The 72,089-nt window shown below is 38.9% G+C and overlaps 3 protein-coding genes across 3 annotated transcripts; 2 read left to right on the top strand and 1 right to left on the bottom strand.

Moving 5' to 3' along the window:
- Nucleotides 1-17,091: 17,091 nt before the first annotated feature.
- LOC134814345 (uncharacterized) lies at nt 17,092-18,464 on the top strand. Its single transcript, XM_063822444.1, has 2 exons — nt 17,092-18,015; nt 18,159-18,464. Exons 1-2 carry the CDS (start codon nt 17,092-17,094, stop codon nt 18,462-18,464), a joined length of 1,230 nt encoding a protein of 409 aa, XP_063678514.1.
- A 307-nt stretch (nt 18,465-18,771) lies between these two features.
- Nucleotides 18,772-19,596, top strand: LOC134814346 (uncharacterized). The gene has a single exon (XM_063822445.1). It carries the CDS (start codon nt 18,772-18,774, stop codon nt 19,594-19,596), a length of 825 nt encoding a protein of 274 aa, XP_063678515.1.
- Nucleotides 19,597-22,588: 2,992 nt separating this feature from the next.
- On the bottom strand, nt 22,589-48,705 carry LOC134813742 (FACT complex subunit spt16-like). Its single transcript, XM_063821612.1, has 27 exons — nt 48,616-48,705; nt 48,406-48,475; nt 47,682-47,860; nt 47,302-47,445; nt 47,010-47,142; nt 46,471-46,574; nt 45,578-45,686; nt 45,056-45,126; nt 44,570-44,732; nt 43,575-43,667; nt 43,041-43,174; nt 42,623-42,724; nt 35,946-36,058; nt 35,066-35,187; nt 34,678-34,773; nt 34,332-34,432; nt 33,796-33,931; nt 32,471-32,628; nt 31,254-31,314; nt 30,930-31,018; nt 29,342-29,419; nt 28,496-28,625; nt 28,207-28,289; nt 27,920-28,008; nt 23,656-23,788; nt 23,352-23,487; nt 22,589-23,133 (listed from the first exon to the last, which is right to left on the bottom strand). Exons 1-27 carry the CDS (start codon nt 48,676-48,678, stop codon nt 22,922-22,924), a joined length of 3,102 nt encoding a protein of 1,033 aa, XP_063677682.1. The 5' UTR covers nt 48,679-48,705; the 3' UTR covers nt 22,589-22,921.
- Nucleotides 48,706-72,089: the final 23,384 nt, after the last annotated feature.

Raw genomic sequence — 72,089 nt, forward strand, 5'->3', positions numbered from 1 at the left:
TTATCGTCATTTTCTCATGGTTTTTAATTTCCGTCATCTATTTTTCGATATGATTTTAGCGCCTAATATAGCTAATATTTTTAATTTAATAATATCACAATCTTACCCATTAAGATATTTCGACTGGAAACTTATTTCTGATTTGACTAATCATTATATTTATTGCTTTGAATAACATCGTTTTGAATTCATCAATGCATTATTTCGATTCTTGGGTTTCTAATATTTAACATGACTATAACAGGTAATAATTACATTATTTATAAGAGTTTCTTGACGAAAATTTGATAGCTAGAAACCTAACACGTAAACAAACTCTAAACTCTAAGCTCTTTCCATCGATCAGTACATATAATAATAATAACTAAATAATAACTAAATATCTCCGACATGAATTATTCCTGGGAACAACAAATTGTAAAAAAAATTAAAATCAAACGCAACCCAACCTATATTGAAACCAACTACATATAATCTTAGCTATTTCAAAATAATTCGTATGTAACAGACGGATCGAGCACTATTTAAATATAGCTTGTTGCTCAATAAGTGACTGTTCACATTTACGATATGTCACGTTTAAACGGTGTGTTAGAACAGGTCCTTCTCCAAAAGGCTATTGACCTTCTTTCAATCTTACAGTAACTATTACAGTTAAACATGATACGCATAAGTAATGACTATTCAAAACATGCTTCGTTAAAAAATGACAAATATAAAATAAAGCCATAAAAAGAATCCAGCTCGGCCAATCTTAGGATAATTATAAAACTCATAATGTCTCATTAACTCAATTATAATTTATAATCTATCAACTAATAATAATCGATGTTAACAATTAGTGCTAATTAGTGCTAATTATGCTAGCAGTAGAAAGTCAGGGCATCTTGTTGGTTGCCACGCAACATGAGGATGGGTGATAAGTTGTTAGACATCACTTCCAACCAAGACATGTATTTTTGTGGAGGTGTGCTGTCACGGGGTACCGGCAACGTTCTGAGGAAAGTGAAATGTCAACGCTGAGATGATACCAACTAAACAGTAAACACCTTGAAAACAAGAATTTCGCCGCGGTTACACCACGCACGATCGATTTTCCCTACAATTTTAGGCCTGCAGAACTTGAAAGATTCTGCGTGCATTTTAAGTGTTGTCGTCGACATAATGTGTTTAAGAAAGTCACACGTGACAGTCGCGATTAGACTGTAGAGTCTCCCTTCGGCATTCGCACACCAAATAAAACAGAATAGTTTGTTACGCATCTGAATAAAGCTCTTTTTTTTTTATTAAATACTTTTCAAATTTTACAGAGTACAGCAATAGATGAATATAAAATAGAATCGTTCAAAATATCGCCCCCATCTGTAAAATATGATGGGCACCCAAACACGGTAAACACATAGTGAACTATGTCCGCAGTAACTTGGACCCATTACATCGAATTAATCTAAATCCAAAAATTTATGAAAAACTATTTAATAACAAACAAATCCATGGTGAATAACTGTGGATATATAGTCAAAATTGGTATTTCAATACGTCAAATTCCAGATACATTAGATACAGGTCTGATATGGTCATTAATGTGTGAGAAGGTGTGCGGGTGAAGTGTGATATGACGTTGAAAGAATAGGAAGGTAGATAAAAATTAATAAAACAAAATAATAATAATATGGGGAGCAGAGAGACTAGGCTAGACTGTTGTTTCACTATCCAATAAACATTTCCATAGATGCTTAGTGACCGCAGCTTTGAAAAGACTAGTAGACACAATCTGTCTTACTTGTAAAGGGAGTCCATTCCACAGTATGTGGGTTCTGTAGAAAAATGATTTTGCCAGTGGGCTATTTGAGGTACATATGGTGAGTGAATTCTGACTTAACTTAGGTAAAATTGATGACACAATAGACAGACTGTCGAGGTGGCAACGTCTTAGTCGAGAAGTGCCCTGATATAAAGAGAGATAGTGAGGCAGCGATACAGGAATTAAATTGTTCAGAACTTTGTGGAAAAAAATAAGATCATTCAAGTCAAACTTTTGAGACAAAGGGAGAATGTCGACAAGCTTGCACTTTTTGACATATTGCTCAGGTGGATAACTGCGGCCCTCTTCAGACAGAATCCATTTAATAGCTCTCTTTTGGAGACTTTCTAATTTATCACTAAGTGATTTATTACAAGGGCGCCAGATTATGGAACAATTTTCGAATTGGCTACGAACTAGGGAGAGGTAAAGCGCCCGGCGACGTTTCAGATCAATGACAATATGGCCATCTCTTCTGACCATACCAAGTTGTTGGCAGGTTCAATAATCAGCAGAGCGAACTTCGAAGTACTGATTTCAATAATCGTGATTCAAGCACTGATTTCAATAATCGTGACTCGTGGAAGTGAGTTGTCGTCAGTCAATTGCTCAACTCGCCCTGGAGTCTCTATCCCGCTCTGGTCGTTTTTCTGAGCACCCAATCAGATGGGAGAGCAACTTTCGGTTAATCTTCATTGGCTAAGCTGCCTGCTATATAGCCAAGAAAATTGTCAAAATTGTCAAAATTGAGAATTATGACCCGCCCTCATTTCAATAAAAAAGGAGGAGTTACTGGTGAGTAGATACCAGAGCTAGAGAGACAACTATTTTTATCTACCAATGTCGTCAATCAACGCTCCCTGGAGCATATATTTCTGTCTGATCTGGCGGCTTCATTATTTTATAATGATTAAATTCATTATATTATATCTCCCAATCAGATGGGAGAGTTCATTCCGGTCAATCTTTATTGGCTAAGCTATAGTATAAGTATTCGCGTTCTGCTAAAGTGCTAATGCCGATTGCCGGTGTTAGCTGCTTTTCGGTCGCATCTCGTCGCTTCGTAATCAACTTCAACTTTAGTAAGGCTGTCTCAGAGACAGTATATCAGAGAAATTAATATCCCGTTAAGGTCAATCTTTCTCCGTTGTCCGAAAACTTAAATTACAGCTGCAACTTCCCCAAATGGGGCTTAAACTTGTAAATTAAGCCCCATTTGGGGAAGGGAAATGGCCGCGGTAAATCGGGGTTTGCGGTTATCGGGGCGCGATAAATCGGGGTTTTATATATTTGTGGTAATATTCTTACGAATCATATTCTAGGCACGATAATATGAGACTACTCGTTCTGGTAGGGCTGCTGACTTTTGTCTGTTCTGAGCTTGGTAATGAAGCACCAGAGGTAATGAAACTACCTCATCCCCTCTCAATACTGAACCTCACGGCCTGGGATAGAATCACACAATCAACCCAATTCCTGCTAACGGCACCCGGACTAGCTCAAAAGAAATTCGAGCACACAATCTGCAATGACTTTGTCTTTGGGGAAATAGCGTCATTAATCGCGGTACGGGATAACTCCATTAAATACAGATTCTGGGATATTGATCAATTTACGGAGGCAAGGGAGGGGAAATCCTTTTCCGGATACAAACTTTGCTACTACGGGAACTTCAATGTGTCAGGTTTACTGCGAGCAGGTTGCGTACTACCAGTAAGTCAGATGTGCAACAATTACTCATCCTGTCTAACGGACGAGTGTCACTGCGGCACCGAGACTTTCCTTTGCGCTGATGGTGATGGTTGTATTTCTTTGCAGCAAGTTTGCGACGGAAGAGCACATTGTAAGGACTACAGTGACGAATGTGCTTGTCAAGATTTTCTAACTTGCAAAAAGTTGCCCAGTTATAATCAGTCACAAGCAGAATGCTACATAGAGCCGGACTGCTTAAAGGCAAACTATGCGGCAGAAAAATTTTATGATGATTTAAAAACTTGGCAAGATGAAGATGATATAAGTATTGGACAGATATCATTAGATCCCAAAAAGGTTGAGCAATGCATAATGGATAGTACCTCAATCAGCTCTCACTGTAAAAGAATTAATTTGCATCATAAACTACAAGGAGCAAACTACCCGACGTACAAATGCGAAAACAAGTCTTACAGTAACATCCAAAGTGTGAGCCACAGCGACGGACGGAGGAAGATGGTATTCTGTGACCGTATTCAGCACTGTGAGAACGGTATTGATGAGCAGGACTGCCCAGACACGTTCTACTGCAAGTCAGACAACAAGCCCATCCCAATTAACATGACATGTGACTCAGTTTCAGATTGCTCGGATTCCTCTGATGAATGCAACAATTGCACCGCTACCTCCTTCCTCTCCTCCCAAGATAATCTGATAAGTGGCAGAGTGCTTCCTTACGTGGTTGCAATTCAGATGGCTTGCATATTAGTCCTCAATATATATGCAATCTACCATCATCTGAATACATATGACTCGACTGCGAAGGCAGCATTCAGGGTTGACAAGATTCAGTGCATAGTACTCGGTGGATATGACTTACTAATCGCCGTCTACCTCGCCACAATTGTAGGAGCCAACTTTGTCTACGATGGTGAGTACTGTCTATTCGATGTGTACTGGAGATCCTCCATGGTCTGCAGATTTGCGGGGACAATCCTCTTCGCAGCTAGTCAAGGTGCGCTGCAGGTATCTGTAGCAATGAGTATCTGCCGGTGTTTCACCTGTCTTAATGGCCTGTCCGGCAGGGAGATCACCATGTCCGGGTTCATGGCGGTCTTCCCCCTGGTTAACTGTGTCAATATTGCCAGAGCTTTTGCACCGTTTTTGGCAGCAATAACCGTGTTGTCTGAGTGGGCTGAAATATTCATTCATGAACATTTGTTTACTGGAAATCCTCTCATTACAAGAGGTAAGAAATTAGATTTAGCGAGGATGGTGACTGCTTACAAGCGCATTTCTTTCGATGAAACTTCCTCCATGTCCACCAAGAAACTTTTAGAGGAACTGAGCAGTATGACCTCCAACGGCGGAATCTTTGCTCCAGACAGGATCACATCCATTGGGTTTTACGGAAAATCGTCCATGTGCTACCCTGACTTATTCACAAACGAACGAGTCATGCTAGGCTACAAAATCTTCTACATAATAGAAAGCTGCCTGTATCTGACAATCATTATGACATGCTACCTTCTGATCTGTCGTCAGTTTATAAAATCTCGAGCACAAGCACGACCAACCAACAGAGCGGAGAATGAGTCTAATGACCAGGTTTTCTTTCTATCTCTGAAGATATCCCTGGTGATCGGATCCCAGCTGGTATGTTGGATCCCCGTCAATGTTGCAATCATTGGGAGCTTCTTCGACTGGTCCATTCCATTCTTGGATACTGACACTTTGATTGGAATTGTTGTCCCGATCAATTCGTTGATAAACCCCTTGATACATTGCAAGCCGATATATGACTGGGTGACAGGGAAGATCGCAATACTGAAACGTGAAATGATATCTTGGATTAACTCAAGAAGAATTAACAACAGGGTTGCAGAGATGGAGATGCAAGAACGTACTAGTAGTAATGTTGTTGCGCCTATCATGTAGACATATGTTGTGAAGTGACACACTATATTACAGTAGCAAAAGATCCAGGAAAAATCTGGATCGCATATGATTTGAAGAAAGGATTAGATCGTTATTACTTAGATCGTGCTGACTGTTGACTGCTGTGGATATGTATCTGACTAGCTATAAAGTAACTAACTATAAAGCTCTATCAATGCGAGTGACAGCTGAAAGTTAAGGATATTTACTTTTAAATTGTTTGGGATTGTTATTTTTGTTGTTGATTTGCTTACGTTATTTGCTACTTTTATCATGCTGACTGTACTGCCTAATTTTTATTTTTTTGGTTCTTTTAGAATGGGTTTTGTCTGCTTGTGTCCACGGTGAAACGAATCTGATAAAATACTAAGTCTTCTAGAGCAGTTTAACCAGTAAACCGAGTAGCCAAAGTAAGAAGAACAACTCCACTCCAACTCTTTGCAGTTACCACATCAGTTTATATTCCAGTTTAACCACAATCCCATGTCATATGCGCATAATATGATATATATTAATTTACCACTATCGGCTACCACTAGACCCCCCATAATCTCATAAAACGAACGGCTTTGATCGTTAACCATCACAGTGTTTGAACCTTGCTCTTTATTGTCATCTTGGTGGTTACATTATCATCCGACATGCTGCAGTTCGGGATTTTTTAGCTTTCATGCTTAACACAGAATGTTCATTGTTCAGATGTTGAGATCGAACCTCCGCTTCAAGAACTGGAAGGAGAACAGTTCACGAGGTCCTCAACACTTACGGGTGATCAGGCAATGGTAGAAAAAAAATAGAATACACAATTAGTACCACTGGATCTATCTGAAGGGACAGTAAACATAAACATGTCACCTGTAGATGACTATGAGAATCTCGCTCTAAAATGAAAGAATTTAGAACTTACAGCACTATAAGCTGAGTGTCTACGGTGGTTTTGTCCCTCAGCAACTCTCCCATCCTAATATACTGTTTCGTCTTAGCATCAATTTGTTCTGCTTCTTCTGCTGGCTTGTACTTCATGTAGTCGTCAATACTGAAAGAGAAAGTTTTAGTTAAAACAATGTTCAGACTCGTATATAGTGCTATCTAGAGAGAAAGAGAAAGTTTTAGTTAAAACAATGTTCAGACTCGTATATAGTGCTATCTAGAGAGAAAGAGAAAGTTTTAGTTAAAACAATGTTCAGACTCGTATATAGTGCTATCTAGAGAGAAAGAGAAAGTTTTAGTTAAAACAATGTTCAGACTCGTATATAGTGCTATCTAGAGAGAAAGAGAAAGTTTTAGTTAAAACAATGTTCAGACTCGTATATAGTGCTATCTAGAGAGAAAGAGAAAGTTTTAGTTAAAACAATGTTCAGACTCGTATATAGTGCTATCTAGAGAGAAAGAGAAAGTTTTAGTTAAAACAATGTTCAGACTCGTATATAGTGCTATCTAGAGAGAAAGAGAAAGTTTTAGTTAAAACAATGTTCAGACTCGTATATAGTGCTATCTAGAGAGAAAGAGAAAGTTTTAGTTAAAACTATGTTCAGACTCGTATATAGTGCTATCTAGAGAGAAGATCACAGGACTTTCAGCCGGATATCCGGTCACAAGCATGATATATTGTGAAGTGAACTGATAGGAGCTTGCAGTGAATCGAAATCTAGCGTCTGCCACCAAATAAAATGGGTGCAATTCTCGTCGAGAAGTGGGGGGGGGGGGGTCAACCTCATTTTACCTCATTTTACCTCATCCCAATTTTGCCTTTTTTGGCTGGCCTCATGAGGTAAAATGAGGTAAATTTCGGCAAAAATTTTTAACACGTAAAATTCTCTAAATCGTCAATTTAGTCACGAAGGAGTATGGAAGGAGTTCTAAATGTGTGCTCCTCTAATATAAACAGTAGGAAATGGTTAACTTTAGTCGAGGTCTCAGGTCTCTACAATGTCGGAAAGTTCCTGCAGGAATTTGGGCATTGCGCTTGAAGCGCAAGATTCACAGTGAATCTTGCGATTTAGATAATTTTACCTGTTAAAAATTGGTGAAAAATATGGGCGTGGCCCAAGTCAGTATTATACGAAACCGTAGACACAAAAAATTGTTTGGTTGTTCCTGATCCTATAAAGCAACTAATTAGAGGTGATATCTAATTATTTGAACGAAAAGTGGTTTTGTGAACCGCCCTTTATTCTATAGCGAATCATGAACATTGAACATGTACATAAGAACTTAGAATTGTATGAAGTATGAGTTTATATGAGTAATTTGTTATGAAATGACCTTTCACTATGCATTTTCGACTAAATTCATGTAGATATCCAATCCAGTTCCATGCACAATTGTTGTTTACATCAACATGGGAGACCATGCACAGCCTCGAATTATAGTATTAGTATAATGACTTCCAATAAACCTTTTTTGTTTCTAAAAAAAGGCTTAGAAAACTAGATTTATTTACCTCATTTTACCTCATCCCAATTTTGCCTTTTTTGGCTGGCCTCATGAGGTAAAATGAGGTTGACCCCCCCCCCCCCCCCCCCCCCCCCTTCTTATTAACTCATTTTGATGACTGTGTCTGACCTAAAATTGCACGAGAAATAGATAAAATTATGCGTCAGACAGGGCTCGACCAGGATACCGGCGCAGCCGGAATACTGGCCGGTATTCGGCAATTTTGTACCGGTACCGGCCGGGATTTTGGTTTTAGCCGGGATTTCAGCCGGGATTTTTCCAAAATAAATTCAGTTTTTTTTTTTCAACGTAAATTTGAGTCCAAAATTCGCAAATCTGTTAACATTTTCCTAAAACATTTTGATGAAATCATTGAACAATGGACTGGAGTCAATCTAGATTTAAAATAACCATGGGTTTCATGACGTCGATTTTATATTTTCGTTTACGAATAATGGACTTCTTTCTGACTTTAATGCTAGAAATATGACTCATGACTTAATTATTGTGACTAAGTGTCACGGCTCACGGTCTTGTGTTACCGAGGGACAAGTAAAACAGAGTTCTCCGGGTAAATAAAGCATTAATAAATGCTATTCAGTATTCACCCTATTCAATTATTCAGGTAAGGTTATTTAAACTGTAAAGTATAAAGCTCCAACGTCAAACTCCATGTTCAATTAAATTAGTTTTTAAATTGGTTACTTAAAAGAAACCAATATACCAGATCACAAATATGAGTTCTGTGTCAGTTTTGACTTATATAAACATAATTCAGTTTGTCATTCTAAAGAAGTAACGGAGAAATATTGGAAAAATCCCGGTACCGCTCCCGGAACCGGCCGCGGTATGACGCTGATCCCGGCCAGGTTTTCATTTTCATCCCGGTCCCAGCCGGGATGGAGGTAATCCCGGCCCAGTGCCGGCCGGGACAAAATGTCGATCACTGGTCTCAGAACTCACTAACACTTCCTTCTTACTCAAAATTGATGTTTTACATTATGACGAGCAACAAGCAACATATATTTTGATCCTTCGGTTCTAAATCTAAGGCAATCTGAGGTTATTTAAAAGCTTTCGCTCAGAAAATGAATAAAACCTTCAAATGGGGGTAACAAGGAGTTACAAGCGTTGCAAGTGTTCCATAATACAAAAATCTTTCTCCTACTGAGCAGAACCTTCCCCTTAAAAGTAAACAAATCGCCTCCCAACGACAATCCAGATCTATTAAGCAGCAGAGACAATCATTTAAGGAGACTTCAATATCTATCAGGATCATGATTATACTGCCGTGAGAACTAAGCACTTAGTTCTCACGGGGTTTAACACATAATATTTGGTTTTCTCGATTTCATTCATATTTAGACATAAGTCGGTGTAGATAATTGGTTATAGAATAATTGGACATAATTTTATGCTAAGTTGTACTTGTGTCTGCAGAAATATACGTGTGAACTGGTCATACCGCAAATGCTGAAAAAGTAGATGTTACCTATCATAAAATCATCGCCCGTACCGTACACGACTGAGTTATGACTGCGTAAACAAATTCTGTATCATAATGATGTGTCGCCATGGCAACCAAAACTCCATCGGGAGATCGGCTAGTAACGCATAATATACCTACAGTATCAAAACATTGCCATATCATAGCAACATTCCAGAGATTAGCTTATGTGTGTGTGTGTAAGAAAATGTATTATACAGTCTGCTAGAACATTCCGTTTACACCCATTGCTTATCAACTTGTTCAATTTATCTCCGAATTACACACAAATTTCAGAAATGATAGATATGTGCCGAACTAAGATTTTCTGAAAGTTTCGTAGACTTTAATCAATTACAGAGGGTGTGGACACTGGCCACCCCCTCTATTTCACTATTATGGTTGAAACTAGTATAGATTACAATAATTTTACAAAAGTCGAAACAGTAAACACCAATTATTAGGATACTTTAAATCACACCAAAATTGGTCCCACCAGATTAATGCAATGAAATCTGATGATGTCTTTTCAGTGAAAAAGAGGCCACACTGTAATTGATTACGGGTAAACCGCCCCTAAAACGTCACCTGTTTTTTGGGCCCAGATTGCCGAGTTAGGGCTAAATTTGCAGGGTTCTTAAGTGTCTAGGAATAATATTTAAACCTTTTTCTAGCCTGCCAGGAAGATTTGGAGATTTGAAAATAAAATCAGGTACAATTTTTTTGACGTTGAAATGGAGTCACTTTTAAAACACCACCCCTAAAATGTCAACTCTATATGTGTGATAATTACAAAATGTACAGAAGGCCTGATTTATCTTTTGTCACTAGTACTATTTGTTTTGTCTTATTAAAACATTAAGCTACTTGAAAACATTCACTCACTAAAGGAAGTACCTCAAAACCGTAATCACCCCCTAAAATGTCACGTGCACCACCCCTAAAACGTCAGCTAAAACAGGTTGTGTAGCACTCAGAATGTTGCTCAATTATTAATTTTAATCACTTCTAGGACAAATATAACCTATTTTTGAGAGGTGTCGACCAGAATTTCTCTCTCTGTTGAAAAAAAATGGTGGAATTTAGTCAATTTACTTTTTGTGACATTTTGGGGACTTTTTTTTGAATACCCAGAACTTACGGCAAAACAGTAACTCAGTCAACAAAATTTACACCTGTAGTTAGATTATCTAGTTATAAACTAACAATTGGCACAAAAGAAATGGATTCAATGAGATTTTAACCTAGTGCAAATTGCATGTTTTAATTGCATTTTTTGGGATTTTTAACATCATCCTGCATTTTGGCAATTTTAGTGACCTGTAGTTAACTAAGCCAACCCAGTAATCGATCTGACCTTCTCTATAGACTAGATTTGACTGCTTTTAGCAAAATTGGATGTCAAAAACTACTAGTTTATGGTAAACCTATGATATGCCCCCTAAAATGTCATTTTTTTCTCCCCTAAAATGTCAAATTTGTATTTTGTTCGCATGGTGTGCGATAATAGCTCTTGTTTTGGCACTTGTTAATTATTAACATCAACTATTAACGAAATGTGAGTATGCATTGCATCTTAGGAAAAGCCTGAGTAATTTGATCAGGTTAAATGACATTTTAGGGTGGATAATTAGACATTTTAGGGGATGTTTATTGCGATTAATAAAATAAAACTAATTCATTGAGCTGCCAAAGCTTTACAATATTACCATTAGATGCTAAATATGATGTTTAATAGGCTGGTACCTCCATTTTATGGTGCTTGTAGTCTCAAAGCCAGAATCTGATAAAATTACATTTTAGGGGGCGGCCAGGTGACATTTTAGGGGAGGGTAGTAATATTGAGTAATGTATAACTTTCCATATCTCCAGTCATATGTACAAAGTTGCTAAAATATGTAAATATCACTATCCTAGACCAAAACCGAGTTAATATTAATGAATTCCAGAGTTATAAAATTGTGCGCTTTTTGTCAAAAGTAAAAAATTCGTACAAAGTGAAAAAAATGCCCTTATGGCATCATTTAGATTCAATTTCAGGATGTGGCAGGGTCTGAATGATATTTTTTTATGTTTAGGAGTTACAAATGATTAGGTAAGATACTTTCTAAGAAGATGGGATCCAATCAATCAAGAGTGGCGTTTTAGGGGTGGGTGACATTTTAGGGGTGGTTTACCCGTAAAGTTTACGAAACTTTTAGAAAATGAGTTATATTACTTGCAACTATAACTAAGATAAATTGATCAGTATAAATATCCGGCCCAGTAAAGGCTTACTGGGCTTATCGACCTAAGAGAACAGCCCCCTGAGTGGATTGCAAGACAGTCTCAATTGTGATCTGATGGGCCCAGTTAGAAAAGCCTGATTGTGCACAGAACATCAGCTGTATTTGTTCTTAATAGCTTGATCTGCAAGAAGAAGCAATTAGGCGCTTTAAACTGGTGTTGAGGTTGAGGGTAGATAATAGATTTCGCCATTCTCTTCCTTCAAACCATTTCCGATGGTTTGATCGATGGTTCCTGTTATATATGACAATCAAGGCTAACCAGCCTGAAACGATAACACCGCAAACATTTGCTATACATTGAGTGATGCATCACGTTTCCATCCACCACATTTTAAAACGGTCATAAACCGGCTAAACTTAAATAACCAACTTCAGATTTTACAAGGGCCAAACAGGGTTTTAATATTAAATCTGATAAATTTAGTCAAACATATTTCTGTTTACACAGTTATATAACTATAGACTTAGTCGGCTGCCGGACAGTTCCGCCTAACCTAGATCAAGCTACCACGAGAAGATTTAAGATTTAAAACCAATTGTGAGCTTAAGATCATAGCAGTTATAGACTTAGAACCAAATTATATTGGTAGATTATTATCTCTGTAATAATAGACTTTACGATATCATGGAATAAAGTAAATCATGAAATATCTCTTTTACGACACAGGACTCCGTGTCTAAAGAAGGATTGATTAACGGCTGGAAAAAATGTAACTGGATATCTGCCACAGTGCTGCTATTATTAAGGTTGAAGTAACTTTTAGCACATAAAGAAGTCTGGTTTGCTAGGTTTTAATTGATCGTATAATAACAAATAAAAATAAGTTAAGACTACAAAAACGGTCAATAGAACCTAATTATAATACCTGTATCGAGAACTCGACTTCAATGTACTATCATTCTGCCAAATTATGTCATATCTTGAGACTTGATAGCTTCCTGAAACAGTTTTGAGTCAACATTTTCGTGATATTCTAGAAATTGAAACCAATTCTCATCTTTAAAAAAGTAAAATTCTATGGAATTTATTGAAATCTACTTTTTAAATTCTAAGAATTTGTTGATTTATTAAAATTCTGTCTCAATTAAGGGTACACGCAATGTAGTTCGACACGCCCTGTAGACTCACTTATTGGGTTCATGCTAGGCACCCTTTTAACCCCCTCTATGGTGAAGATGAGGATGGTAAGCTGTACAAGTAATGTGAGGAGAGGATGGGTACCATTTAGTACATTTTAGCTGTAGGTGTAAAGTAGCTCTTAGTCAAGGAGTATATAAATGACGGCACGACAAGGTTCTGCAACAGATCTCTGAACATGTTATCTTGTGAGCGCCGAGTGAACACTTATAAAAACACTTATAAAAACAAGGCCAGCGATGGAAGACAGTTCATTGACTAAGTCCCTGCTAGGCTGGGAGGAAAAAAGCAGGTACAGACGACCGAAAGGAGTCGTGGTTTGGGATCCTGAGTGGGTCTCGAGATTGGATAGTGTTGTCATATATCGGGCCTTATAATATTCTGAAGGTCACCAAGACGGCACTGTCTTATGGCGAGAGGTAACGGTACCATCTAAAGAACAGATTGCTGAATCATACGAGTAAAAACTCTACCTGTACAGCAGTCTTACAGCAGACTGAGATTAAAGCGCAAGAATGGTGCTGTTATAATTTTGCGTTTAAAGTTCTAGCACCTGGAGTGGTTGTTAACATTTTGGAGAGAGCTGAGTAGGCTAGTACGGGATAGTAGGGAAGAAGTAGCTCACTGTTCCAGATGGATCTACTTCTCATCAAGGAAGAGGGAGTGGTAGGTTTTTGTGAAAAATCATGATACGAACTTTGATGAACCCATAATAATATAGTGCAAGGATAGTATTCTCATAAGTTCTACCCTTACTACAGTGTACAATGTACATACTTAGTGATATTAAGCTGCAATCTAAAATTCATTAATTGAATCTCATAATCACTTCAAATCTTACCTAACAATTGCAGTCTAGCCTGATTGCGACATCGTTAGAAGTGAGAGATAAAAGACATTCAATTGTAATCCAATTCTGCGAGAGAAGATTTGCCCAGACAGCTGACAAGAATGTATTACCATACTTCCTGTAAATGTGGTACAGTTATTAAGTCCTATCAACCTTGGATATTATTTCAGTATGTTGTTTTACGTGGGCAACATTGTAGATTACAATGTTGTTGTAGAAGTACAAATCGCAACAAAATGTAAACGAGCACACAAATTCAGGTTAATCCATGCTAGTATAGTTAGTTAATCTAAAAATAACCATAAGACAAATTAGCCAATCTCCAAGCCACATTCTTGGTTGTAGCGAGATGCACCACTGGGCCTGACATCGTGAATCAACATTCTTGGTAATTACACGAAAGAAACGTTTATAAAAGTTCACTAAAAGAGAACTAAGTGACTTATACCGGCGCCTCTTCACTGTAAACAACACTGGAAACTTTTCCCGTGCCATCTCTGCTGCCAGGTCATCCCAAGACTCTCCTAACCCACTGAAGGAAGACCAACTTCATGTCTCAGAGTACGGTCTAAAAAAACTTTGTGTCAACATAAAACTTGGCCTTTATCGTGCCTTTGGTATGAGATCCCATAGAATGCAGCCCTCTACAGAGCGCTAGAATAACCCTAAAATTCAAAAACAAACAAGCCTCACGAGATCAAGTCGCTGTAATGTCCTGGAACATTCAGGACAGTACAGGAGACGGATCTAACAAATTTGAAAATAACGAATTTCTGACAATCCTCAAACAAGCAAACATTCTGTGTCTCCAAGAAACTAAGAAGCAGGTTAAAATCGAAGGATACCTTTCCTTTAATAGCAACCGCAAAAATTCTCGCTCAGGAGGGGTCTGCATTCTTGCTGAAAATGATTTAAGAAAATGTGTTTCCTGTGTGCCTTGTAGTGAATCTGACGATATTATTGTTGTTAAACTTGACAAAAACTTTTTTAAGCTTGATTTTGATCTATTTTTAGTATGTTATTATATTAGCCCTGCATATTCGTCCTATGTCAAGAAATATCCAAACTATACTGCTAAGACCTTCTCTGCTCTTGACACCCTCTGTATTAGACTACGTCAAAAAGAGGCATATCTACGAATTATCAAAATACCTGATGTTCGAAAAAGTCTGACAAGGTTTCGTATCAGCTGCCACAACCCCTACATCGAAAGGGGCAGATACGAAACCCCCCTTGTACCAAGAGAAGAACGTTGGTGCACCTACTGCTTTTTCAGCAAAGGGCTCAAGCCTATTGAGGACGAAAGTCACGTATTGATTGACTGTTTGCTCTACTCCTCGGTTAGGGAAAAATTCAATATCCATCCCCAAAACATTGCTGACCTAGTCGGTTTGCTCTCCAACAAAACTTTAGATCCTACCACACTCACTGCCACAGCAAATGCAATCCATTCAATTCTCTCTGTGAACGAACATTATACAGCCTATTATAAGAGCCCAGACTTCCACTCAAATACTGGCAAGTGCATAATGCTATAGGACCTTAAAATAAAATTGAACCATACAAACTCGATTTATCTATTTTTCTAAAACTAGCATTATATAACATTTCTAAATTATCCCTACACACTTGTAAATAATTAGATTTGTGTAACTTAAATTATTTCATAATTACAACTATTGTGTACTCAGGAAAGTAATTATCACTTTTGTATCCTTTGTATCTTTGTATCCTTGTATCCATGTCTTTATAAAATCACTCACTCACAAAATTGCCGACCCAATATCTATTGAAGTGGCGAAGATAAGCCAGACCGAGTATTACCATCCCATCCTTCTAGAGTTCATCACAAGTAGCACCCACCTTGAAGATTTTTGACACCCAGACACACCCCATTGGCACACCCCAGCTCAACAAACTTTGGATATAATCTTACATGCTCCCGAAGGAATCCCTGTTTATCATCAGCACTTTCACTAGGTCACCAGCTTTTTCACTGAAATCATCAGCCTTTTCGCTGAAGTCATCAGCCCTTTCACTAAAGATTTTAGCTCGTGTTCTAAACTACAAAACTTAACAAATTTTTCAAGTTCTAATACAGCGATCACGACTGTTCAGTCAAAGCATTAGCAACTACTCAACTAGGAAGGTTCTTTAAAATTCTTTAAAGGGTCATAATTACTCAAATCTCTTGCTAGCAGTCAAGTTGTTGTTCCTAGTTCTACAATTAAACGAATACAAAATTACAGCCTTTCAGGTTTACATTTTTTGATATCCAGCTCAACATACGGCTTTGATACCAATAATGGGTATATACCGATGATCGGTGTTAATAAATATTTGATTATATTACCATGAAACTTAGTATTGAAGTTTAAACTCTTTCTTGTGTAAGAATAACATAAAGAAAAACGTACTAGTGTACTGGTACCAGTTACGGAAAGCAACTATTTAATTAAATTGAAGATAAATAAACAGAATTCAGATGCACGATTCACAATACAAATACCAACGTAATCGACGGACAAATTGAGGAAATGAAGATTTCGTTCTGAAACGAGCTATATATAAGGCTAGAACGTAGCGCTCGACTCTAAATTGAAGTAAAATTAATACGCGATCTAACGAGTTGAACTGCCACTTTTTTGGCAGTTCGAATGTTGGAATTACCACTACTGTGGTTGCGAGAAGCATATTTGATGCACGCGCGACCCAGTAGTGCATCGCGCTACAATGTCTTACACAACCTCTCCGAGCCCAAGATCCGTAGTGCGTGGTGAAGAGCCACACCCTTCTCGAGGTGCCACTGTTAAGCTTAGTAGCCTGTTCTGGGTGATTCCAGTTAAAACAGGTGAACGGTAACAGAACACTGCGGCTCTAGACCAGTTCAGGTCGAAAAATATAACCGGGACATCTGTCTCGTTAGGACTGCATGCGGTTCATCGGGTGCGAAGGGCCAGCATCCCTTCCACCTCAAATAACAACGCTACAGAAACAACAAGGAAAAACCGTGATAGGAGTGATTCTCGTAATGCAAGGAACGGTGATTCCAGTATGAAGCGGTCTGGGCAAAGCCGCAAGGACCCCAGGACGCAGATGAGAACGAAGAGGTCACCTTATTGCCACAGTGTTATTAGTTCACACATCACCAACGTGAACGCCGAAAAAGGGAGATCATCCCCTTCCAATTTTATAAAAAACAGACTTAACTTGGGGACGTGGAATGTTCTGTCTCTGGAAAGCAGCACATCGAAGCTTTATGAATTGTCACAGAATGTTTCTAAGTACAAGTTGGATGTTCTGGGTCTTACGGAAACACATAGACCAGGTACTGGTGAGGAAATGCTGGATAATGGGTCATTGTTCATTTATTCAGGGAGATCGGATGGGCATAGGAGGCAGGGTGTTGGGTTGGTTTTGTCAAAAACCGTCAAGAATTCGCGTATCTCTTACACCCCTATGTCGGAGCGTATCCTAGCAGCTAGACTACATAGTCGGCACATCAATATTTCTGTTGTGGTGGCCTATGCTCCTACGGAGGATGCGCAGGATAGCGTTAAGGACGATTTTTATCAGCAGTTGGGTGGATCATTCAACAGCCTACCCAGTCACGACGTGAAGATTCTTCTTGGTGACTTCAACACCAAGATTGGGCGCGACAACTCATCTTGGTCTGGGGTAATTGGAGGAGAGTCCTTACATGAGACGTCAAGTAATAACGGACTTCGGCTGTTGGATTTCTGTGCCATGTATCAGTTGACAGTTGGGGGAACATTGTTTCAACACAAGGACATCCATAAAGGCACCTGGAGGTCTCCCAATGGCCGTACTGTCAATCAGATAGATCATGTTTGTATCTCTACCAAGTGGAGTCACTCTCTTCTTGATGTTCGAACTTATAGAGGTGCAGACATAGGCTCTGATCACTACTTGGTCAAGAGTCCTATGAGGATCAAACTGATGGGAATCAAAAAGATACAAGGGTCACATAGAAAAGCACCAGCTATCGAGCTTCTGCGTGACCAATCTAAGGTGCAGGAGTATTGCATCGCACTGCATAACCGATTCAGTGGTCTGCCGGTGGAAGAGAGTCTGGATGGAGAGTGGGAGTTGGTCAAGGAGGGCATCAGGGAGGTTTCTTTGGAGGTTTTGGGTCAACGCCCGCGCCGGAGGAAGAAACAGCACTGGTCACAAGAGACAAAGGATCTCATCACGGAGCGGAGTAAGGTCAAGCAGAAATGCCCTAGTGATGGATTCAATAGATCTGAGTATTCTCTTGCTAATAAGCGTGTTAAGAAGAGCTGCAAGAAGGACGATGAGAACTGGGCTTTACGGGTTGCAGCCGATCTGGAAACAGCTTCTTCACACGGTCAGCAGAGGGAGGTCTAGCAGATAATCAAGTCCTTGTCAGGCAAGAAAAGTCGGAAGTCAACTGCTGTCAGAGATAAAACCGAGAAGTTGATTTCTGACCCCGCTGCTCAGCGAAAACGATGGGGTGAGCACTTCGCTGAACTACTAAACCGCAGATAGGAGACGTGGACCTTTCAGACCTAGACAGTCTAGAGGTCGTACCATGTTTTCCGTATCTGAGTGATAGTGATATACCCCCTAGCAGAACAGAGATCTCTGAGGCTTTAAAGAGTCTGAAGAATCACAAGAGCCCTGGAATTGATGAAATTTCCAACGAACAGCTGAAGTATGGGGCTCCTGGTCTTTTAGACAGGCTTGAGAAACTGTTTGCACGTGTATGGGAGACAGAGAATGTGCCAGAGGATTGGGTTAAGGGTATCATTGTTATTGTCCCGAAAAAGGGTGATACATCATACTGCTAGAACAACAGGGGCATTACCCTACGCTCCACGGCATCAAAACTCTATCAGATAATAGTGTTGCGACGGATGAATGCGGGGCTTGAAGAACTGCTCCGAGAGAATCAGTGTGGGTTCAGGAAAAACAGGTCTTGCATAGATCAGATTTATTCGCTCCGTACTATTATATATTATTCACAACAGCATTGAGTTTAATCTCCCCCTTTACATAAATTTTGTTGACTTTAAAGCTGCATTCGATTCACTTAATCGGGAGTTTATCTGGAAAGCTTTCAGTCATTATGGCTTGCCTTGTAAATACATTCGCATAATGCAAGCATTCTTTTGCGGCACCTTCAGCGCTGTCAGACATAATGGCGAGCTCTCTGAGTGGTTTGACGTTACATCTGGTTCTGGGCAGGGGGATATTCAGGGTCCACCTATCTTTAATGTTTGCATCAACCTGCCTGCGCAGCGGGCTGAGGATAACAAAGTGTTGTCACACGGGGCAGTGCTGCAGAGAGCTACCACCAGCTCTGGTCAGGATACAGTCGTCCTGGATACTGACTATGCAGATGATTTGGCTATCATGGACAACACCAAGGACGGTCTCCAGGAGACGACTGATCTTTTATGCAAGTATGCGGCTCAGGCTGGCCTCAGAATCAATGCAAAGAAAACAGAGGTTATGGCCATCGGCAAGAATACATCACAGAGGCCGTATACTGAAGCATCAACGGTGGACATTACAGTAGGAGACACGGCTATCCAGCAAGTCAGCAACTTCACTTACCTTGGGTCGATTATATCAAGTGATGGGACTATTGACCGGGACTTGTCTGCACGGATCCAGAAAGCCTCAGGAGCATTCAATCAGCTCGGTAATATTTGGAAGAATCGCAATATCCAAACTAACACCAAAATACGGATATATGTTGCAGCGGTTGAAACAATATTACTTTATGGAAGCGAAGTCTGGAACACTACTTCAAAGCAACTACATCGCTTCGAAGTTTTTCATCAAAACTGTTTGAGGAGAATCCTTCGAATTAAGTGGTTCCACCGGACGAGCAATGTTCAAGTGTTGGAGCGGTTGACGGATGCTACTCGTCTAAATTTCTTCGAAGTAGCGCGCGCCGCTTTCTTCTCTTCGTAGCACGGCAAGTGCTACGAAGTAGCGCGCGCCGGGCCAGACCATTAACAATGGTCAATTGGAGCGGGCAAGAATAAACCCGGTTTTAACCTACATCAGTGCCAACCGTCTTCGCTGGTTTGGACATGTTTCTAGAATGCCGGACACCAGGCTACCAAAGTATTTATTTGATTGGACACCTGCTCACGGCCGAAGATCACGTGGGCGGCCAAAAAAGAATTGGCGAACCTGTGTCCTAGAAGACGCAGTAACATTCACATTGCTCTAACCAGAGCCCTCTCGCTTGCAGTAGCGCGCGACCGCCGGAGGCGGCAAAGATCCTACTTGTGAAACAAGCGCGTCACGCAGTACGCGTAGGCACATGGCTATGTGAAACATTCACAGGAGATCCAGACATTGTATTTGATAAGAGAAACAAATTTTAGAGAAACAAATTTGAATTTTGATCTTTATTACAGATTAAACATATCATATATAACCATAAAAGCCGCGCGTCGGCTGATTGCCTCAACTTGGATTGGTAGAAATTTCAGTTTACAGAAGCTGAAGGACGGCAGCTCAAAAGCCCCAGTGAACCATCGGAAAGATCAAGGACTCGAGTGCCAATAGTGGCTTTTTCAAACCCATTTTCGCCGATTTGCTGTGGCCCAGATGAGCCGCGCCCTGCTGCTTAACGGCACATGGTGGTTTTTGTTTAAATACTTATTTAAATTTAAGCGATAATTCATTTGGTGGTTTACAGTTTTTGAATCATGTTCATCATTTATTTTTCGTTCAATTATCACGTGTTTACAATTCAGTCATACCATGCATAGTCAACATTGTTGAGGCAACCAGCTTCCGCAGTTCAATAATTGGAGACCGAAAAATATAAATTGATCGAAATTTACAATTCATCGTTATCAAATATAGTCAATAATATTCTTGATTCCATTTAGTACATAATAAGTTGGTTTTATTCTCTTGCAACACTACTGCACAACAAAAACTGCGCCTGTCCACCAGCAACAGCGCAGTCATAGGTGTGCAGCCAAAGCTAGGTCACACACCCATGGTCCGAGAGTTGGCAGGAAACCGAAAGCACTGGAGAGAGATGATACAACATAAGCGGCAATTCCTTGGTGCAGGCCACTCGAATGATTGAGGAGACCTTATCAAGTATCAAGTAAGTAAGTTACTCGTCTAAATTTCTCCGAAGTAGTGCACCGCTTGACCATTGCTAATGGTATGGCCCGGCGCGCGCTACTTCGTAGGACTTGCCATCGGGCCAATATTATAATATTTCGAGGAGAAAGCGGCGCGCGCTACTTCGAAGAAATTTAGACGAGTAACATCCGTCAAGCGCACCGCTTTCTTCTCGAAATATTAGGCAAGTGCTACGAAGTAGTGCGCGGCGGATTTTGCTCTAACCAGAGCCCTCTCGCTTGCAGTAGCGCGAAACAAGCGCGTCACACAGTACGCGTAGACACATGACTATGTGAACGGCGCGCGGGTCATAAAACGTATGACAAGTTATATCTCCGCCAAAAGCACAGCCAATGAGCCAATTTGATATTTAAGAAATATGTTTACAACTTCCTTGGTCGTTGTATTGGTTATGCACTAAGTTGGCGTTGTGCGACCAAAATTGAATGGGGAATCGTTTAAGATCACTTTCGAGGCACTTCGACAAAAGCTTCTCACGCTATTGTGCTTTTTATGGAGAAATACGTCATTAGCGTTTTTGAACTTGTTATTCTCTTTCAAAAGTTGAAAGTATTCTAAGGGATTTGTATTCACCTAGCCATGAGTCTACGCGTACTGCGTGACGCGCTTGTTTCACGCGCTTGGCGTGCGCTACTGCAAGCGAGAGGGCTCTGGATAGATCAATGATTTGTATAAGTGCATATATTAACTCTGAATACATTGCAAAATAATTTATCTCGATTCACGAAGTATGAAAGAAGTTACAGCAATTTCGCGCAATTTGGGGAGCGTGCTTTTGCATTTTGGCGGAGATATAAACTACAAACTGCGCCTTTGATAAATTTGGTACCAAAAGTTGTTAACGGGTGATACTCGTAAAATATTTGTTTCAAAAACAGGACCATGATCAACGAGTCCAACTCTAATCGCGCGTCCTGGTTGTAGGTTTACAACCTACCAGTTGGACTCGATATCAGATATATGGAACAGATATTTTACGAGTATCACGCCGTTAAGCGTCATGGTAGGTTATAAACCTACAACAAATGACAAAAGTTGCCTATGAAGTCTAAGTGTGAATAATGCAAATTCATCGTATAGCACGATAAGGTCGAGCTGTATGTGGGCCTCCTGTGCATTGGGACAAAAATGGGTAATTTCTTGTTTTAAATGCCTATAGTTATACACAACACTAATAACTCCTCAAATATCGAATATTTTGAAATAATTTTTACGGGATCGTAATGAGCTTACACAGACGCAACTTGAAGGACCAAATTGTTCGAAATTAAACAAAAGGAGGATCCTTATTAATATTAATGATTAATGTTGTGTTCAGATTTGAGATTAAAAAATTTTGAAAAAACGTTTCTTCAAATCTTAAGATATTAGGTAAAAGTTAGTATTAAAAGTTTTGTCTCGCTGAATTGATTACGACGCCATAACAATTGTTTCAAAATAACTGAAACTGTGAAAGTTATAGGCCAAAAACTAAAAATTTGCGCGAAAAAGTACAAGCGCGAACAAGCGCCGCGCACCATTTTTAGCGAAAATTGGCATTGCTACACGGTGGAATTATTTTATTCACATTTTTAGACAATTTTTGGTATCAAATTTTTCCAAATCGGAGAGAAAAAATTCTGCCAACTAATGGCGCTTATTATTGTATAGACTCAATGACAGGCTGCGCGCCGCCCAGTTATGAGTTATTCTAGTGTTGGTATCCTCCACAGCGTACAATAAATAAATATAATATGAATAATAGGGGCTCGACATTGTACGTATCACTTCTAAACATTAAAACAACAAATTCGTTAAAAATAATCGAAATATAATATTTAAGAAGTGGATGTATCGGTAACCAAGTCGAGGATAAAACCAGACTCAGTCAGGGAGACATAGTTTGAAGTAAAAACCAATCATTTTGTAGCAAGCTGGCCTGTTTGGAGAAATAAAAGGACCACAAGTCTCAGTAACATGATATAGCAAATTAAAAACACGCCTACGTCAAATATATTCGGTTAAAACTCGAGTGGTTAGCTGCTTGGGGGTCGGGTGGCAGGGCACGGTTTTAGTGTATAGATATTTGAGGAGCTTTGTGACGGCCTGATTTGGATAAACCGGCATAAGACGCGCAGTTCCCTCATCTGCGTTTCTTCTTCTTTGAGGAAGATTTGCTGGAAGATTTGCCCGGAGGAGGAGGGGCTATCTTCCTCTTCTTCTTAGGACTGTCGTCCTCGCGCTCCTCTCTCAGTCTCCTCTGGTCGTCTCTCCTTGCTTCTTCCTCCAGGTCGGACCAGTCTTTCCCGGACTCTTCTGAAGAACCCGAACCAGACGAACTACCGGCTGAAGCAGCTGGGGAGTGAGGTGTTTATTTTGGGTAGATATTATCTGCGCTTATTTTTGTCTAATTTCATATAATACTACTAGAGTAATACTACTAGAGTAATACTCTTAGAGTAATACTACTAGAGTGTAGAGTAATACTACTAGAGTAATACTCTAAAAATACATTTTAATGTAAGTAAATAATGATGAGACTGTTAGTAAACTAATCTGACTAATCTAATTACCTGCTGCAGAAGAATCCTCAGAGTTGTATTCCTCGTCCGAGTCGCTCTCCTCGGACCCCTCCTCCTCGTCGGAATTCACCTCACCTGGTCCCCAACTCTCATCTCCTGCCGCGTCACTGTCCTCGCCTTCTCCCTCCTAGGCGGTACTTTTAATTTATTGCTGGCCTTAGTATAGTTTTAAGAAAAAATATTCTCTGTTTACAAGTGGTTTACCCTGGTTTCTTGATTTATTCCCACGTGTCAGATTGTACTGAATTGTACTACCCCCTCAAATCTATAAAAAGAGGATATTTATGAAACTGACCTCTTCACTGTCGGGATCGAGAAACTTCCAACCTCCATCCTCGAAGAAGTTGTCAGGGTTATCGTTGATAGTTTTCATGATTTTGGGCCAGTTCAGTGAGATAGCCCCCTCAGTGTACTTCAGATCACAGGAGCTGAAACAAGTTTAGTAAGGTCTGGTAAAATAATGATAAGTTCAGTGAGATGGCCCCCTCAGTGTACTTCAGATCACAGGAGCTGAAACAAGTTTAGTAAGGTCTGGTAAAATAATGATAAGTTCAGTGAGATGGCCCCCTCAGTGTACTTCAGATCACAGGAGCTGAAACAAGTTTAGTAAGGTCTGGTAAAATAATGATAAGTTCAGTGAGATGGCCCCCTCAGTGTACTTCAGATCACAGGAGCTGAAACAAGTTTAGTAAGGTCTGGTAAAATAATGATAAGTTCAGTGAGATGGCCCCCTCAGTGTACTTCAGATCACAGGAGCTGAAACAAGTTTAGTAAGGTCTGGTAAAATAATGATAAGTTCAGTGAGATGGCCCCCTCAGTGTACTTCAGATCACAGGAGCTGAAACAAGTTTAGTAAGGTCTGGTAAAATAATGATAAGTTCAGTGAGATGGCCCCCTCAGTGTACTTCAGATCACAGGAGCTGAAACAAGTTTAGTAAGGTCTGGTAAAATAATGATAAGTTCAGTGAGATAGCCCCCTCAGTGTACTTCAGATCACAGGAGCTGAAACAAGTTTAGTAAGGTCTGGTAAAATAATGATAAGTTCAGTGAGATGGCCCCCTCAGTGTACTTCAGATCACAGGAGCTGAAACAAGTTTAGTAAGGTCTGGTAAAATAATGATAAGTTCAGTGAGATGGCCCCCTCAGTGTACTTCAGATCACAGGAGCTGAAACAAGTTTAGTAAGGTCTGGTAAAATAATGATAAGTTCAGTGAGATGGCCCCCTCAGTGTACTTCAGATCACAGGAGCTGAAACAAGTTTAGTAAGGTCTGGTAAAATAATGATAAGTTCAGTGAGATGGCCCCCTCAGTGTACTTCAGATCACAGGAGCTGAAACAAGTTTAGTAAGGTCTGGTAAAATAATGATAAGTTCAGTGAGATGGCCCCCTCAGTGTACTTCAGATCACAGGAGCTGAAACAAGTTTAGTAAGGTCTGGTAAAATAATGATAAGTTCAGTGAGATGGCCCCCTCAGTGTACTTCAGATCACAGGAGCTGAAACAAGTTTAGTAAGGTCTGGTAAAATAATGATAAGTTCAGTGAGATGGCCCCCTCAGTGTACTTCAGATCACAGGAGCTGAAACAAGTTTAGTAAGGTCTGGTAAAATAATGATAAGTTCAGTGAGATGGCCCCCTCAGTGTACTTCAGATCACAGGAGCTGAAACAAGTTTAGTAAGGTCTGGTAAAATAATGATAAGTTCAGTGAGATGGCCCCCTCAGTGTACTTCAGATCACAGGAGCTGAAACAAGTTTAGTAAGGTCTGGTAAAATAATGATAAGTTCAGTGAGATGGCCCCCTCAGTGTACTTCAGATCACAGGAGCTGAAACAAGTTTAGTAAGGTCTGGTAAAATAATGATAAGTTCAGTGAGATGGCCCCCTCAGTGTACTTCAGATCACAGGAGCTGAAACAAGTTTAGTAAGGTCTGGTAAAATAATGATAAGTTCAGTGAGATGGCCCCCTCAGTGTACTTCAGATCACAGGAGCTGAAACAAGTTTAGTAAGGTCTGGTAAAATAATGATAAGTTCAGTGAGATGGCCCCCTCAGTGTACTTCAGATCACAGGAGCTGAAACAAGTTTAGTAAGGTCTGGTAAAATAATGATAAGTTCAGTGAGATGGCCCCCTCAGTGTACTTCAGATCACAGGAGCTGAAACAAGTTTAGTAAGGTCTGGTAAAATAATGATAAGTTCAGTGAGATGGCCCCCTCAGTGTACTTCAGATCACAGGAGCTGAAACAAGTTTAGTAAGGTCTGGTAAAATAATGATAAGTTCAGTGAGATGGCCCCCTCAGTGTACTTCAGATCACAGGAGCTGAAACAAGTTTAGTAAGGTCTGGTAAAATAATGATAAGTTCAGTGAGATGGCCCCCTCAGTGTACTTCAGATCACAGGAGCTGAAACAAGTTTAGTAAGGTCTGGTAAAATAATGATAAGTTCAGTGAGATGGCCCCCTCAGTGTACTTCAGATCACAGGAGCTGAAACAAGTTTAGTAAGGTCTGGTAAAATAATGATAAGTTCAGTGAGATGGCCCCCTCAGTGTACTTCAGATCACAGGAGCTGAAACAAGTTTAGTAAGGTCTGGTAAAATAATGATAAGTTCAGTGAGATGGCCCCCTCAGTGTACTTCAGATCACAGGAGCTGAAACAAGTTTAGTAAGGTCTGGTAAAATAATGATAAGTTCAGTGAGATGGCCCCCTCAGTGTACTTCAGATCACAGGAGCTGAAACAAGTTTAGTAAGGTCTGGTAAAATAATGATAAGTTCAGTGAGATGGCCCCCTCAGTGTACTTCAGATCACAGGAGCTGAAACAAGTTTAGTAAGGTCTGGTAAAATAATGATAAGTTCAGTGAGATGGCCCCCTCAGTGTACTTCAGATCACAGGAGCTGAAACAAGTTTAGTAAGGTCTGGTAAAATAATGATAAGTTCAGTGAGATGGCCCCCTCAGTGTACTTCAGATCACAGGAGCTGAAACAAGTTTAGTAAGGTCTGGTAAAATAATGATAAGTTCAGTGAGATGGCCCCCTCAGTGTACTTCAGATCACAGGAGCTGAAACAAGTTTAGTAAGGTCTGGTAAAATAATGATAAGTTCAGTGAGATGGCCCCCTCAGTGTACTTCAGATCACAGGAGCTGAAACAAGTTTAGTAAGGTCTGGTAAAATAATGATAAGTTCAGTGAGATGGCCCCCTCAGTGTACTTCAGATCACAGGAGCTGAAACAAGTTTAGTAAGGTCTGGTAAAATAATGATAAGTTCAGTGAGATGGCCCCCTCAGTGTACTTCAGATCACAGGAGCTGAAACAAGTTTAGTAAGGTCTGGTAAAATAATGATAAGTTCAGTGAGATGGCCCCCTCAGTGTACTTCAGATCACAGGAGCTGAAACAAGTTTAGTAAGGTCTGGTAAAATAATGATAAGTTCAGTGAGATGGCCCCCTCAGTGTACTTCAGATCACAGGAGCTGAAACAAGTTTAGTAAGGTCTGGTAAAATAATGATAAGTTCAGTGAGATGGCCCCCTCAGTGTACTTCAGATCACAGGAGCTGAAACAAGTTTAGTAAGGTCTGGTAAAATAATGATAAGTTCAGTGAGATGGCCCCCTCAGTGTACTTCAGATCACAGGAGCTGAAACAAGTTTAGTAAGGTCTGGTAAAATAATGATAAGTTCAGTGAGATGGCCCCCTCAGTGTACTTCAGATCACAGGAGCTGAAACAAGTTTAGTAAGGTCTGGTAAAATAATGATAAGTTCAGTGAGATGGCCCCCTCAGTGTACTTCAGATCACAGGAGCTGAAACAAGTTTAGTAAGGTCTGGTAAAATAATGATAAGTTCAGTGAGATGGCCCCCTCAGTGTACTTCAGATCACAGGAGCTGAAACAAGTTTAGTAAGGTCTGGTAAAATAACGATAAGTTCAGTGAGATGGCCCCCTCAGTGTACTTCAGATCACAGGAGCTGAAACAAGTTTAGTAAGGTCTGGTAAAATAATGATAAGTTCAGTGAGATGGCCCCCTCAGTGTACTTCAGATCACAGGAGCTGAAACAAGTTTAGTAAGGTCTGGTAAAATAATGATAAGTTCAGTGAGATGGCCCCCTCAGTGTACTTCAGATCACAGGAGCTGAAACAAGTTTAGTAAGGTCTGGTAAAATAATGATAAATTTAGTAATTGGTTATAATATCAGGCGAACTGATTACAGTGAGAATTTGGGTGGGTGAACGACCAGGACAAGTTGAAAGATTAAAAGATGGTTTTATCAACTGGACTGGGAGACTATGGGATCGGTAACATGACCACTAACAGTCTTACGCTAGCAATAATTCTATGCAATGGATATCTTTTAAAGTAATTAGATCCAGCACTGCGTTCAAAAATGAAAACTGAATTATATATTAAACTTGCTCTGCTCTAACATTTGGAAATATAAGAAAAATTGAAACGAATCTCGCCTCTTAACCGCCATTTGTTTCTTTTCAAGACAACATCCCTCAATGTAAACTTTCAAGAGGTTTAAAAACTGATCTATACAATTTAAATTATAAACCACAGCGCGTAACATACTTGAGCCACTCTTTGATGGCGTCCAAAGAGGACATGGGTATGCTGTTGATCATCTCAATCTTTCTGGAGTAATTTTTGAAGATGAATACCTGAAAGGAGTGCTACGTGTGAGGAATGTGTGAGGAATGTGGATGTTTGTTTATCTAGGTATAAGATGTGATCAAGCAGATTAGTTTTTTTTAAAAATTACTATTAGCTCACTATCTTTAAGTGTTATTCGACTGAACTAAATTAAAAGCTGTGAAAAAACATCGAAGTTCGGTTTCGGAATAAAAAACAGCACTGACCATGTCAAAGTTCTTCAGTTGGAATTGCACACGCTCAAAATGGATCAGTTCAACTTCCTCCAGAGCGATCACAAATGGTGGCCCTGAAGACAACCCATTATACTCACAATATATACTTTCTACATAACCTCTTGATCACAAATGTATGACGTCACATCACCAGACATGACGTCACATCACGAGACATGACGTCACATCACCAGACATGACGTCACATCACGAGACATGACGTCACATCACGAGACATGACGTCACTCTACCAAAGTAAGTAACATGTAACAAGACTTACACTCTATAACGTTGATAAGGCAGTGTGTAGTTGGTTGCAGCATGCAACTTGATCTGAAGGGCACTCCAAAGAACCCTAGTTCCCTGAAGGGCGTGTCGAACTCTACTTTTCCTTTGGACAGAGCTTCTACCTGATGTGCGGTTCATAAGCAAATCAGATTATATCAAACCTAATAATATCATCTTATCGATATTTTAATGATTTGAACAAGAAACATGAACATTTTTGTGTACGTTTATAAACAAAGGTATTGGTAGTTAAAGTTGAAACGTTACGGTCATATTCTTTTAAGCATACCTCTTCTTTAACCCTACAACCTTCTCCCGTATACATATCTTACTATATATAAAGTATATAGTACTAGAAACCCGCTAGTCGAAAGCTTTGTCCGAGGAAATTTTAAAAATCAGTTATGTTTTAATTTCTCTTCGTCATATACAATATAGCTCTGTTATTCTGTAGAAATCATGGATTTTTATTTGACAATGACGACAAAGTTGTAAGTATTCAGATTCCCTAAACGATACTTTCTACCGCATCGAAAAATATCAATCACAACCAAAGTTAAGAATATAGTCATAGCGTGAGCGTAAATGTGAGCTAGTTATGACGTATCATAAAGCATGGCAACGCGCGTTGCTAATCTGTTCTTGCTTGCGAACTAAAATTGGTGACACCAGTGACCAATGGTCACTGACCATAGGGTCATTTTTAGGTATATTTTCAGTGTGAATTGCCGGGGGGATTTCGTCAAGTTTAAAATATAGTATAGATAATATAATCTCAAAACCCCAGTGACTCTAACTTCCCATGTTTGTAAGGCCGACAAATCAACACTTAATTTACCTTTTCAATAAAGTTTTTAAAAGCTCCCTTCAGTTTCTGTCTCATTTCCCGTTCAGCATGCTCTGCTTCAATGTCATCCTGTGGTAAGATACAAGATAGCATATTAAATAGTTAACATCCTGTGGTAAGATACAAGATAGCTTATTAAATAGTTAACATCCTGTGGTAAGATACAAGATAGCTTATTAAATAGTTAACATCCTGTGGTAAGATACAAGATAGCATATTAAATAGTTAACATCCTGTGGTAAGATACAAGATAGCATATTAAATAGTTAACTTCTCTCTCTCTCTCTCTCTCTCTCTCTCTCTCTCTCTCTCTCTCTCTCTCTCTCTCTCTCTCTCTCTCTCTCTCTCTCTCTCTCTCTCTCTCTCTCTCTCTCTCTCTCTCTCTCTCTCTCTCTCTCTCTCTCTCTCTCTCTCTCTCTCTCTCTCTCTCTCTCTCTCTCTCTCTCTCTCTCTCTCTCTCTCTCTCTCTCTCTCTCTCTCTCTCTCTCTCTCTCTCTCTCTCTCTCTCTCTCTCTCTCTCTCTCTCTCTCTCTCTCTCTCTCTCTCTCTCTCTCTCTCTCTCTCTCTCTCTCTCTCTCTCTCTCTCTCTCTCTCTCTCATCCTGTGGTAAGATACAAGATAGCATATTAAATAGTTAACATCCTGTGGTAAGATACAAGATAGCTTATTAAATAGTTAACATCCTGTGGTAGGATACAAGATAGCATATTAAATAGTTAACATCCTGTGGTAAGATACAAGATAGCTTATTAAATAGTTAACTTATTTAAAAGTCATTTTATTGTTGTGTTATTGATGTGTTATTGATGTGTTATTGTTGTGTTATTGTTGTGTTATTGTTGTGTTATTGTTGTGTTATTGTTGTGTTATTGATGTGTTATTGTTGTGTTATTGTTGTGTTATTGATGTGTTATTGTTGTGTTATTGATGTGTTATTGTTGTGTTATTGTTGTGTTATTGATGTGTTATTGTTGTGTTATTGTTGTGTTATTGTTGTGTTATTGATGTGTTATTGTTGTGTTATTGATGTGTTATTGTTGTGTTATTGTTGTGTTATTGATGTGTTATTGTTGTGTTATTGTTGTGTTATTGTTGTGTTATTGTTGTGTTATTGATGTGTTATTGTTGTGTTATTGTTGTGTTATTGATGTGTTATTGTTGTGTTATTGATGTGTTATTGTTGTGTTATTGTTGTGTTATTCATGTGTTATTGTTGTGTTATTGTTATGTTATTGTTGTGTTATTGTTGTGTTATTGTTGTGTTATTGTTGTGTTATTGTTGTGTTATTGATGTGTTATTGTTGTGTTATTGATGTGTTATTGTTGTGTTATTGTTGTGTTATTGTTGTGTTATTGTTGTGTTATTGTTGTGTTATTGTTGTGTTGTGTTATGAGTATTGCTGAAAGCACAGTGTAAGGCCTACACGGACCGCCTCTAACTAGCCAATCCCTGTTTAACATAACATGTGTTATGTTATTTAGCTATATAACTGTAGGCACGAATACAGTAAGAAGAACTAGTAAGCTTGATTGAGCTTGTGATATTAAAGCAAAGTAAGTCACGTGAAGTTTTCCTTACCCTGTCATACATATGGCTGGATTTCCCAAGATCAGTCATTATTTCTCCTACTTCAGTGTAGAAACAAATGTGATAAGTCTTCTTTTTACCTGGAATAGTGGGAACGTTTTACTTTAAATACGATAAATTGCTTAAGTAATTTATGGAAGATGCGCTAGAATTATCTATTTTACATCCGAAAGAATATCTATTCTGTCACATTTCCAGAAGTTCGAAAAAATAAAAGTATGGAAAAAAATCACGAATTGTCTAATACTAAGTTTAAAATACTATCAATTAGTTATTTCATCACAGAATTAGCGAGAAACTGGATTTCCAACTCACCTATCATAATGGGATGTTTGAGGTAGAAATGCAGCATTATCAACATTTCCTTATCGCACGGCTGAAGAAACAGTGTTTAGTAAAGTGACGTCACGTGAAGTAGTTTCGTCACGTGAAGTAAAGTTACGTCACGTGAAGTCGTGACGTCACGTGTGACGTGAAGTAAAGTTACGTCACGTGAAGTAGTTACGTCACGTGAAGTAGTTACGTCACGTGATAGGATGAGCAGCAATAAAATTTAATTTCAACAATAAGCGCCATGTGAAATTGAACATGACGGTAGTTGACGGCCCACCACACGACATGACGTCACACCACACGACATGACGTCACACTACGCGACATGACGTCACACCACGTGTCATGACGTCACACCACACGACATGACGTCACACTACGCGAAATGACGTCACACCACACGACATGACGTCACACTACGCGAAATGACGTCACACCACACGACATGACGTCACACTACGCGACATGACGTCACACCACGTGTCATGACGTCACACCACACGACATGACGTCACACTACGCGACATGACGTCACACCACGTGTCATGACGTCACACCACGTGTCATGACGTCACACCACACGACATGACGTCACACTACGCGAAATGACGTCACACCACACGACATGACGTCACACTACGCGAAATGACGTCACACCACACGACATGACGTCACACTACGCGACATGACGTCACACCACGTGTCATGACGTCACACCACACGACATGACGTCACACTACGCGACATGACGTCACACCACGTGTCATGACGTCACACCACACGACATGACGTCACACTACGCGAAATGACGTCACACCACACGACATGACGTCACACTACGCGAAATGACGTCACACCACGTGTCATGACGTCACACCACGTGTCATGACGTCACACCACACGACATGACGTCACACTACGCGAAATGACGTCACACCACACGACATGACGTCACACTACGCGAAATGACGTCACACCACACGACATGACGTCACACTACGCGAAATGACGTCACACCACGTGTCATGACGTCACACCACGTGTCATGACGTCACACCACACGACATGACGTCACACTACGCGAAATGACGTCACACCACACGACATGACGTCACACTACGCGAAATGACGTCACACCACACGACATGACGTCACACTACGCGAAATGACGTCACACCACCTGAAAATCCCTGAAATACCTGGAAGAAAGCGTGTCTGATAGTGCTGTATATCACGTCCACATTTCCCCCGTGAGTGTTGTGGAATCTGAAGCCGTTGCTGTGAGCCTCCAACGTGCCTATCACACGTCTAGTGGAGAGGTTGGGTCGGCAGTAGAGGTCCTTAAGTCGGGGTACTCCTGAGGGTTGGGGTAAAGGTCACGTGTAGAAAAGTAAGGTCACGTGCAGAAAAGTAAGGTCACGTGTAGAAAAGTAAGGTCACGTGTAGAAAAGTAAGGTCACGTGCAGAAAAGTAAGGTCACGTGCAGAAAAGTAAGGTCACGTGCAGAAAAGTAAGGTCACGTGCAGAAAAGTAAGGTCACGTGCAGAAAAGTAAGGTCACGTGCAGAAAAGTAAGGTCACGTGCAGAAAAGTAAGGTCACGTGCAGAAAAGTAAGGTCACGTGCAGAAAAGTAAGGTCACGTGCAGAAAAGTAAGGTCACGTGCAGAAAAGTAAGGTCACGTGCAGAAAAGTAAGGTCACGTGCAGAAAAGTAAGGTCACGTGCAGAAAAGTAAGGTCACGTGCAGAAAAGTAAGGTCACGTGCAGAAAAGTAAGGTCACGTGCAGAAAAGTAAGGTCACGTGCAGAAAAGTAAGGTCACGTGCAGAAAAGTAAGGTCACGTGCAGAAAAGTAAGGTCACGTGCAGAAAAGTAAGGTCACGTGCAGAAAAGTAAGGTCACGTGCAGAAAAGTAAGGTCACGTGCAGAAAAGTAAGGTCACGTGCAGAAAAGTAAGGTCACGTGCAGAAAAGTAAGGTCACGTGCAGAAAAGTAAGGTCACGTGCAGAAAAGTAAGGTCACGTGCAGAAAAGTAAGGTCACGTGCAGAAAAGTAAGGTCACGTGCAGGAAAGTAAGGTCACGTGCAGAAAAGTAAGGTCACGTGCAGAAAAGTAAGGTCACGTGCAGAAAAGTAAGGTCACGTGCAGAAAAGTAAGGTCACGTGCAGAAAAGTGAATCACACTTCAAGTCATACACACGATGGGTTTCTAGGCTGGCCTCTGCTGAAATATCGCTGGTGCTTTTTTCAAAAGACTAAACAGGGATCCTCACGCATAATTCTTAACTAAATAGGTCGGAAATCTTGATTTTGCAATACGTAAAATGTAAACACATGGCAATAACCTTTACTTAACCAACAATGTCAAATAGTCTATAATATACAATAAGCGCGCTCAGCAGTCAGTGAGTCAGCATGCACGTGTGCAATTATTGCGACAATACGCGCGCTCAGCAGTCAACATGCAAGTGTGCAATTATCACTGTAGTCAACAGTATATAATACAGGTAAACGACCGTACAATCACCTTTAGTTTGGGTTATCTTGAGAGTTTCCTGTTCAATCACATCTTCCATCTCTTTCTTCTCATTCTCGTACTGTTTAAACTTCTTCTGAACCTCCTTTATGATCCGGAACGCGTTGTTCAGGTGCATCGCTGGTACCTGTTAGCGACAAAGAGATATTTAGAAAACTAGTCCAATACTATAAAGAAAGGTGTGTTTGTATTTATTTTATTTTTAACTGAAAAAGAAAAAACAAAATTGGGAGATAAGTAGTGGCGCCATGAAGTAAGGTGGCGTACAAATTATATATTATTATATTCTTATAAATTGTTATTATATATATATATAATAACCTATTGAAATAACGAAATGTAATGGTTATTATAGAAACTAACTAAAGTAAAGCTAAAGTAACTAAAGTAACTAAAGTAACTAAGTAACTAAAGTAACTAAAGTAACTAAAGTAACTAAAGTAACTAAAGTAACTAAAGTAACTAAAGTAACTAAAGTAACTTATTATAGTAACAGTAACTTAATGGTATTTATAGTGACTGGTTACCTCCCCCGCGAGAGTTTTCCTCATGTTGGATCTGAATGTAATCTCCTTCATGAAGGTGGCCTCAGGGTTGGAGTAATGTTCGTCTTTAGCTACTTGTGTTCCTGCCGGACAGATCATTTATTAATATTGTGTTAATTAATTAACTAAATAAAAAACAAAAATAAACAAAGCAGAAGTGATATGACGTCAGATCACTTTGACTTTATTTTAAGATGATAATTATAATGACAACTAAAATAATTTTACGCGTTCAGATTTTTAAATGTAATAAATATGACGTATATTGCTTTATAAAGATATTTCACGTGTTAATCTCTAAAACCAGCCAAATGGTTGGACAACGTACCTGGAACATTAAGGTTCGTTCTCAAGTAGACATAATCTCCTTCTTCACTTTTACTGACGTTCTTGATGGTGGAGATGTGAAATGGAGTTGGGATACCTGAGCAGGGATTTTAATCAAACACAAGGATCTGTTTTAAAGAGCAAAGTTACATAATCTAAGTTGAAGACAAGGACATGTTTTAAAGATGACGCAGCCATTTTCGAATCACGAAAATTATCTGTAAAATTTCACCGTTCTTCTCATTGTTCAGAAATTTATAGCGATGACCAAATACGGGTATACACTATACATTATACAATAACATTGTCACACATTATGCGACATGCGCTAATCACTAACCAAATATGGGTATAATTACATGTACACACATTATGCGCTAATCACGAACCAAATATGGGTATAATGACGCTCTCGTGTTTCTTGTCCACCATTATCTTGAGATTTCTGATATCTGGGTCGTTACTTGGGAAACTCTGAAGATTCTTAAACGCGACTGAGGTCTGCACTTTCCTGTTAAAAATAAAGAGTTAAAACGTAGATTCTGGATATTCTCGAAGGTTCACAGTTGTTAAAGATTATATATTCCTGTTGTAAAGGAAGTACTACTGTAAAGTTGAGTTCTGTTGTCTACTAACATTTACCCCTAACTTGAGTAATATTACAAAACGTAATGAGACTAAGTGTGGCACTGTGGCAGTACTGTGGTACTGTGACAGTACTGTGGTACTGTTACAGTACTGTGGTACTGTGACAGTACTGTGGTACTGTGGTACTGTGGCAGTACTGTGGTACTGTGACAGTACTGTGGTACTGTGGCAGTACTGTGGTACTGTGACAGTACTGTGACAGTACTGTGGTACTGTGGCAGTACTGTGGTACTGTGGCAGTACTGTGGTACTGTGACAGTACTGTGGTACTGTGACAGTACTGTGGTACTGTGACAGTACTGTGACAGTACTGTGGTACTGTGGCAGTACTGTGGTACTGTGACAGTACTGTGACAGTACTGTGGTACTGTGACAGTACTGTGGTACTGTGACAGTACTGTGACAGTACTGTGACAGTACTGTGACAGTACTGTGGTACTGTGGCAGTACTGTGGTACTGTTTAGTACTGCATTGTATTGTCAACACTACTATAACATACAATGTAACATTCTGTGTAGAAGGTAACGACTTCCTACAGGCTTCATACAGATGAAGCCGTGGAAAAAAGGTCAAGATTGTAAAAAATTAAGAAACAACCACATCCGAATTTCCTAGCTCACTTTTTTTCAGTGTAGCCGTTCTTTTTAGCAGATAATCTATCTCTAGCCTCTTGATTCAGCTTCTCTACTAGTTTTCTCTGATGCTCCTTTCTTTTATCGTCACTTAGCGGTTCCTGTAATAGGATAATAGGTTAATTAGATAATAGGTTAATAGGTTTCGAACCAATAAATGCTGAATAGTTGTGAGTTGAAGCTACATTTCAAATCAGGATGTCACATATTATCACAGAATTACATATCTAATTCCATCTTGATCCGATGTATATAAGTATCAACTTAATAACACCAGAATGTGTGTGTGTCTGTGTGTTTGAAATTTCCGAACGGTTATACAAAAAAAACAGTAAGAGAGTAAGAGTTACGGGACTGGTTTTTTCGGTATAGTGCCGACAAAACTCTGACGGAGCCAATAAGCAAATTTTATAAAAATCGGCCGGTGGTAAGTGGCTTAATTGATGGTTTTGTACTATTAATGCAACATTATGGAGTGAGCCACTAAAATGGCTCACTTTTTCTTCCTATTCGCTCTCTTTGTAGCGTTGGTAATTAGGTTAGCTCCTCAAGTGATATTAGGAGTGTACTTGGGCACTGATTGTGGTCTGTTTAAACTGTAGAGAGAGTTCATACTTTCATACGACAATGTTTATGCATATAATACTATAAGTTTATTAGGGGGGGGGAGGCACTCATTGCGGTCGGTTTGTTTACTTTCATACGACAATGTAATGCATGTTTTCAAATATAAGGAGGGTGTGGTGCGGAGTTATTAAGGGTTAATTTCTAAAACGATTTAAAGCGGTTTAAGACGGGAGTGATGAGGTGTAATAGTCGTGGTACATATACTATTGGATACGTGAGGGAACTCCGAATAGAATTGTTCACCTAATGCGGGTTTTGACTCAGCGGGTAATTACTCCTACCCTTTTTAACTGCGGCAGTGAAATCCCGGCCGTAGGCCGGGTTACACTAGTATGCTATATAAAGCTATATATAGGATATTCTTTACACGCAATGTTCCAAACGGCGGGAGTTGTTGTAATACAGCACCTTGGAGAATGTTCTCAACTCCATTATTGTAAAGCTCGCATTACACGATGAGGTCAGGAGCCTTGTGTTTTATTTGTAGTGCAGGTTGTTATAGAGGTCTCTCTGAAGTTTTGTTTTTGTTCGTTTTACTTAATTATTCAATTAGCTCATTACAGTACTGTAATTAGCTAGTAACTACTGAAACTAATTACAGTACTGTAATGCAGCTAGTAACTACTGAAGCTAATTACAGTACTGTAATGCAGCTAGTAACTACTGAAACTAACTACAGTACTGTAATGCAGCTATTAACTACTGAAACTAACTACAGTACTGTAATGCAGCTAGTAACTACTGAAGCTAATTACAGTACTGTAATGCAGCTAGTAACTACTGAAGCTAACTACAGTACTGTAATGCAGCTATTAACTACTGAAACTAACTACAGTACTGTAATGCAGCTATTAACTACTGAAACTAACTACAGTACTGTAATGCAGCTAGTAACTACTGAAGCTAATTACAGTACTGTAATGCAGCTAGTAACTACTGAAACTAACTACAGTACTGTAATGCAGCTAGTAACTACTGAAGCTAACTACAGTACTGTAATGCAGCTATTAACTACTGAAACTAACTACAGTACTGTAATGCAGCTAGTAACTACAATGCAGCTAGTAACTACTGAAACTAATTACAGTACTGTAATGCAGCTAGTAACTACTAAAAACTAATTACAGTACTGTAATTAGCTAGTAACTACTGAAGCTAATTACAGTACTGTAATGCAGCTAGTAACTACTGAAACTAATTACAATACTGTAATGCAGCTAGTAACTACTAAAAACTAATTACAGTACTGTAATTAGCTAGTAACTACTGAAGCTAATTACAGTACTGTAATGCAGCTAGTAACTACTGAAGCTAACTACAGTACTGTAATGCAGCTAGTAACTACAATGCAGCTAGTAACTACTGAAACTAATTACAGTACTGTAATGCAGCTAGTAACTACTAAAAACTAATTACAGTACTGTAATTAGCTAGTAACTACTGAAGCTAATTACAGTACTGTAATGCAGCTAGTAACTACTGAAGCTAATTACAGTACTGTAATGCAGCTAGTAACTACTGAAGCTAATTACAGTACTGTAATGCAGCTAGTAACTACTGAAACTAATTACAATACTGTAATGCAGCTAGTAACTACTGAAGCTAATTACAGTACTGTAATGCAGCTAGTAACTACTGAAGCTAACTACAGTACTGTAATGCAGCTAGTAACTACTGAAGCTAACTACAGTACTGTAATGCAGCTAGTAACTACTGAAGCTAATTACAGTACTGTAATGCAGCTAGTAACTACAATGCAGCTAGTAACTACTGAAGCTAATTACAGTACTGTAATGCAGCTAGTAACTACTGAAGCTAATTACAGTACTGTAATGCAGCTAGTAACTACTGAAGCTAACTACAGTACTGTTATGCAGCTAGTAACTACTGAAGCTAACTACAGTACTGTTATGCAGCTATTAACTACTGAAGCTAATTACAGTACTGTAATGCAGCTAGTAACTACTGAAGCTAACTACAGTACTGTAATGCAGCTAGTAACTACTGAAGCTAACTACAGTACTGTTATGCAGCTAGTAACTACTGAAGCTAACTACAGTACTGTTATGCAGCTATTAACTACTGAAGCTAATTACAGTACTGTAATGCAGCTAGTAACTACTGAAACTAATTACAGTACTGTAATGCAGCTAGTAACTACTGAAGCTAGTTACGGTACTGTAATGCAGCTAGTAACTACTGAAGCTAACTACAGTACTGTAATGCAGCTATTAACTACTGAAGCTAACTACAGTACTGTAATGCAGCTAGTAACTACTGAAACTAGTTGCTAAATTACAGTACTGTAATGCAGCTAGTAACTATAGGTTACTATAAGTTACTATATATAACAAATCTCAAGTCGTACTTGAGTCTAGAATCTGTCAGTTTCCCTGTATTTTACACCAATTGGCCAGCTTGCTTGATCATTGAAGAACATTTTCCACATTTTCTCCGTACTTTTTAGAAAAAAAGTTTTAAAGTCCAAACTTAAGCAAACGATTTAAGGGAAGTGGGGTATCTTACTAACAGGGTATACTGTATTTTGCCTAATTAAATTTATCGAATATTGTAAAGGGATCTTTTTGCACAAAAATTCACTTTCGCGAAAATCGCGTACTGAGATATGGGCAGTTTTCTTCATTTTTAGTGGTCTTTTGGCCTTTATTTCTATAAATATTAAGCTATATATCTCAGAGATTGTATAGTTAAGGCTTACCTTTTATATAAAGTTGGCTTCATTCAAAAATATTAATATTTGGCCAATTTATGCGCCAAAATCTATCAAATTTGGTTTGTATGCCCAAATATGGGCATATGGTTTGTGGCTCATTACTCAGGAATTGTTTGTCCAATCTGGATGAAAATCCATACAAGAGTTCAGGGGACTACTAGCTACAGAGTATAGGCAGAACACCTAAAATCTGGGTTTTGGACATGTTAAGGTGATTTGGCCTAATTGGGCCTATTTGGACACAAATATGGGTTGTGGCTGCACTGCTGGCACTGGTGGACGGTTGGGACCCCCTTAAAAGTTTGGTCCTAGTTTGTTGGTTGATTCTATGTCAGAATCAAGTTTCACAAAAATTTCAAATCCCCAACATCATTACAGGAAATGGATTGTCAGTCAGGGCTACGCAAAAGAATCGAGGAAATCATCGGCAAGAAAATTTTGGAAAACTATTGCAAAAATGGAGACGGAACTTCAGGTCCTACAATGATGCCACCAATTCCCACATCAACTTTCATCGACAAGCTACCTAAAGGTGTGTTAGATGGTGTAAATGTTGTAGAGAAAGAACACCAGGACTCATATGCGGCAGAGGTGATACTGTTCCGCTGTTTCGAGGAGGTCAAGGATAATTGTGTAGTTATTCATCAGCTAGAATATACACACGAGCAGTATGCTGCTTTTCTTCCAAACCATAAGTGTAACAAGGAGAGTTGTAAGAAAGGACCAGATGATCACCCATGTCACAAGCAGCCAAAGGAAATAGAGGGGGAGTGCGATTTTATCGTCATAGGAGATAACTTTGTAGCAGTGTTTGAGGTTAAAGGTTTATCTCTTCAAGGTGACGGTACGGTAGATGAAGTCAAGTTGAAGGGTTGTTGTCATAGTGCACGGACACAAAGGAAAAGGATGGTCGATCTTATCAAGAGCATCAACCCTTCGGTTACCACATATGACTTCACGGTGTTCCCTAACCTTCCTGTGGAACAAGTGAACGAGTGTTATTAGTGGATGACACCATAATGTTTAGCGATGAACTAGAGAAGTTGATTGTCGATAGCTGCAAATCATTCTCATCGCAAGCAAGCTCTGACGATAAAAGTGCGATGGACAAGTTGTGTTGCTGTCTTCTCGGACTTTGGTGTATCCAGAAAGATAGCACCTATGAATTGGCTGACGGTAGCCTGGCAAAATGTATAACCGATATAGACAGGAAACTGAGAGGAGCACTAGTCACGCGCAGAGCTGTGGATGAAGAGAATTCGAAGAATAAGGGAAAGAATTCGAAGAAAAAGGGAAAAGCAAAGAAGTATCCCGAAAACTTAGAAATGGTTCCAGCTCCAGATATCTTTAAAAGACATCTCGAAATAAGCTGCCTTACAAAAGATCAGCTTGATGTTTTTAACAGTGAGGAGCAACTCCTGTGGGTGGAAGGTCCCGCGGGAAGCGGTAAAACTATTGCAATGCTGGGTAAGATTATCCATCTTGCCCTCACAACATCAGACAAGAGGATTCTTTTAATATCACCAACAGATGAGAAATATCCAGCATCAAAACGATACCTGGAAGTACTCAGTAATATCAGTAATATCAGGCAGGACGTAACATGCAAGAGCATAACATACGATTACGAAGGTGATATTAGCGACCAGTTACAGAAAGCAAGCACATTATTATCTCAACAACTTGCTGGTATCACCAGTAAAATAGTGTTACTAAATATTAAGAGAAGCTTAACGCATAATGTATACAGTCTCATCAATCAATTTGATTATATTTTCTGTGATGATGTTCAGCGCCTTTTTCAAAAAACAATATACAATTCGAGAGCACAGCAAAAACCTCGCTATGATAAAACTATCATATCTGAGGGTTTACTTCCGATTGTTAAGAACAGTTCTACAAATAAAACCAGCATGTGGATTTTATTTGATGCAGCACAACTACCATATGAGTGGCGCTTTTTGGATAGAAGCTTAACTCTTGATTCTTTCAACGAATTAAAGAGTTTCTTCGTTGGCAATAAATATAAAGAATTAACAGTCAACCTAAGAAATACATTCGAAATTTCATTCTTGTTATCCATCATACGCAAACATTGTGAAAGAATGTACTCTTTTGGAACTTTGCCAGTGAAATGGCCGGAACAAGAAGAAGGACATGTTCTCCGAGGAACAAAAGCAGTCATCTACCTACTAAGTGATGATAAATGGGAAGATGTTCTGAAAGAGGAACTAGAAGTATTAAAGGGACCCGACAGTTCTCTTGAAAACAAGGATATTGCAGTTTTATACCGTGATACAACTACAATTAAACGTGCAAATTTACGTACTACTATTCGCAGTGTACTTAAGAAATGGGATGCTCTAGATGACAAGATAACAGTGCACAATGCAGTGGCATGTGTGTCAGCAGAGTGGCCAGCTGTTATCAGTATTAACAGACACAGATCATACACATTTACACTACCTGATAACAAGGAGAAGATAACGTACAGTTACACGCTTGGGTGCCTTTATAGAGCAATCTCAAGAGCCAGAGTCTACTCAACAGCGATCGTTTTTAACTACAAACCAAACATTTGTGAATATACAGATAAACTTCTTGATGAACTGCGAGAGCGTCGTGACGTGTGTAGGATAGTTGAATATTAGTGGAAGTAGGTAACTAGTCAATAACATTATATTCAGTATCACGTACAACATGTAACACAGTATGTTGGTATGCCTCCGGGATTATAATTATATTTTACATATTAACAGTGATTTATCATTATGAATTCTGCACATCACAGAGAATTTGAAACCTTTGTATAAGGTTATGTTTCTTTTGTTTATTCATAAATCGATTTAAAATTTGCTTATGACGAAAAGCAAGATCTTTTAACATTGTTTTGTATATAAATTTAGCTTCTTAATAAAAAATGTATGATTTCATTTAAAAGAATTTACTTTTTGTTTAATCAAATTTGCGCTTTCCTTAATTTCACAAGACACACCAAATCATGACGTGACACACCAAATCATGACGTGACACACCAAATCATGACGTGACACACCAAATCATGACGTGACACACCAAATCATGACGTGACACACCAAATCATGACGTGACACAACAAATCATGACGTGACACAACAAATCATGACGTGACACAACGAATCATGACGTCACACAACAAATCATGATTTCAGAAACCAAATCATGACGTCACACAACAAATCATGACGTCACACAACAAATCATGACGTCACACAACAAATCATGACGTCACACAACAAACCATGACGTCACACATGCTACTCACATGGCGGAGCTTATTGTCAATTACAGCTGTTCTCCTGCTCTGCCGAGTGATGTTCTCCATTATGTTCTCCTCCTCTTCCTCCTCTTCTGCGTCACCCTCTCCCTGCACGTAATTAGAGTAATTAGTTAGGTGATTAATTATGTGATTAATTGTGTGATTAATTAGGTGATTAATTAGGTGATTGATTGTGTGATTAATTATGTGATTAATTATATTTATTAATCATGTGATTAATTGTGTGGTTGATTATTTGATTATTTATAAGATTAATCATTGGTTAATTATGTATTTAAAGGAAGAATAGATGTGAATTTTAATCATCACTTATATAAAGAAATCTATTGCGCATTAATCACCAGTAACCACCTATTACTAATCAACTAATTACTAATTAACTAATTGCTGTAGTGACACACACCTTCAGAAAGATGCTGACGCTTCTAATCTTCTTTTTTGAAGGAGTGAGAACAGAGGCTCCCGTATCCCCTATAACCACTGTGTCCCCCAACATTAGTGCGTATTCTTTCTCGTCCTCCTTTAGACCAACAACACCTGATCATTAGTTATTAATTAATGAGCAATTAGTCGTAATTAGCATTAATTAATTGAAATAGTTTATACCAGAGCCTCGTTCCCAAAAACAACTCGTCGTCTTGGGATCGGGGCTGGTGTAAGAATATACACATTTTAACAATGTGAAATATTACAGTCACCGTTTATAAGTGTCTAGTGTCTACTTTAACTTAGAAATAGTATTTGCAGCTTAAGGTTAAAAACAACATACCTATAGCATACCCCCTATAACATACCAATAACATACCAATAACATACCTATAACATACCTATAACATACCAATAACATACCAATAACATACCAATGACATACCTAAAACATACCACTAACATACCAATAACATACCTATAACATACCAATAACATACCTATAACATACCTATTTGAATGATAAAGACCATGTTCTTCTTCAGCACGTTATCGTTTTTAGGTCCTATCAGTAAGCTAGGTTCCCGGAATTCAATCCCCGTACCTGATTGGATAATAATAATAATTCAATCGTCGTTTCTTATTGGTTATATTAACAAATGATATTGATGAATAAAATTAATGGTAATAACTTTTTGAGACCGTTAAAGTATGTTTACTTTTGGAACGAGGGGGGCTCATGGTAACGGGGGGGGGGGGGGGGGGGGGGGGGGGGGGGGGGGGGGGGGGGGGGGGGGGCACATGGTAACGTTACGCCACTGCCGGGATAAATACCACTCATGACAGTGTAACAGAGCTTATAATTAATTATAAACCAATCAACTAATTACCGAATCCGATGTTTTTGGGAAAGTTGTTGAGCCACATATGACAGTGTAACAGAGCTTATAATTAATTATAAACCAATCAACTAATTACCGAATCCGATGTTTTTGGGAAAGTTGTTGAGCCACACATGACAGTGTAACAGAGCTTATAATTAATTATAAACCAATCAACTAATTACCGAATCCGATGTTTTTGGGAAAGTTGTTGAGCCACATATGACAGTGTAACAGAGCTTATAATTAATTATAAACCAATCAACTAATTACCGAATCCGATGTTTTTGGGAAAGTTGTTGAGCCACACATGACAGTGTAACAGAGCTTATAATTAATTATAAAACAATCAACTAATTACCGAATCCGATGTTTTTGGGAAAGTTGTTGAGCCACATATGACAGTGTAACAGAGCTTATAATTAATTATAAACCAATCAACTAATTACCGAATCCGATGTTTTTGGGAAAGTTGTTGAGCCACATATGACAGTGTAACAGAGCTTATAATTAATTATAAAACAATCAACTAATTACCGAATCCGATGTTTTTGGGAAAGTTGTTGAGCCACACATGACAGTGTAACAGAGCTTATAATTAATTATAAACCAATCAACTAATTACCGAATCCGATGTTTTTGGGAAAGTTGTTGAGCCACTCCGGCCGTTTCTCCTTGACAAACTCCACACACTTGTTGAACACAGTGGACAGCTTGGTGTTCTCCGTCATTATTGAGTAGACCTTCTCCACTATTTCCAGTAGTAGCTCGTAGTTCTTCTGCTGCTTCTGCGGTTGATGGAGTGTGTTATGAGATTTATGTTTTATAAAGGTTAGGGGGGGGGGGGGGGGTCACAAAAGTCAGCTTACATATGTTTGCATTTTTTTGATTACATGCGTTTAAGTTTGTTTAACCGTTGTTTCACTTTGTGTATATTATTATAATATATTATTTTAGATTATATTCTGTTGTTTTACCTCTGCAGGCTCCACTAGTGTATATCATTATACTATAATATTTTAGATTATATTCTGTTGTTTTACCTCTGCAGGCTCCACTAACTTGTATATCATTATACTATAATATTTTAGATTATATTCTGTTGTTTTACCTCTGCAGGCTCCACTAGAACAGTCCTGCTGATGTTGGAGCAGTAACTTTTGTAGCGAGTACCGAATAACACTGGCAGAGTAAGAAACTGTTAGAAATTCGTGAAACGTGGTGTGACGTCATGACACGTGGTGTGACGTCATGACACGTGGTGTGACGTCATGACACGTGGTGTGACGTCATGACATGTGGTGTGACGTCATGACACGTGGTGTGACGTCATGATATGTGGTGTGAGTACCGAATAACACTGGCAGACTCAGCAGAGTAAGAAACTGTTAGAAATACGTAGCTTAATGATATTGATTTCAAATACAGTTATTGAAAATAAATATAGCGTATGTTGAAAATTCCCTAAATATGGTCTTTGCACAATAAATAAAGCAGTGAAAGGTGAGACGACACCCCGTACCCATATAAACAATAAACATAATACAGTAAAACCCGGATTTCCAAGAGGAAGGAAGTGTCCACGATAAACCGTGGCGCAATTAATTATAGTCGGGGCGCGGGGATCTGTTACCTGTAACACTGCTCCTGTTAGCGTAGTCTATCTTCTCCTCATCGCTACTGGCCGAGAACTTCAGAGAGAACTTTCTGGACTGTATGATAGGCGTGTACGCTACTTCAACCTGAGATTTAGAGTGGCGTCATGACACGTGATGTGACGTCATGACACGTGATGTGACGTCATGACACGTGATGTGACGTCATGATACGTGATGTGAAGTCAGAGACTGTGTAATGCCATGTTTGTCTGAATTTCAGCATACACTTCTTTTAAACAATAAATACAGACGATGCAACAAAAGCTCTTCCCGGTAGGATAAATATCACAAATTTAAAAGAATTCAAAAAATGTGTTCAATCCTTAATTTGTATCAAATGCCTCGGAGCCATTTATTGTTTTACCAGATCGGCTGAGTGAGGATAGAACCACAAGCACTCATAAGAATGTGGCCCGGCACTCATGTAATAACGTCCGGTATCACACTCTCATTGGTGTGGCACACTCTCATTGGTGTGGCACACTCTCATTGGTGTGGCACACTCTCATTGGTGTGGCACACTCTCATTGGAGTGGCACACTCTCATTGGAGTGACACACTCTCATTGGTGTGGCACACTCTCATTGGTGTGGCACACTCTCATTGGAGTGACACACTCTCATTGGTGTGGCACACTCTCATTGGAGTGGCACACTCTCATTGGAGTGGCACACTCTCATTGGAGTGGCACACTCTCATTGGAGTGGCACACTCTCATTGGAGTGGCACACTCTCATTGGAGTGGCACACTCTCATTGGAGTGGCACACTCTCATTGGAGTGGCACACTCTCATTGGAGTGGCACACTCTCATTGGAGTGGCACACTCTCATTGGAGTGGCACACTTCATTATCACTTAAAGACTTACGCTATCTTTATCCATGCCAGGTAGCAGACACTTTTTTCCCTCAGCCACAAGGTTTTCAATGTTATTAGACATCTTCACATGCTTTACCTTCTTTTCCTCGTCAACTGGGGGATAAATTAATTAATTAATTAATTGATTAATTATTTAGTTATTTAATTATTTAATTAAATAATTGATTAATTAATTAATTAATTAATCAGGTTAGAATTTAAGTGGCGAATTTATATTATCGTGACTCACTATTTTTTTAATTAGAACAAGTGGCGCACTATTGAGTTAACAAGTGAACCATAATATTAAGTCCTAAAGAACAGACTAGACTTCAAATCTTTAGCGAAGGTTCTCTCTATAAATAACTTAATAACATTAAAGCGTTGCATCGTTCAGATCAGATGCAGGATGGTTGATCAAGGTAATCAAATCAAATTATCTTTGTACAAATTGTGATTGTAAATTAAATAAGATGATTTAATGGTAATGTATTTTTAAAAAGCAGTAATAAAAATCAGTAACCACAAGCACTCCTCCGCAATAATTACCTATATTCATAAGCTCGTTGCGGAGATATTTACTGAAAATGTCGGACGTATATTGAGCAACTTTATTGAGATGACTCAGTTCCTGCTCGTCTTTAACAGCGAGACACAGCGCTATGTGGGCTGTAGCGTCTACCTGATGGAGTAGACTGTGATACAACAACAAATTATTATACACCACACCACACCACACCACACCACACCACACCACACCACACCACACCGCACCACACCACACCACACCACACCACACCACACCACACCACACCACACCACACCACACCACACCACATACCTGATCTATTTCCAATTCTTTGAGCTTAGCGTTCCACTGTTTAGCAAGTTCCCCCTTAAAATGGTCCTTTGGGAAGTGGCCCACTGATTTCAGAGCCTTCACTTTCTCTATCACTGTCTTCATGTGATCGGCTCCGGAGTCACCCTGTAAATGATACTTAATTATGGTACGTCACACCACGTGTCATGACGTAACACATACGTCACACATGTCTATGACGTCACACACTTATAGCAATCAATTGCGTAAACGTAATCAATGAATAACTTACAGTTGAATAAACAAATTCCCAGAAATTTGACAATAAATAATCAGCAGAAGTATTTTAAGAAAAACACACAAATCTTCATATAAACCAGAAATATAAGAAAAACACACACCTTCATTCTGGTGAGGAGGGTCATCTTGGGCATATTCTCCTTCTTAGCCAGCATATCTCGCAGGGGCCTCAGGAAATCTGTTTTCTTCTTGCTAGAAATTACGAATATATCCTCCATGGAGAATAACATGATGGTATCTCGTAGCTCGTATCCTAGCAACCATATCATCAGACTTATACCTGAGAGGTGTGTTACCTGGATACATTGTACACTATACACTGTACACTGTGTACTGCACACTATACACTGTACATTGTACACTATATAATATGGTGTACTGTACAATAAAAACTGTGCTTTGTACACTATACACTGTACACTGTGTACTGTACACTATACACTGTGTACTGTACATTGTACATTGTACACTATACATTGTGTACTGTACACTATAGACTGTGTACTGTACATTGTACACTATACACTGTACACTATACACTGTACACTGTACACTGTGTACTGTACACTATACATTGTACACTGTACAGTGTATAGTGTGTATACAGTGTAGTGTGTATACAGTGTATACAGTGTATACAGTGTAAACTATAGTATACACTCAACACTGTTACAGTGCAGGGTACACAGAAAAATCAGATGTGGACCCTAATTCCTTTGAAGCTTCATCATGCTGGAAGTGTTTGATTGGCCAATAACCCCGGTCTGACGGGGGCGGGGGGGGGGGGGTAGTACCCCCAGTCTTAGTGTAGTAGTGACGACTAACCTTTACTGTAAGTCACGTCATCGTCGTTTGTCACGGCTATAGACAAGGAATCCATATGCGCTAAGTTATCCTGGTGATTGTAATGTTATTGGCTACTCAACAACAAAACTTATGTTGAAATTAAAGAAACATGGATTATTTAATTTAATGCCCCATAAATTATAAGTTAAGTTGCATTAAAATAATATAAAGTGATAAGTAAAGTCTTACCTTCCAGTACGTGTAGAGACGCTCAATACGCCGGCCAAATGCCGCTTTATCAGCCAACGCCATCCTACTGTCATATTATTTAGGTTATATCCTACTGTCATATCATTAAGGTTATACTGTGTTTCTAGTCTAGAAACACAGTTTTTTTAGAGATTTTACCGGCGTATTTTCTAAAATCACCTAATTTGTCCAATTTTACGTTTATACTTTAAGAGGGGGGGGGGGGGGGGGGGGGCAACAGGGGACACCAACATGCAACGTTACGCCACTGGTTATATCCTTAGGGAAGGGGCCATTTATTCATTAAGCCAAATTTCGGCCATTTTTAACACCCTTAATAGTTACTAGCGTAAGTCTTCCAAGTTTCTGATCCCTTATTCCCCAAACCACACATGTAAAATTTAAAAAATTAGTATAGTTAATAAGAATTGGAGATATTTTAGACAATCGACTGATATTTCTTCTCCATAAACATACTCTATATATGTTTTAGTGGTTTTTGGAGACATCTTGTAATGGCTGTCCTCCACAGACAAAGTTAAAACCCATATTGTAACGCAATGGTTCGTTCAGGGTTTAATTTATTAGAGCAATAAATAAACGCGCCAAAAACTTTGAATTAGACTTTCAGCGCAATTGAAGCACCGCGCGCTACAAATATCAAACAAAAAATTGGCGGGAGCCGAGAGTGGACCTGTTTTTTGGCACACTTCTTGTAAAAGTAACTCAAAATAACTCAAATAACAACATCTTAAGAGGGAAATTGTAGGTTTACTCTAAACTCTCACGTAACAGTACAATTGATCTAGCAACATCTCATCAAGTATCATCAGTAAGCAGTAAGGACCATAATGCACGAAAATGATTATCAATGTGCATTGTGCACGAGTGAGTACTGAGTATTGTTGCTAAAATGTTACAGTATTTGTTATAAACATCGCGCAATAACAAAACTAAGATAAATAATTTTAGAGCAGAGACAAGTATTGTGATAACAGTGAAGACTTCAATGTCTCTACAATATACAAAAGCTGGAAAACCCAATTTCTGTCGGCATTATATCATATTTGAAAACAGAAATAATGTATTTATAAAAATAAATAAATATACCACTTCAGTCGTCAAAATGTGGAGTCCTGAACTTAAAATGAATTCCACTAATTACGAAATTCAGAGAGCTGAAGACGATTTAAACATGTACTTTGAAAGCTCCTGCTAAAAACAAACTTTTCGTATCACTTATATGTTTTAAATAACCCCCTCCACGAATTTATAAAGCATTCAAAAACACCTCAATTAAAGAAATTAATTAACGTAGGGGGCACATACCAATATTGACACACAAAATCCGTGCTAAGATCTATTTTAATCAGATGATACAAATTGATAGTGATAATTTATGTATTATCTATATATAGATATAGTGGGTATGCATTAATCTAGAAAAATGTCAACATATTTCTATACGGTATTTAATTTAAAAAATAAAATAAAAAAATGTAAGAATTGGACATATCCCCTAAACAGATATTTTACAATATTTTGAACTGAATGAAAAGATAAAGTAGAATGTAACACTGTAAGAACCTACCTACCATGAGGAAATTACATTTAATGTAAAATATATTCCCTCTTTAAGCCACCTTAAAATTAAATACTTATGGGTATTCTTTTAAAGTTGGACAAAATTAAATGACAAACCTTCTCGAGTTGGCGCTCGGTTGCCAAATTGTGTGCTTCAAACTGGAACCATCAATACACCGGTCACCATGGGAGAACCTGAAAATTGACATTTCAGTGTTGTACAAAAACGGGGGTGTAAAATCCGGATTGGAATATTATTTATGAGTCGCATAGTTGAAATGTTTTCTTGGGTAAATAGATTGGATATCAGTCTATGTGTAAAGTCTATGACAGTATCTTTGTTCTTAGATGTTTCAATTGTCAGGGATGTGGGCATTACAGCGAAGAATTCGGCAGTTCTTCTCTTTGACTTCATGGCAGACAACTTCCTCAGTCAGTATATTCTGGAACCTACTAGGCTGAACAACTGCCTTGATCTTTTTCTCTCCAATGCTCCTAATCTTGTGACACACGTTTCGGTGACTGATACACCTTTGTCTGACCACAAGCTTCTTGAGATCTTTCTGTCACATAATCCATGTCGGTCAGATCCTTCCGTACCCCCAGATTTCAGTGTTCCTTCGTTTCGGTCACTGGACTTCTACAAAGCAGATTATGACAAAATCAATCATCTCCTTGATTCTGTTAACTGGAGTGAACTATGGGAACTTTGTGATCCTGAAGAATTTCCTGAACTGTTGAACCTTGTCCTTCTTCAGATATGTGAGATGGGGTGCCCAAGGAAAAAGGCATCTAGCAAAAGGCGAGGTTCACATTGTCTCGCAAGAAACGCAAATTAAAACTTCGGTTGCATTTGGCTGAACAAAATCCAGTCGCTACAACAGCTCACTTGGAGTCACTTAGAAACCAGATTTCGAGTGTGTACGCTGACATGCGAGACGCTATAAACCACGACCTTAACTACCGTGAACAACAGGCGGTAGATAAAGTGCACAGCAATCCAAAATATTTCTACAGCTATGCTAAAAAGTTCTCTAAGCAGAAACGCAGTATTCCAATGCTTTTCAATGAAGCCAAGAGAACTTGCACCAATCCTGAAGAGATTGCTAACATCCTCCAGCGTCAATTCAGCAGTGTATTCAGTGACCCTTCAGCCACCAACATCAATGATGCATTATTTCAGTCACCTTCTCTACAGAAGCCATTCATTGATGACATGTTGGCATTCTCGGTTGCTGATATAATGGAGGCTATTGATGAAATTAAGCCGGGTGCCGCTGCTGGGCCTGATGATCTTCCAGTCCTGCTTCTGAAGAAGTGCAAAGAAGCACTCTCCAAACCTATACACATGATTTGGCAGCATTCTATGTCTACAGGCACAGTGCCGAAGTTCTACAAGACATCAAACATTGCTCCACTTCACAAGAAAGGCAGTCGTGCTATTGCGGGAAACTACAGACCTGTGTCGTTAACTTCTCATGTCATTAAGATCTATGAGCGAGTTCTACAAAAACAGATGGTGGCCCACCTCGAAGAAAACAACCTTCTCAATAGCAAACAGCATGGCTTCCGATCGGGGAAAAGTTGTCTCACTCAGCTGCTTCATCATTTTGATGACATCATCGAGGCGTTATCAAATGGTGACGACATGGACGCTAGATATACTTGGATTATGCCAAGGCCTTTGATAAAGTAGATCATCAACTTCTTATCAAAAAACTGCAGCTATATGGTTTTCATCCCAAAATCATCATCTGGATCGAGTCATTTCTTACAAATAGAACTCAACAAGTTGTTGTAGATGGTCACATGTCTATCATTGCTCTTATTATGAGTGGTGTCCCCCAAGGAACAGTTTTAGGTCCCATACTGTTTTTAATATTCATTAATGACATTGCTAGCTGCGTGTTGCATTCAACGTTAAGATGTTTCGCTGACGACACAAGAATTTGCAGATCCATCAGTGATTCACATAATGTTACTGAGCTTCAGTCTGATCTTGACAAAGTCACTGAGTGGTCATCAAGAAACAACATGGCACTACATGAGGATAAGTTTGAGTACATATGCCATCTTGCCAACAAACGTAATCCTCTCTATGAGCTTCCTTTTGTCCATGAACAGTTCCAATACAGAACATCAACTGGTACTATACTCAGTCCTGTGGATCAGCTCCGTGATCTCGGTATAACAGTATCCAGTGATACGTCCTGGACATCACACATACGATCTAGTTGTGATAAAGCGAGGAAGATGGCAGCATGGGTATTCAGTGTCTTCCACTCTCGCAATACTGGTGTTATGTTAACACTATACAAGTCACTAGTCCGTAGCCACTTAGAGTATTGCTCTCCTCTGTGGAATCCGGCGAAAGTGTATGAAATTCAGGAGCTTGAAAGTGTACAAAGAACTTTCACTTCAAAGATCCATGGTTTACAGCATCTCCATTATTGGGATCGCCTAAAAACCCTGTCCCTCATGTCACTTCAGAGGCGCAGAGAACGTTACATTGTCATGCACATGTGGAAAATCCTACATGGTTTCACATCCAACGACCTTGAAGTACAGTTCACAGTAAATCCACGATTGGGTACCCTTGCTAAGGTTCCAGCTGTCCGTACAAAAAGCTCAGCTGCTCACCAGACTCTATATGAAACATCATTTGGTGTAATGGGTCCCAGACTCTGGAACTGTATACCTTCGCACATACGTGCAGTCTCCAAACATGATGGCTTCAAGCATCATATGACGGCATTCATGCTTTCCTTGCCGGATAAACCGCCAATCCGGGGCTTCACATCACCGAACTCCAATTCTATACTGGACTGGCGTAACGATCGAGAGGCATCTTCTCTCTGGGGTGGTCAGCAACTCTGATGGCCTGTCGAGTTTCGACGAAGCAGATCAAAGGTATCAAAGGTAAGGAATGTAAAAATGATCAAGTTTGTGGGTTTTGCTCTGAAAATCATGAATCAAAATCTTGCATAAAAAAGGCTGTTGATCATGTTTCCAAGTGTTGTCACTGTATCAAAGCTAAAAACAATGATACTAATCATCACACTGGAGACCCTAGGTGTGCTGTATTTGTTAAACATCAGAACAGAATTAAAGCTACAATTCCTTTTTATGAAAGCAAATGATTGGGTTTAATGATTCCTCAGGTTTTAACCTCTCTTTAATCCTAGATCAATCAACAACAAGACTGATATCTAAGACTGATATCTACGAAGCCCAGGTGGTCTCCGTCTTAATGTACAATTGTAGCTGCTGGGCTGCTTCAAAGCAGCTATTGAATAAACTGGATATTTGCCACAGAAAGCATCTGAGGCAAATCATCAGAATGACTTACCCTAATATAATCAAAAACGACACCCTTTACAAGAGATGTGAAGTGGTTCCACTCAGTGAGCGTGTTGCATGTGCAAGATGGAGGATGCTCGGACATGTCCTTCGCAGTGATAACAACTCACCTGCACAGCTTGCACTACACTTTGCGGTAGAGGGTTAGAGTACTAAAAAGGGTAGAGTAGGCAGACACCAGTCGAACTTGCTTAGGACTATTAAATTTGATTTAGGTAGTAGGGACATTCCATTTGTAAATACAGACGATTTATACAATTTAAGACTTTTAGCCTCTGATAGAGCGGGATGGAAGAAATTGTTATAGCTTGTGTATCAGTATTTCTTTTTTTTCTGGCGACTTATCAGATCTTTAAGATGTTTATTTATGTTCTATTTTTGATTTCAATAAAGTTATATAATAATAACGAGCACTGCACCTTAGTCGGAATAACCTGAATTGTCAGGAACAATTTGCTTACAAAAAAATACCATAGCACTGAAACACTCTCGATTAAAATAGGCAAATCTGTCTCTGAAACAATAACTATCCGATTTGGAGGACCGCAGGGCCCGGTACTCTTCAGCATCTATATCAGATCATTGTACAGATGTGTCAAAGAATCTGGTTTCTCCATTATTGGTTATGCAGATGATCATCAAATAATGAAATCCTTCAAACCCTCTGATCAGGTCAAAACCTTAACCAATCAACTGAGAAATTGTTTCTTGAGGATAAAGAATTGGATGTCACAGTGCTACCTGCAACTCAATGATTCTAAAACACAACTCATAGTCTTTGGACTTAGTAGCTTAGGTTGCTCTCAAGAGTTCCAGATAGCAAGAGAAAACAAAAAGTGGACTCCCTACTAAAACATGTTTAAAGCCACACCTGGAAGCTCAAGTACCAGGATCCAAGATGGATGCTCCTCCTATCCCCCTAAAAGGCATCATGTAGCCTCCAGGCTCGACAAACCCCGACAAACCCCGACGTGTCGAGATATGTCGTATCATGTCGGGCCCACCGGCTACATGAGGCCTAATAGGGTATTGTTGCCTAATAGGGTATTGTTGGTATTAAAATTTTTTTTTTCTAAAGAAAAAAAAGAAAAAAAGACATTGACAAGACAAGACAAGCCTCATCAACAGCCCGTGACTGCCATTGATCAATCTTCTTTATAGGCAACTTCTAATCACTTTTCATCCATTATTAACGAATCCCGACAAACCCTGACAAACCCCGACAAACCCTGACAAAGGCCTAATAGGGTATTGTTGCCTAATAGGGTATTGTTGGTATTAAAATTTTTTTTTTCTAAAGAAAAAAAAAGAAAAAAGACATTGACAAGACAAGACAAGCCTCATCAACAGCCCGTGACTGCCATTGATCAATCTTCTTTATAGGCAACTTCTAATCACTTTTCATCCATTATTAACGAATCCCGACAAACCCTGACAAACCCCGACAAACCCTGACGTGTCGAGATATGTCGTATCAGGTCGGGCCCACCGGCTACATGATGCCTCCTAAAAGCAACCTGAGAGTGATTATAATTGAAATAATCTCAACGTTTATAGTAGTTACCTGAAAATAAACCAGTTACAGGGACGGAGAGCTTTTATTAAGTCAAGAGGATCTAGCCCTGCTGTGGCTGAGTGAGTTTATTCTACCTGGCAGAAACATGATTAGTTCATTTAAATACAAATTTATAATAGAATGATTACACTTCCTTGCAGTGAGATTATAGAACAATCAAAGTTGCTTGTCAAATTAATTTGTTTGATTTAGAATCACCTTCTGTGTTATCAATTAGGATCAGAACCAAGCTGCACCAAGTTCATAAAGCATTAAGCAGGTAGCAGCCAAAATATCAGACAAAAGAGGTGATCAATATGCTCATGTGATGGGCTTCATAACAATGTTATAATAATACCATGTTTGGTCCATAAGGTGGGACTAGGAACCGACCGGATTGGGGTTTTGGCTGCCGGACCGGATCTTGCCGGATTTCAATCTCAAATCCGGCAAGCCGGATTTTGCCGGACCAGAACCGGTGGTTTCAGAGTGAAATATAAGGCAGCCGGATCTTGCCGGATTTTGCCGGATCTTGCCGGAAAATTTAAATTCATATTCTTATTTTTATACTTTTGTCATTTAATTATCATAATATAAATTATAAAACGTGATAAAGATAAATACTAGAGCTACTGTTCGTAATAAGGTTCAGTTTTCCTCTAATTTAATACTGCCAAGGTTGCGATTATAGCCGGGGGCTAGCCCAGGGAGGTGGCCGGAAATATTTTTTCGATTTTTTCTTAGTCCGCACCTACCCCTCGATACATAATTCTGGACTCGAGGTTTCCCCCGGTAATTCGATCTCGGAAGGCAGGCCTCCCCTTAGCAACATGAGCTCGGAAGCGGGAGCTCTCGATACAGGAGGTACGTCTCAAGAACGACTCGGACCGAAAATTTTCTAAGTCAAAATTTTTTCTAAGTTTTTCTGAAAACCACTTTTTTCCACGATTCAGGTTACCTTGTTCATTATTAGCCGAAAATATTTTTTCGGTTTTTCGAAGTCCGCACCTACCCTTCGATACACAATTCTGGACTCGAGGTTTCCCCCGGTAATGTGATCTGATCTCGGAAGGCAGGCCTCCCCTTTGCAACACGAGCTCGGAAGCGGGAGCTCCCGATACAGGAGGTACGACTCGGATCGAAAATTTTGTAAGTCAAAATTTTTTCTAAGTTTTTCCGAAAACCACTTTTTTCCACGATTCAGGCTACCCTGTTCATTATTAGCCGAAAATATTTTTTCGGTTTTTCGAAGTCCGCACCTACCCCTCGATACACAATTCTGGACTCGAGGTTTTCCCCGGTAATGTGATCTCGGAAGGCAGGCCTCCCCTTTGCAACACGAGCTCGGAAGCGGGAGCTCCCGATACAGGAGGTACGTCTCGAGAACGACTCGGACCGAAATTTTCTAAGTCAAAATCTTTTCTAAGTTTTTCTGAAAACCACTTTTTTCCACGATTCGGCTACCTTGTTTATTATTAGCCAAAATTTTTTCGAAAATCACTTTTTTTTACAATTAATGCTACTTTATTCAATTTCATTATTAGCCAAAAATTACTTTTTTTGATTTTTTTTTCGGTTAAAAAAAACTGAAATCCGGCAAAAATCCGGCAAATTTTTTCCAGCCGGAGCCGGAGCCGGAGCCGGATTTTGAAGCCGGATATCCGGCCGGATCCGGATTCAGCCGGATTTCCGGTCGGTTCCTAGGTGGGACCATGTAATTGTGTTGACTGCAATGAAGATTTTTCAACCAAATTTTAATAATCACAGAAACAATCAAAGCCAAGGTGTTCAAAGTGCCATGTGAAAAGCTGTCAAAGAAGCTCTCAATAATGATAATGATAAATCTATAGGCTGACATGAATATTCCATCTTTGGCATGAACTTACAAAATTACAAATACCGTGCCATAAGTTTGCAGGGGATGTGTACTAAGTGGGTAAAACGTTCTCGACTTGAAAGAGAATTCTCAAGCAATCTAAATCTGAAGATAATGACGTGCAAAAGATGAGGCAGTAGAATGAGTACATCTCAAGTAAAGTAAAGTATTAAAGTAAAGTAAAGTAAAGTATTAAAGTAAAGTATTAAAGTAAAGTAAAGTAAAGTATTAAAGTAAAGTATTAAAGTAAAGTAAAGTAAAGTATTAAAGTAAAGTATTAAAGTAAAGTAAAGTAAAGTATTAAAGTAAAGTATTAAAGTAAAGTAAAGTAAAGTATTAAAGTAAAGTATTAAAGTAAAGTAAAGTAAAATTTATGACATCACATCATCACACATGTCTACAAAATTCATGGTGGCCCAAAAGTAACAGCCCAAACGCAACCCTTTAATAACTCACACAATTCTTCTTAGAATTACACAGAAATTTCAGAGATTATAGATATGGGTCAAACTTAGATTTCCTGAAAGTTTCGTCCAATTTAATTAATTACAGTGTGTGTGGCATGCCAATCCCTTTTTTCGCTATTGTCATATTATATTAAAGCATTCATGATTGATCATTGTTTAATATAATACTTGTATAATGTATAATATTCTAATACATATTCATACATGATGTTCTCTGTATCTAGTACGAACTTGTTTCATTGACTGCTGACATTAACATTCTCAACGATCATCAAAAGATGGGCCAGACACCGATCCCACATCTCCTAGTAGGGCAGTCCGTGAAAGAATGAAAGAGAAGGTACCTAGCAGCTACTGCAACTCTCACAGATACTCAAAGAAAAAGTATGATACCGGCGTATGTCAATAGTTATGTGTTGTTAGTAGAGACAGCCATAAAAGAAGATACGTAACTGGAGAAAGCACTAAGTCTGTTAGAAGAACTAATAGATGGGACGATCAGCAGAGTTACAAGCGTAAACGAGTTCTGGAATTTAAAGCCGGCATCCAACTCCTATATACTGACATTGTCAGCTATTTCTTCTTACTCCAGAGTGAAGCATAGTTAGCTGAAGTAACACCTAACGGCTAACATGTTCCTGATAAATTATCTGAACGTAATCCCAGACGGAGCACAAGTTTATGATGACAATGCGGACAAGTTTAAGCCAGATATGGATGCAGCTGCTGTGAAAGCTATTTTTAAAATAGTTAAAGAAAAGTTGACTGTCTTAAAAAAGAGCACAATTACCTATGAAAGTACCCCTCAGATTAAGAAAGAGAAAGAGGACTTTGATGTATTTGTCGCAGATGAAATCCCACAATGGGCTGAAGAACTGAGAGATGGTTTGCACAACGTTCAAGGGATGCTAGGAATGTTTCAAGGAGATGATGACTAAAACAGTAATGATGGTGAGAATGAACAGATTTTTATGTAGTACAATAAACCCTTGACTCACAAGCTGACAGACATAATAGCAACGACAGTAAATGTTGGATATGCCTAGAAAGTGGTCATTATGCTAACAGATCTAGATGCAGTAAAAGAAAATGTGTTTGTTTCATGAGAAAAAATGCTATGTTAAATTGACAGAAAACTGTAATGGATTTTCTAATAGCTCCAACTCCAACTCCAGAGGGTATAATGGCTCCAGCTCCAACTCGAGAGGTCTAATAGCTCAAGCTCTAGAGGCTCTAGTATCCCCAACTACTTCAAGTTGCCAAAGAAGAACAATTTATAACTATATGGCATCATCTCAGTGAACGATGTTGAGAAGGACGTGGACATACTATTTGACAGCGGAGCAGGGATATCAGTAAGGAACTGTTTCCCAAATTAGTATCCACCAAGTCTCATAAAGTATATGGGATTGGAGGTGTTGAATATACAGAGAACCAGTTGAGTGCAAGATTCTTATCAGTTCAACTTGGGAGACAAAGCACCTGATCAAACCTATGCCGATTCCTGACAGAAAGAATTTGTTGATTCTGGGCCGAGACTTTTTACAACATTTTGGAACCACAGAATTTGACTGGACAAATCAGAGAGTGAGAATTGGAAAAGACTGGATTTTCATGGTCTTCGAAGATCATACCCAGGATATCACCAGTATCATCAACAGATGTAAGATTGGTCAGGACATAGCTGAAAATCAAAAAGAAAGCATCAAAATGTTGTTAGAAGATTTCTGCCAAGTTTTTGTAAAAAACAGCAAAGCTCCAAAGTTGTGCACCACTGAACTTCATCGTATCTTTAGTAGAGACGACCGTGTTAGTAAAGACAAGGTACGTAGAATTCCTGGCAAATGAAAAAATGAAGTTAATCAGCTGCAGCAAGTGATTGAAATGTTGAATAATGGGATTATCCGCCCTTCTAAATCTCCATACAATAGTAACCCTCTTATCGTCACTAAACAGGACAATACTTAACGATTTGTCATAGATTTCTGTGATTTGAATAAGAATACGATCCAAGATTCATATCCCCTGCCTGACGTGAATGATATGATTGATGCTTGTTTGAACTGTAACTACTTTACCCAACTAGACCTCCCTTCAGGTTACTGGTGTTTGGAGGTACATGAAGATGATAAAAATAAAACTTCATTCAGCGTTCCTAACGGTAAATATGAATTCAATCGTATGCCTTTTGGACTTAAAAATAGCCAAGCAGCTTTCCAAAGAAATATGGATAAAATGATCAATGATCTTAAAGAAAGAGATATTGATGGAGTTGGACCATTTAGTGATAATGTTTTCATTATATTTTCAGAAACATTCGAAGAGCATCTCTACGCAATAACTGCAGTGTTAGAAGAGCTAGAGAAGTATAACCTGTCATTGAAACCCGAGAAGTGTGAATTTGGATTCAAAGAAATAGACTTTCTAGGATTTCATATCAAACACAATGAAGTGTTACCCAGAAAAGATGATGTTCAGAAATTGAATTCCCAATCCCTCAAACAAAAAAGCATGAGCAGGTTCAAATACTTTTAGGTATTGGTAACTTCAACAGACGCGTTTGTCCCCAAATATGCAGAGATAACCAAACCTCTAACCATGATTCTATCAGATAAAGAGAAGTTTGTCTGGGGTGATAAGCAGCAACAAGCCCTAGATCAATTGATAGACAGTCTTAGCAAAGCAACAGCACCAGTGTTACCGGATTTCTCAAAATGTTTAAAGGTCAGAATATCATACTAGGATATCATTCTAAAACCCTACAGAAATGTCAGAGAAACTGGAAGGTAACAGAATTGGACCTATTTGCTATCAAAGAGTGCTCAATAAAGTGGGATGTGTATTGCTCAGGCAAAGTAATATTTATTACCGACCACGAACCATTAAAATTCATCCGTAATAACCAAGATAACAGTGGAAAGATTGTTAGATGGTTGTTAGAGCTTGAATCGATTGACTACACTATTGAGTAAATCAAAGGAGAAGATAACGAGATTGCTGATGCCCTAACTAGAGTAGAAATCAAAGGGGATTTCACTCGGGAGCAGAAAACACAGTCAGTTAAACAAAAATTTCAGTTAAGCAAAAATTTCAGTTAAACAAAAATTTCAATTTTATGCCATTTATTACAGAGTAAACAAGTTTACAATAAATCAATTTGATATTTAAAGGAATCCTAATTTAATGTGTAGTATGGTTGTCAATCTTTAAATAGATTAGATATAGGTTGACGGGCAAAGGAGTGTGCGTGCTGTTCGCTATTGCTCACACCAAACGGCAACCTAGTAAATGTTTTGTATGGACACCGGTCTCCATCACGATACAAAATTAGGATTGTAGAATTTATTGTATAACTTTTTGTGCAGTGGAGGTAGCGGTTCTTTTAATCATTTATTAAATATCACTTTAAAAATATATCAATCTGGAATCTGTTCACACTGTGAACCACTCCTATAAAAAACCCTCTTAAATTAAATATTAAAAACGTCTCAATAATGGAAATAGTCATACAATTAAAAAATTTACCAAATTCTTAATATCTACCTTAAGAGAAAAATACCTGTAACCAAGTCAATGTCTACCTGTACTACACTAAATATTAGGTTAAATACATAGGTGGTGGAGTCAGCACACGTTTACCAAAAGCATAGTTGGATAATATCCGGTTGGAAGAGACAACGACAAATGAAACAGGAAGTTAGGAATGTAGGCTTCATTACAATGTGCAACGAAACTGGGAACAACTACACTCAAACTGATTATACGGTGCTCATCGATCAGCAAAATGAAAACATCGAAGACGATTGGCCTAATTTCATGTTATATTGTATAACAGGACTAAGAAAATCAAAGCGTAACATAAACCAAAATGCCGATAATAACCTTGTCTCTACATCTTAGATTATATGCACACACTTATGCATCACTCAATAAACGTCGCATATCTCATCAATTACACTGCCAACATAGGACATTCTTTTTTATCGCCGCGATTTCAAATCTCAGTCTTGTTTTACTTTTCTTATCTTTACCTATTAACCATTGGAAAATAAAACTTTAAATTATAAACCTTCATTGCATACTTTACCGGTAGAATCTAAATTGAATAGTTTGAGATTTCCTTTACATTTTATATTTATGCATGTGCCCCACGGGGATGAATTTCTTATTACCATTGATATTATATATATTTTTTTTGAGTAAACATTGGCTGGTACCACGGGCCAGTCCCCAACAAAAAAAAGTGTGAGCATTGAAGCTTCATGCTATGGACGGCAAGGGAACGAGGTGTGACTGAAAATGTGACAGCGCATATTTGATATGAGAGCAAACACTAAAATGGGCCCATTTCAGTTTATTTATTGGTTACGGTTAGAGAAACACTAAAATGGGTCCACAACATTTTATTTATTGGTTATGGTTAGCTTTATGGTTAGGGCTAGGGCTAGGTTTAGGGTAAGGAAATCAAAGTATTGGATTGAATATATCGATATGGGCTCGCTATAGTGGCCCCCAATAATATGCTGTACAAATATTTCATCAAAAATTTTAAGGACACGATTCTCTGCTCCATTTTCTGAAGTGATAATTTTTAATGTATGTAATACTCGCCTTGGTCCTTGATTCATGATGTCAATAATTCGCAGCTCGGCGAGGCCCAATGGTGTATTTTGCCGATCTACCGAAGGTTGCGAGAAAAATTGTTTAATGCGCGGCGCTGTTCAGTAGTGCATCGCGCTATTGTAGTTTTATTACGCGCGCCGAGTTGGACTCGTCGACGGTCTTGAAACAAATATTTGAAACAAATATTTTACGAGTATCACCGTACCCGTTAAATCGCGCTAAAAATATTTCCATGAATTAACATATAATTGTTTTTCCGATTTAAATGTAAATAAATTGTGTACAAAAAGTCGCCTAAAAATTAAAATGTGAATAAAATAATTCAACTTCACATAGCCATGTGTATACGCGTACTGCGTGACGCGCTACTGCAAGCTACACAGGGGGGCTGAAACCAGGTTTTCGATCAAATGCTGCCAGTTGTAGGCAAACGTCGCCAACAGTTGCTCTCGTCCAATGAAATCGCTGCATTTTGCAAGTCAGTATGCATAATTGAATTACATATATTCATATGCAGAGCTTGGCTTACATAATGCAGCGATTTCATTGCATTGGACGAGAGCAACTTTTGGCGACGTTTGACTTGTCATACGTTGTATGACCCGCCGCGCACGAAGTGCGCGGCTCCCCCTGTATCGTCAGGACGATAAAGGGGGTCATAGTCAATTTGCAAACAATAACAAACCAGAGGGAGAAAAAAATTCTCCCTCCATAATAAGGCGCCGCGCCGTTCGTATTTGTACTAAATATTTGTGTGTCGCTAATACGAAATGTTTGCGGAGATGGGAGAACATGTCCGTGGCTTTAATTTGGATCCAGCCTTACTACTGAATTTGATCGACCTTTATCACTCAATTAAATTGTTCGAAATGGTTTTGAGCTTGAATTATTCTTGTTTATCAACTCGATCTACCGTTAGTCATTTCGATCCTTGATTGCTGCTGTTTAGGTATAAATTATAATAGGATAGCTTTCGCTTTTAGAGCCATCTGCACTGTATACTATACTAATTACTAGTATAGTTAATGCACGTTGAATGAATGTATATTTAAGGAGATTTGGTCTTGTTTAAGCATTTCATATCAGTTAATTGAAAGGTATACTGGTCGGACCTGTTTTTGTATAAGTTTAAAAGGCACGTAATATTTCAAACTTTGATATTAAAACACAGTGTTCGGTTTGTGTAGACGTAACATTACTGTAACCTACTCATGCCTATCCTGATCCCAGAATTATAATCAGTTTTATTATATCAGTATGTTCAACAGGTCAGACGTTTTAGAAATCTAAAATCGATAATTGTGACTGGTTTAACTTGCATAATCTCCTCGTTCAATGATTGATAAAAATTCATACCTGGCGTCTTGACGGGATTGATTCCATTAAACAATAAACCCATCGTTTAACTACCAATCTTTGCGGTGAGAAACTTTGAGTATTGTTATGCAATTACAGCAGGAAAATCTTGTGTACCCAGCAGTTTAAATTTAGCTGCAGCTGGTAAGAGTGTAACAAGCTTTTAAGGTAAAACTGTGACCCACTCCAAACCCCAACCTAACCTCTCCCCTTGGCCCTTCCCTGTTGCCATATAGCAACAGACTTACGAGGGGTATCGTTAACAAAACGCTGTACAAGCAGTTCGCTCTTCTAGGGTGAAAAGGTGTGTCATATTATGTACATTTTTTAAACACTTCAGTTTGGCGCAAATCCATGCCCTGTTCCCAGGTTTATGATAAGGTCGTGTTCACTGTTCAGCGATCACAGCAGGTCAGACCTTTCGTCCTTTCAGATCCGGTAATCTGAAATTATGTCCAGTTTTAAGTTCTGTACATACTGGTTGGTGCATAAATCTACCCCGTACACTCAACGAATATTCCAAATATAGTATTCACTATTCCAGCTATTTATTAAAATGTTTAGCCACTCCCGGACGAATTGCCATAGTAAAAGGCCCGACAGAATGCGAGGGGTTATTTATACAGATCGGTTATTGTACATCACATCGCTCCTAGAAAACCAGTTATTAAGTGTTTCTTTAATAGATTGATATTGGTCATTTCATTTGTCGAAAGTCTGGCAATCTCATCCTCGTTTTGGCTTAAACTGTCAAATCTTAGTCACATTATAATAGCGTTTAACACACGATTACTTTTTAAATCCCTGCGTGGCGTTTCTGTTCTTTGCCACAAAGACATCATTATTTATTTATTAATTATAGAGTGTCGGTCAAAACTGTTGACGTAACTATTGTATTAATATTAATAACTTAGTCGGTTCTTGAGATTTTGCCTTCTTCATATTTGAAACAACTACCGTCCACGAAGGATAATTGTTATTTTAATTTCTATTAATTTTTAACTTTTTTCTTGTTCTCAGCTCGTTGGGACAGAATTGTTATGAACAAAATAATTACGATTTTCTTTGATATGTTTCATTTCTTGTTATTGTTTCTCATTCAAATTTGGTAGACGGCCCCAACGTTAATTATTATATAATAAGTTTATTCTTATTTTTTAATTAGTTGTCATCCGGCCACACAATAAGCAACTTATATTAGTATTACAGCACCATTCATCAATTAGTATATCAAAATATGTCATTTTTAATTTTGCATGGCTGAAATGTAACGCTTGATTTATATATACTAATTAATTGAATTTTCAAACGAAAAAACCAGTATCTCTATTAGATGTCTTGCAGTCAAAAATAATGCTGGATTGTTGTTCGACCTTATATTTTTCTGCTGAAGCTCCATGACGGTCGACACGTATAATACCTCTCTTGGAACCTATTTGTACATGTTCAAAGCATGAAACCCGAAGGTGAGTTGTAGACTTATTCTAATATTCTCGTAATATCTCACTGCTTCCCTAATTACCCCCTACTTGAGCCGAGTGCTTGTGAACCACATCAAAACCCTGATTTATCATACACGACGATTAATCGCACAAGTTGTCTTTCCCTCAAACAGCAAACTGTGCAGTAAATCGTGGTGTTACTGTACATGGTTTGCCTGGTGAATACCATGATTACAATGTTAAGTTATGATAAAAATTCTTGTAACCCTTAACACATTACGCCCACTTTGCAGTTGACGAACAGAGAAAAAATCATATCTTGGGATATGCCGATATTGATCGATACATCTGTTGATCTTTGAATAAGAGGTGAGAATTAATTTTAAATATATCGAATTTGTACTTACTTTGTTACTTTGTTGGGCTTCATAGAATCCTCTATCGGGCCATCGAAAAAGTCGACCCCCCGGACAGTATAGAAACTGTTTTATCACCACTCCAATCCAGCAAGGAGTTTCCATTCCGACGGCTGTATCCTGGAGGTGGAGGCTCGTCCGGAAATGATTTGACAAAGTTCGTTAAAGCTGCTTTGAATTGCATAGGATCCTCGATGGTGTGCATATGTGTTGGGATTACATTCCATAATCAAGGTCCAGTGACTGCAAAGTTGTCATGTAGTGCTTGATCACGTTGACTGCTGGACTTAGCTATTATACTGGGCACAACTGCTTTTTGACCATGTCTGAGAGTCACCGAGAACTGGATACCAATATCATTAGGGCACTTGCAATGCAGAACTTTCCACATGTTGATGATTAAATACCGTTCTCTTCTTCTTTGCAATGACATCAGATCTAGGGCCTTTAATCTCTGCCAGTAATTGAGGTGCTGGGTGCCATCTGAATCCCTTCTAGCTGTTGGATTTCCTTGTTCTTAGAGCAATTCCACAGAGGACAGCAATACTTTAAATGACTTCCAACGAGAGACTTGTATAGAGTCATCATTCTGGCTTTGTCTCTCGTTTTGAACGCACTTAGCACCCAAGAAGCAACTTTTCCTGCACGTTCAGCTATCCTGTTGACGTGTGGGGTCCAGGATTGAAAAGTGGAGTGGTCCGTGATTTCCTCAGATGAGGACATTTGTGACGCAATCAAATCCTCCTTGGGTTGCTGAGATGCGGGATCTGATTTGTTCACAGTACTATCATGCCGGCTTTTCGATTTCCGTGGTTTAATAGGAATACTTGATTCCTTGCATGATTTACACAATACACAACCAAACATTACTAGAAAGAACAGTAGCACTAGTCAAAACATCGTGGAAACTCGTAACAGCAGAACAGTTGTGTGATTCCCGAAAACACATATGACAGTGAAAAACAGGTTTCTGATCGGCTTCAAACTCAACAATGTACGTTTCGTTACATTCCAAGCATTCTGATGGCAGTAACGCAAGGAGCTCAAATTGAATTCAAGGGACAAGACTGTCCGAAGGACAAGACTGTCCTTTGTATACAGTTTTTTCCCGTCTGAGTCAGCTAAATCAATGTTCAAAAACTATGCACACGGGTCCAACATGTAAGTATCCCAGGCCCCGGCTATGCCAAGTGAAAATCTATATTAAATCACGGCACTTTATAGTATTAAGCCACAATAATCCAGATGGAACTTAAAGTTACATTTAAGCCCCACTCTCATCCAGCTCCCACTCTGGTAATTAATGTTTTGGCAACCCCGCACGGTACGCTATGATATTACATATTTCACCAGTCCAGCGGAGTGCCATGAAGCTTCTTAAATCATCCCCAGTGCAAGCCCCAATTACCAGCAGTATTAGGGAAGTCGACTCGAGCCCGATACTAATTTATCCTAACCAATCAGATCACGCTAACAGCCCTCTTAGAAACGTAAAACTGACCGGCTCCAAAACACGTTGACAGAAATTTTTATTAAAAAGATTTTATAAAGAAATTTCCTGGACAACAGGGCGAGCCCCTGTTGCCATTTCCGAGCACAAATCCACTAAAAGATTTGAACACAATTATAAGGCTTCGGAAGTCTGGGATCAATGAATTCCTGAGCTCCACGGGATAAGAGATTTTTGATTCAGTAGCCCCCCCGGACAATTTTAGTTTGGAGGAGATTATTCACCTCACCATGGCCGTAGAACGGCTGTAGGACTATTGAGCGGTGGACTGTTGAGCGTAGGACTGTAGGTCGGTGAAGGTCGGAAGTAAGACTGTAGAGCGGTGTCAAATCGCCAGGGTAGGACTCTAGAGCGGCCGCCCTTTTAGATCTCACAATATGAGGACTTTAGAGCGGTACGATCCTAAAATGAGGACTGTAGAGCGGTGGACTGTAGGGCCTACAGTCCACCGCTCTACAATGTAGGCCGGTGAAGGTCGGAAGTAGGACTGTAGAGCGGCCCTCCCTTATAGATCCCATAACATGAGGACTCTAGAGCGGTACCCTCCTATAACATGAGGACTCTATAGCGGTTGAAAATTTGAAGATTGAACACTCAACGAAGCTAAGTTATACATTGTAACTCGTGATTGATTATGGTCATGACATTCTAGGATGATAACTTTATTAAAGAGTCATGGAGTTAATGAACATTTTCATTTACTTATTATAAATATTTCATTACTAATATTATAGTGTAACTCAATTTAAGATTATTGTAACGCTTCCTCATTACAGTTTTGGTAGCTCAGCCAATCCCTAGCTGGAACCCTTTAACCGTCTTGGTGCTGATTCATCATGATCCAATCCTGACCTCTCCCTTCTCATCGACTCAACTTCACATCAGGTTATGTACTCTTTCTTTATTTTATAATAATCAACGTCTAATTAGCTCTTAGATACAGAGGAATTTGTTTCCCTTTGAATCAATCAAACTAGATGAATTGTTGTAAATACTGAGATCAAACCATCAATCTACAGGCTATCGTCAAACATGTTGCAAGGCGTCATCTTCAGTGACATAAGCCCTAGAAATTGTAAAAAGTTAGTAAAACCCAACATTCCTTTAAAAATCTGAACACTCTTAAAACGGTTATAAAGTTAAAATTAAGATGTTAGGAGTAATGGAAGGCCAAAAGGATTTATAGTGTTAATTCCCAAAGGTTTTAAAGTCTTGTATTGAGTAGTTGAATATATTTATGTTCACGGACATCCAAAGTTTTAGGACTAGAATTATCAATAATTGACACATTAAAAATTTTGTTAAAATCTTCCCTTTGTCTAAAACCATGATCCAACAAATGTAAACCCAAACTAGATTCATCACTTGTTTCATCTACCTTATCACCATTTAAAAGTTTATAATATTTGACCCTATGTTCTCCAGTCCTAACCCGTAGAGATCGAGTTGTGCGACCGACGTAAGCCTTTCCACAGACACTACATTGGAACAGATAAATGATGTTGTAGCTCTGGCAGTTTCCAGGGGAAGCTTTAACCTTCTTGCCGTTCACTTTGAATTCACGGGTGCCTTTGACAAGTTCACAACATTTGCATCTTGGCACATTGCATTTGCTGGTTGGGCCATGTTGAGCTTCTAAAGCAAGTTCTTTCAATTTGACGAGGCGAGATTTTAGGCTTGGCCCTGTTTTCTTTGTGTAACTGAAAATTGTCTTCCTAGGCGTGGCGGATGTTGAGGAGGTCTCTTGGGATGTTTCAGCAGTGTCACTTTCACTGAAACTCCTCGTTCTTGAGAGGTGTTCTTCATACTTCTTAGTCACAGACACCAGATCATCATCACTACCATAAGTAGATATGACCCTGATTGGAAGATGTAATGATGTCTGGTCATCAGGAGCCTGAACTTTGCGTGACAGTGATCTTGCTGTGTTAAGGACCTTATTACTGATGTTCTCAATCATTTTTCTAGGGTAACATGCGGCAAGGAAGGCTTTTTTGAGGTTGTTGAGATGTTCTTTCAGGCGTTCTTGGCAGTTGATGATCCTTCTGACTTTCTGAGTCTAAGGCATTGAGAGTACACGATACCGGAATAGATATGGTTAGGGTGGGAGCTTTTAAAATGTAGATATGAACGAGAGTCTGTTTGCTTTATGAACAAATCCGTTTGGAGGGATCCTAAGGAATCGAAGGTGAACATTATGTCAAGGAAAGATACGTATTTACCAGGATCTTTATTTGGTATTCATCAATGATTATACCATGGGAGAGGAGTGCTTTGTTAACATCTGCAATCCAAATTTTGAACTCATCTGTAGTTCCCTCAAACAAACCTGCTCCGTCGTCAATGTAACGCCTGGCTGATACGATCTTATTCATGAGCTCTGGGTTACTATAAACACATTTGTTCATTAGGTAGTAGACTGCTATGTTTGCGATTTGGAAACATAGTGATCCACCCGTAGGGGTACCGATGAGCTGTATGAACCAATTTTGATCGAACTCCCCAGCAGAGGATCGAAGGCTCAATTCCACCAATTAATTAATTGAGACAGAATTTTAATAAATCAACAAATTCTTAGAATTTAAAAAAGTAGATTTCATTAAATTCCATAGAATTTAATTCTATGGCATTTATTGAAATCTACTTTTTAAAAGTTGAGAATTGATTTCAATTTCTAGAATATCACGAATATGTTGACTCAAAACTGTTTCAGGCAGCTATCAAGACTCAGGATATGACATAATTTGGCAGAATGTTAGTAACAACGCTATCAGTGCATTGAAGTCGAGTCCTCGATACAGGTATTATAATTAGGTTCTATTGACCGTTTTTGTAGTCTTAACTCATTTTTATTTGTTATTATACGACCAATTAAAACCTAGCAAACCAGACTTCTTTATATGTGCTAAAATTTACTTTAACCTTAATAATAGCAGCATTGTGGCAGATATCCAGTTACATTTTTTCCAGCCGTTAATCAATCCTTCTTTAGACACGGAGTCCTGTGTCGTAAAAGAGATATTTCATGATTTACTTTATTCTATGATATCGTAAAGTCTATTACAGAGATAATAATCTACCAATATAATTTGGTTCTAAGTCTATAACTGCTATGATCTTAAGCTCACAATTGGTTTTTAATCGGGTATGATTCGTCATCTTGAATCTTCTCGTGGTAGCTTGATTTAGGTTAGGCGGAACTGTCCGGCAGCCGACTAAGTCTATAGTTATATAACTGTGTAAAGAGAAATATGTTTGACTAAATTTATATTAAAACCCTGTTTGGCCCTTGTAAAATCTGAAGTTGGTTAATTAAAATTTAGCCGGTTTATTACCATTTTAAGATGTGACGGAAACGTGATGCATCACTCAATGTATAGCAAATGTTTGCGGTGTTATCTTTTCAGGCTGGTTAGCCTTGATTGTCATATATAACAGGAACCATCGATCAAACCATCGGAAATGGTTTGAAGGAAGAGAATGGCAAAATCTATTATCTACCCTCAACCTCCACACCAGTTTAAAGCGCCTTGCTTCTTCTTGCAGATCAAGCTATTAAGAACAAATACAGATTTTCTTTTCACAATCGGGCTTTTCTAACTGGGCCCATCAGATCACAATTGAGACCGTCTTGCAATCCACTCAGGGGGCTGTTTTACTAGGTCGATAAGCCCAGTAAGCCTTTACTGGGCCGGATATTTATACTCAATTTATCTTAGTTAGTTGCAAGTAATATAGCTCCTTTACTGGGCCGGATATTTATACTCAATTTATCTTAGTTAGTTGCAAGTAATATAGCTCCTTTACTGGGCCGGATATTTATACTCAATTTATCTTAGTTAGTTGCAAGTAATATAGCTCCTTTACTGGGCCGGATATTTATACTCAATTTATCTTAGTTAGTTGCAAGTAATATAGCTCATTTTCTTAAAGTTTCGTTGTATCACGTGGTGACCCCCACGGTCGCTTCACTATAGTATCGTCACTATAGTATCGTCTTCGACGATACAGGGGGAGCCGCGCACTTCGTGCGCGGCGGGTCATACAACGTATGACAAAAGTTTCGTAAACTTAAATCAATTACAGTGTGGCCTCTTTTTCACTGAAAAGACATCATCAGATTTCATTACATTCTGGGACCAATTTTGGTGTGATTTAAAGTATCCTACAAATTTGTGTTTACTGTTTCGACTTTTGTAAAATCACTGTAATCGGTATACTAGTTTCAACCATAATAGTGAAATAGAGCCAGTGACCACACCCTCTGTAATTGATTAAAGTCTACGAAACTTTCAGAAAATCTTAGTTCGGCACAGATCTATCATTTCTGAAATTTGTGTGTAATTGAAGTAATTCGGAGATAAATTGAACAAGTTGCTAAGCAAGGGGCAGTTATTATCGGCCACCATATTTATTATTTTACCATATGTGTAAACGGAATATTCTAGCAGACTGTATAATACATTTTCTTACACACACACATTATATAATCTCTGGAATGATGCTATGATATGGCAATGTTTTGATACTGTATATTAAATGCGTTACTAGCCGATCTCCCGATGGAGTTTCGGTTGCCATGGCAACACATCATTATGATAAAAAATTTGTATAAGCAGTCATAACTCTGTCGTGTGCGGTGCGGGCGGTGATTTTATGATAGGTATAAACATCTACTTTTTCAGTATTTGCGGTATGATCAGTTCACACGTATATTTTCGCAGACACAACTTCGCATAAAATTATATCCAATTATTCTATAAGTAATTATCTACACGGACTTATGTCTAAATATGAATAAAATCGAGAAAACCAAATATTATGTGTTGCATCCCGAAGTGCTTAGTTCTCACGGCATACAAGATACAAGATACAAGGGCAGGTCACTCCCGAACGTTGGGATGGCCTGAGGTGCTTATCTCCTTTTCAGTAACCCTACGCCACTCTGTGCCGAGGCACTATACTAGCTGTAGGGGGGTTAGTCCTACGAGCCAGAGAGTGTGTATCACCAGCCGAAGCTGTACCAAATCACAGCTTGGTAACTGGCCGACTTGCATCCGACCGGATTTGAACCCGGGTCTTCTGCTTGGGAGGCGATCGTGTTACCACTACACCACCCGTGTTACCACTACATCTAATCTCACGGCAGTATATAATAATCATGATCCTGATAGATATTGAAGTCTCCTTAAATGATTGTCTCTTAATAGATATGGATTTTCGTTGGGAGGCGATGCAGATTTGTTTAAGGGGAAGGTTCTGGTCAGAAGGAGAAAGATTTTTGT

This window comes from Bolinopsis microptera, chromosome 4, assembly GCF_026151205.1.
Source record: "Bolinopsis microptera isolate Bmic1 chromosome 4, MBARI_Bmic_1.0, whole genome shotgun sequence".
NCBI lineage: Eukaryota > Metazoa > Ctenophora > Tentaculata > Lobata > Bolinopsidae > Bolinopsis > Bolinopsis microptera.

Coding starts and splice junctions, on each gene's coding strand:
- LOC134813742 (XM_063821612.1), bottom strand. CDS start 48,678: ATGGCGTTGGCTGATAAAGCGGCATTTGGCCGGCGTATTGAGCGTCTC. Junction 45,127..45,577: donor TAACAGGAGCAGTGTTACAG/GTAACAGATCCC, acceptor TTACTCTGCCAG/TGTTATTCGGTACTCGCTAC. Junction 31,315..32,470: donor TCAGACACGCTTTCTTCCAG/GTATTTCAGGGA, acceptor CTGTTTCTTCAG/CCGTGCGATAAGGAAATGTT.
- LOC134814346 (XM_063822445.1), top strand. CDS start 18,772: ATGCAAGCATTCTTTTGCGGCACCTTCAGCGCTGTCAGACATAATGGC.
- LOC134814345 (XM_063822444.1), top strand. CDS start 17,092: ATGTCGGAGCGTATCCTAGCAGCTAGACTACATAGTCGGCACATCAAT. Junction 18,016..18,158: donor CACACGGTCAGCAGAGGGAG/GTCTAGCAGATA, acceptor ACTAAACCGCAG/ATAGGAGACGTGGACCTTTC.